At 42.0% G+C, this 72,089-nt stretch overlaps 1 protein-coding gene across 1 annotated transcript; it reads left to right on the top strand.

The window, feature by feature from the left end:
* Window positions 1-34,963: 34,963 nt before the first annotated feature.
* TNFSF8 (TNF superfamily member 8) lies at window positions 34,964-61,390 on the top strand. Its single transcript, XM_090275974.1, has 4 exons — window positions 34,964-35,420; window positions 45,782-45,824; window positions 58,407-58,478; window positions 59,894-61,390. Exons 1-4 carry the CDS (start codon window positions 35,226-35,228, stop codon window positions 60,286-60,288), a joined length of 705 nt encoding a protein of 234 aa, XP_090132100.1. The 5' UTR covers window positions 34,964-35,225; the 3' UTR covers window positions 60,289-61,390.
* Window positions 61,391-72,089: the final 10,699 nt, after the last annotated feature.

Genomic DNA, 72,089 nt, shown 5'->3' with positions numbered 1-72,089 from the left:
AAAGAGCTTATACAACTCAACATCAAGAAAACAAACAACCCAATTAAAAAATGGGCAAAGGACCTGAACAAACACTTCTCCGAAGAGGACATACAGAAGGTCCATAGGCACATGAAAAAATGCTCAACATCATTGGCCATCAGAGAGATGCAAGTAAAAACCACAATGAGATACCACTTTACACCTGTCAGAATGGCCATCATCAACAAATCAACAAACAACAAGTGCTGGCGAGGATGTGGAGAAACGGGAACCCTACTGCACTGTTGGTGGGAATGCAGACTGGTGCAGCCACTATGGAAAACAGTATGGAATTACCTCAAAAAACTAAAAATTGAAGTGCCATTTGAACCAGTGATTCCACTGCTAGGATTATACCCGAAAAATCCTAAAACCCTAATTCAAAAAAACCTATGCACCCCTATGTTCATAGCAGCCCTGTTTACAATAGCTAAGTGCTGGAAACAGCCTAAGTGCCCATCTGTAGATGAGTGGATCAAAAAACTGTGGTACATCTATGCAATGGAATACTATGTAGCAGAAAGAAAGAAGGAACTCCTGCCATTTGCGACAACATGGATGGAACTAGAGAGAATTATGCTCAGTGAAATAAGCCAGGCAAAGAAAGCAAAATACCATATGATATCACCCAAAACAGGAAACTAAAGAGCAACACAAACAAACGAACTAAATAGGCAAAGACTAGAATAGTAGTCAGTAGGGGGGAGGGAGAAAAGGGGGATAAGTAAGGGAAGGGTCTAGTCAAGGAACGTATATGAATGACTCATGGACAACGGGGAGGGATATAATTGTGGGAGAAGGGATGGGCTGGGAGGGGGGAGCAATGGGGGAAAAATGGGACAACTGTAATTGAATAACCAAAAAATAAAATTAAAAAAAAATTTATTCTTACAGAAGTTAAAATCCACAATTATGGTAGAATTTTTGCTTTCATTAATCAACTATTTTTACAGAAATTTAATAAACTGGCAAATAAAAATGATTTGTTTTCAATATTACTTATATTTACTATTATATTATGGTTTATATTTATTATTTCTGGAGACTTCAATTTCCTTATGTAGGTCCTAATTTTCATCAATTGTTATTTTCCTTTTAGCTGAAGAAGTTCTTTTTTAACATTTCTTGTAATTCATGTCTGCTAGGCAAAAATTCTCTCAATTTTTTCTGAAACATCTTTATTTTGCCTTAGTTTTGAAGAACATTTTTGTCAGCTATAAAAATTTAGGTTTATAGTTTCCTTTTTTTTTCTTTCAATGTTTTTCCATTCTTCTGGTATGCATGGTTTCTGAAGAGAGATTAGATTTATATAAAATATTTGTTCCTCTATCCTAATCTTTCTGGCTGTTTTTAAAATTTTCCTCTTCACCTCCTGTTTTCAGAAAGTTCATTAATGTGTCCCTTTGTGTGTTTTATTTTTTGCTTTTTCCTACCTTGAGTTTTGTTTGTTTGTTTGTTTTTGAGAATCTTGGATCTGAGAATTTAAATTCCTAAGTATAGAATTTAAATTACAAAAGTATGTCCTGTGAAATAAATTATTTGAATTAATTGGTTAACTCTTTATTTTTGCCTCTACCTCACTCCATTCTCAAAAAGAGTTTCTATATTAACAACCTCATATAAAGAATAGAAACAAAAACGTCTCAGAGAAAATAAAAGGATTTGTTTAGGAACTTAGTGCAAAATATTCAATTTATTGCCCTAGCAAACCTTGAAGTATGGACAATATTTATACAAAACTCACTGGGCTTGCTAAAACTTACTGTTGGTCAACTAGGTAGGCCATCCCCAAATCAGATCGGCCACATATGATTGTGAAATTTATTACAACCATATTCAAAGTATGTTTTTTAACCAGCTCTTCTTTAAAAAAAAGTGAAGGTCATGTACTTCTTCTGAAAATGTTCCCTTATAGTCAATTCAACTAAAACAAACAGTAAACCAAAAACAATAATGTTTTGGACAAAAATGGAAATCTGTTTCTCTCTCAAGTTTATGTTAACATAGTCATTCATGGTTCATAAAGAGGCTTGAGTCATCAGATACCCAGACTCCATCCCTCTTGCTGTTCTACTACTATTCTCAACATAGGATCCAAGCTCCAAAATTCTTACCCATTTACCTATTTATCTTAGCCAGTTAGATGGAGAAATAGGACAAAATCATGTCCTCCCCCTTTAAGAATATTTCCTGAAAACATGTACATTCTAATCTCATTTACATCCCATTAGTCAAAGTTAAATTATATGTCCCCATCAATTACAAGGAAGTATGGGGAATGAGGTTTTGTGCTGGACTACTGTTTCAGGTAACTTAGGTGGAACATTATCGAGAGAGAAACAAGGACAGATATTAGAGGACAAGTAGCCTTTCTGCATTGCTCATTCTTTCCTTCAACAAAACTGTTTGGCCACCTCTACATAAGGTACTAGTGACAGACCCTAAGATATAGGATGAATAAATATACAATCCCTTCTACATGAATCTCACAGTCTAGTAAATATTCAAAAGTTTAGTAACTAAGGACATATATCTCCTATATACTTCCTATGGCCTATTTTCTCTCTCTTTTTTTTTATTTTTTTAGCATTTACTTTTAAATTTTTTATTGAATTTATTGGGCTGACAATGGTTAATAAATTTATATAGGTTTCAGATGTACAATAATACATCATCCGTATATTGTATCATGCATTCACTGCCCAATGTAAAGTCTTTCATCACCACTTACTGACCCTTTACCCTCTTCTTCCTCACCCAGCCCATCTCCCTCTCTGGTAATCACCATGTACGTTGTCTGCATCTGTGAGGTTTTTATTTTGCTTAATCCCTTCATCTCTTGCACACAGCCCCCAATCCTGCTCCCCTCTGAGAGCTGTCAGTCTGATCTCTGTACCTATGAGTCTGTTTCTGTTTCGTTTGTTTGTTTGTTTTTTGCTCATTAGATTCCTCATGTAAGTGTAATCATATGGTACTCATTTTTCCCTGACTGACATTTCACTTAGCATCATACGCTTCAGGTCCGTCCACACTGTTGAAAACAGTAAAATTTTCTTCTTTTTTATGGATGAGTATTACTTTCCATTGTTTAAGTTTACCACAGCTTTTTTATCCACTCACCTACTGATGGACACTTGGGCTGCTTCCAAATCTTGGCTAAATTATAAATAACACTGCAATGAACGCAGGGGGGCACATAATCTTTCAAACTAGTTTTTCAGGTTTCTTTGGATATGTTCCCAGAAGTGGAGTTGCTGGATCATAGGACAGTTCCTTTTTTTTTTTTTTTTTTTGAGGATATTCCACAGTGGCTGCACAAATCAATTCACAAGGGTTCCTTTTCTCTACATTCTCACCAACACTTGTTGCTTGTTGATATATTGGCATTCTGACAGGTGTGAGGTAATACCACACTGCAGTTTTAATTTGCATTTCTCTGATGAATAGTGGCATTGAGCATCTTGTAATATGTCTATTGGCCATCTATCTGTATGTCCTCAGGTCCTCTGCCAACCTACAGTCTATTTTCAGCCATGTCTATATGTAATGATATTCTGTTGGTTCAATTCCTATTAATACTAATACCACCTAGAACTCAGCACCACATTAGGCAAGCTAAGGGATCCTTGAGTGTTACAATGAAAGAAAACTTCAGAGATCACTTAATTATTTGTGACTAGGAAAACTGAGGTCCAGAGAAAAAGGGACTTACCCAAGGTCCCTCCTTCAATCTCTTTGTTGGCAAGGATGTAGATCTCTATCTGCAATCACTACAGAGACTGTCTCGACTCTGAAATTCAAGAAATAAAAGCTGAGCTTCCCTCAGGATTCCCCTACTGTGTATGACTCATGGGGGAAAAACCCCTGGGGACAGCCAGCAACTAATGCTGCTGCTGTAAGATGTAGTTTGCTAGGCATTTGAACTTCTCACCATTAAATAGAGACTGACCTCACCTCACTGCTGAAATGTCTTTTGAACTAGCCTCTGTGCCTTAAAAGAAACCAGTTAGTTGAAAGTGCTAGATTTAACTCCCTACTCCAACATTTACTAGCTGTGTGTCCTTGGCTGCATCACTTCACCCAATGAGTTTTAAATTTCTTACCTCTAGCTTTGGGGTGATCGTCCCTATGTTATAGTACTAAGAAGATCCAGTAAAATACCATAGATAATGTCTTCAGTACAATAAATGTTATTTTCATTCACTTATATTCACATATCATTGCTTCCAGTGAGAACTTCCTCTACCAAACGTATTTTGGATGATTCAACCACTTCAAGTCTTTCAGTGGCTCCCAAACACAGAAGAAGTAAGTCAACTGACTCCTGTTCTAACAATTCTTAAACAAATAACTATATTAAACAGTTATTTACAAGTAGTTATTGAACAAAAAACTAACATAAAATGTATAAGGTTCTACAGGAGAGATTAATATAGAGCTTAGGGGTAAAAGGGGGGGCCCATTTGTTATAATAATGCCTACATCTTCTCAGCCATTCACATTCATTTTAAGAGATTAACTATAGTCATCTCGAGATGGCAGAGTTGCAGGTGGTTTTTAATAACTTTGTTATCAGTTTGAATATTTTCCAATATTTGAACATCAAAATGTTGTTCATTTGTGTGATAAAAGTGAAATGATAATGATAGTAATATGTTGTGCCTATAACTGAAGATTAGGCAGGTGTGAATGAAGTGATGGAGGGGAAAGACTTAATGACAACATAATCCCAGGGACCCTTGGGGTCATGTATGTGACACACATGGTCACCACCATTTATTCTGTCTCAAGTTGCAAGGTCATTTTTCTGTTTGAGACTCTATGGCTACATCTTGAGGCAGGGCTTGAAATTGAAGGACACTCCTCATTGCTAAGATAAGCACACAAAAAGAGATTAATCACTAAAACATAATATCTTGCAAATCAACAACAAAAAAACAGCTGCCCCCTTGGAAGTATGGTACCAGAGTAAAAGTAGTCAATTTACAGAAGAGGAAGCCAAAAGCTAACAGGCTTACGAAGAGACGGTCAAAATCATCAGCAATTAGAGAAATGCAAATGACATTTTGAGCTCAGAAAAAATTACAGACATTTCACACTAGCAAAACTATAAAACTATATTAAAAAAATGGTTGGCAAGAATGTTAAGAAATCAGAACCTTTGCACACTGGTGGGGATGTAAAATGGTGCAACCACTGTGGAAAACAGTATGGAAATTCCTCAAAAAATTGAAAATAGAACTACCAAATGAGCCAACAATTCTACTCCTGGGTATTTATCTAAAAGAACTGAAATCAGAATCTTGAAGAACTATTTGTACTCCCATGCTCAATGCAATTTATTCACCACAGCAACATGAGGAAACTAGTTAAATGTTCATCAGTAGATGAATGGTTAAAGAAAATGCGGTACATACAACCAACAAAATATTTAGCCTTAAAAAGGCAGGAACTCCTGTCATATGTGATAACATGGATAAGCCTGAAGGACATTATGCCAAGTGAAATAAGCCAGTCATATGAAATATCTAAGTAGTCAACTTACAGAAACAGAGGACAGGATGATGGTTGCCAGGGGAAACGGGGAATTGTCCAATGGGGATAAAGTTTCAGTTATACAAGATGAATAAGTTCTAGAATCTTCTGTGCAATGCAGTGTCTATAGTTAATAATACTGTACTGTGCACTTAAAATTGTGTTGAGAGAGTAGATCTCATGGTAAGTGTTCTTACAAAATAATAATAGTAACCAAAGAGGCATAAGGGAACTTTTGGAGGTTGAAGAATTCCAAAACTGGGATCATGGATGTGTAATATAGTGGTCAACACGTCCCACTGGTGGGTCATCCTAAGGGGCAAACGATCAATACTTAGTCCCATTACATATACACAGACAGCAATTTCTCTCCAGGGTATAAAGCACAAGGTTTTCTCACCCAAGTTCACCAGAGGACATGCCTGGGGATGTCTATTGCTGTATTTCTTCTTTGGAGCAAGTGGAAGGAGGGGATGGAAAATAATTTTAGTGTCCATCCCTGAGAAAATGGGCAGGTAAAAATAGGTGGATACATACTATACAATACCATGAAATACCAGGCAGTTCAAAGGAATGGCTTAGATCCTTGTCATAGCCACTTAGATGGATCTTTAAAACATTGCCTTTGGTGGAAAAAAAAAAAAGGAAAAACAGAATGGACATGTTTCTCTAGATTCAGAACACATATGAAATAACAATGCCTTTTGAAAGAACTCGTACAAGTAAACACAGCTGCATCTCTTTGGCCTCCCCTCCTCCCACGCTCCCTGTGCGTCTACACTTTCCGTGCCAAAAGTGATGAACTCCGTGTAGTTCCACAAACTCAGCATGCTGTTTCACTCCTGTCTGCCTTTTACAGGCTGTTCCTCCCCCCAGCCTTCTCGTCTAGTTCGCTGCGGGATGAGCACACTGAATCTTACTCACCGTGGAATCATCAGAGATCAAAGAGTGCTCTTTGGTGCTGAAGAGCTGCCCTGTATACTGTTCACTGAAACTCAGCAGGCCTCCTCTGCCCCATAAACTCCCTCTCCCCTCTCCCAGTTGTTTTGTATCATAGCTACAGGTGGCGGAGGATCTTCTGAATCCCAACACTATGCTACTGCCTGGGAGGCACACACTTGAACGGCAAGATCCTGGGAGCTTAGTATGGGAGGAGAACCGGGGGTGTAAAACCTCCATGTGTTGACTTTCATTTAATCCTCCCGCCCATTTTGTGTAAGGTACCCCTTCTTCCAGCTGCACCTGGTGTCCACTAGTCCAGAGCCCCTCGGAATCACTCCCTCAGGTGTAAGCTTTCAGCTACATGCCAGGGAGTAGGAGAAGATGTCACCTGATGTGGTTGGTCGGGGTGATCTAGAGGTCACTTTGGTTTTACACGTTTTCAACCAGTCCTCCTCTTTTTGGTCCAACTTCACCCTGTTCAGAAGTTCCAGGATCCAGAACCTTTCTGGGGCTCTAGGTTGTAAATCTCTTTGCTCTCCTGCATCTTCCAACTGAGTCATCCTCCTGGGTCTGCTAAAACCAACTGTCCCTCTGCTTTCTAGCTTTCAGTATTCTAATGATTACTTCTCTTTTTTTTTTTTTTTTTTTTGCCCTTGTGCATTTATGCCATACATGCTGTTAAAGTTCAGTCACTGTCACTTCATTGGTATTGCAGGAGAGAACATGGATATGGGTAGCTTGGTAAGATCCACCTCCCATTCTTATTTTGACACAACATATGTTCAGATATTAGAAAATAACTTGATTCGCCCCTTACGCTATTACTCCTCCCTTTTTCAGGATAAAGACAAGCCCCACTCCGGTATTCATTACACCCAGCAGACACAAAAAATGGTTGAGGGGAGATGGGTGAGGCAGAAGGAAAAATACTGAGGTAGTTGAGCTGCTGGCTCCTAGATTGGCACTTCTCGATGCATGCTCCTGGACCCGCAGTATCAGCGTCTGAAATGCAGACTCTCGAGCTCCACCCTAGACCTACTTTATCAGAAACTCTGGGGTTGGCACCCAGCCATCTGCGTTTAACAAGGAGCTTCTGATGCACACTTGAGTTTGAGAACAATGGCCCTAAGATCAACTACAGCAAAAGGCGAAGGAAATAACAGTTCTGGCCTTCTCAGCAGCCTAGCCCCGACTGGCTGCCACCTTCTCACCCAGTCTGGCCCTCAGGGGACAGAGTAAAACCCAGACAGTTAGAGAGGAATAAAGCTGGAGTTTTGATCAATTGATGGCTTTAGAAAAAAAAAGACACTAAGCTTTGGGTTCCAGATGAAGTTTCTCAAGAAACATTGGTCAACCTTGAAGGTATTAAAATGATGGCTCCATGGCTATTTTGAATAAAGAATAATTACAGTAACAACAACTTCTACCTTAAAATGCTGCCAACAATATTGCACAGTGATGGAGATTTGACATAACTAGAGAAAATCAGCCCAAGCAATCTTGAGGGGAAAAGAAAGCTGCAGGTATCACATTCCCTTACTGTAAGTTATACTACAAAGCAATAATAATCAAAACAGCATGGTATTGGCAGAAAGACACACAGATGAATGGAACACAAGTGAGAGCTCAGAAAGAAACCCACATGTATATGGCCAAATGTTTTTTGATAAATGAGTCCAAAACATACAATGGAGGGAAAAAAGCTTCTGCAGTTTCTTTAAAAAAAAATTAGTATTTCTTTGTAGGAATGCATAAATTTTATTGTAATATGCTTTTGTATAGTAGTTATTTAAGAATGAAAGTCACATATCTGGTGCAAGGTACTATTTTACATTGTTTTTTTTTTTTCTAAAGTGCATGATAAATTATTTTTGGATATTTACTGTGAAGACGTTTGTGTAACAATAAGTAACTGATATATTATATTATTTTTAATGTCTAAAGGAAAAAAAACAAACTGAATAAAAGGAAACTTACTGAATGTTTTCAGAAGTATAAATATATATCAGCTTTTAAAATGTACTTGGTGTAAATTATTTAAAATGCACACACTATTTTTTTATTTAATTTTGCTTTGTTTTGGTGAAAAGGTATAGTATAGTGCTCTGATTGGAAACATAAACTCTGGAGTCTGGATTCAAATCCTGGCACCATCACTTACTAGCTAGGTGACCTTTAACAAGTTACTTTAACCACTCTGTGTTTCAGTTTTTCATACCCTAATTAAATCTATCACATTTGGCTATTACAATAATGAAATAAGTTAGTATATTTAATGTATTCAAAACACCTCCCAGCACACTGTAATTAGAAATATTGATGCTGGCCATAGTTATTATGTCAAGGTTAACTAAAATTTAGAAATTTGTCTTCTGTATAAATGTGTCATTTATTGCCTCTTTTTAGTAATAAAAATAAGAAAATGACTTGTCCCCCTTAATATATCTAGCTGAAAACCTTCAATGACAAAGAATAAAAAGGTGACTGCCTGCTGCTTTCTCCCTCTACATCTTTATTTTTATTCTTCTTGTATGGTTTGCTCATACTGTACTTTCTTCAGAGAAAATTAAGGTAGCACATCCTTCTCAAACAGAGTGAACAAAAACATAAAACTTGGTCAAGCATTCTACATGCAATAATTATCTAGGTTCTTTCAGCCTAATTACATGCCTTTACATCTCTGCTCATATAATTTATATATGCCAGGATTTGGGGTTTACATAGTAATTGGAGAAAAACTTTTCTCTAGTATTAATACATATGTGTCTCTTACATTTACTCACGGTATTACTTGTGTGCATATTTAAATCTCATCTCACCTATTTTTATTCATGATATTTCTTAACATAATCAAATGTGGACTTGAATTCTGCAAATGTATGTGAATTTCATTAGTTCTGTATTTTTAACAAAAATTTATATTTAAAATTTGTTAAAAAAAAAAAAAAAAGAACAAATCTTGACACTGTATTATAAGTCCACTGTGTTATTTGCCAAGGAGTGATTGTATACTGGAGACCCACTCAGCTGATATCAGTTACACGCCAACCTCCCAGAATTCCTAGTACTTTTATGGAAAAGAAAACTAACTTCAAGTCATTCTGTGTTGAAAATGACTCCCTTCTATTCATGTTTTAGCCTTGTGGTTTTACTTGCTCTCACTGCATCCTATACATGGAGTTGTCTATTCTAAAAGAGCTGACCCAGATCTACAGCATCCTCTCCATTGGGTATCCTTGGTGCTACTCATAACTAACTACAGTCTTGAAACAGCTTTGTACCAAGCAAGTGGCTGATGAACTTCTGAAGAGCTCTGTTGTCAGGAGCCAACGCTTTAAGGATTTTTGATGAAGAGGTGACCGACAACAAAGATGGTGAATCTCTCACCCTTGGTTTGATTTCATTCCCGCCTTAGAAAACACAGAGGGATCCTCCCCGAAGAAAAATTTCAGCATTGATACCTGAGCTACTGTGATTCAGAAAGGCTTCCAAGAAGTTTCAAGGGGAGAGTTGAAAAGCCATGAATCTATTTCTTCACAGGGGATCGCTTCTCACCTCCGACCCAGCTTGCTCAGAGTGTTACTAAGATCCAATATGTTAAAATGAAAATAATGTCTCCAACTTGAGGGTCTGCTGCATGCCCAGCAATGCACACATCTTTTACGTGTGTTAATTCACTTAAAGTTTACAACATCCCTGAGTTTTATCCTCCTTTTAAATGGGAAGAAGCTAGGGGTCAGAAAGGATGAACAGTTTGACCAAAGCCACATAGCGAGTAAATCAAGATTAAATCCACATCTGTCTGCCTGCAACATCCATGATTTTGATTACTTGCCACATTGGCTTCCTGAGCACTTAAGGCTATGTTTCAAATAAACCAGTTCTAAGTTTAGTCAGGACTGGATCACTCCAAAAGCTACTCAGAATTTTCTTTTGCCCAGAACACACTCCTAATCTTCCCCACACCTGACAATCTTGTCTGCCTAATAAGTCACTGTATTTCCTTTGAGGTGCAATAGAGCATGACCACCTCTATGAAGCCTTTCCTGCCACCCCTAACTGTAAACTCTAGTGTTTACACACAGTGAAGTTTGGCCTTGCCATGTCTTTTATATCTCTGCCAATTTCCTGTGTCTCTTGGCTCCCCTTTCTCCTTCCCTTCCCCCCTCTCCTCTCTTCCTCCTCCTCTTCCTCCTCCTCTTTCTTCTCTCTCTTTTTCCTTTAAATAAATGCCTATACTATAGAACTGAACTCATACACGTAACATTTTCATCTGTTGTAATATATGATTCAGATATAAATAATGTTTCCCATTTTTAATTTCAAAATCCAGTGGATGGAACATTTTTGTAACATCTAAAAATAGGATCCAAAACAGAAACACCCACAACTCTCTCCCTTGAATTGACAACATACAGTAAATTAATGTTCTTTGGTGAGTCAGTGACTAGCAATAGGAAAAAAATTATCTAATCCTGTTCAATGAAAGGAATTAACATGATTTCAGCACTTACCAAGTACCAGCAATACATTAATCATATAAACACAGTAATTAATTGTATATGAAATATATATTGACCATTAATTATATATTAAACATTATATATATATTCTCTGTCTTCCTGTCTGTGCTTTAGGGAGACAACCGAGGCTCAGGGAAGTTCGGCGAGGGTCCCACTGTTACCCAGTATGAAAGAGGAGGAGGTGGGATTCAAACTCATGACGCATGTTTTCTCACTAGAATAAACATTCTCTCACATAAAATCAAAGAGGCTGTATTAGTTAGGAAAAGAAAAGAGGGAGCAAGAGAGAAAAATGCCCTAGTGAAAAACACAAAGCTAGGATTAAGGAACACTTTGTCAAAGACAATAGCCAGGTTACCCGGCCACGGTTTTGCAATCACTGGCACAGAGCTCTTGCAAGCTGACACTTCCTATGATTCAGCTCTGCCGTCTTACTCGGCTCTTTACGAAATTAAACCACATTTTAGAAGAGGAAACTATATCACACTGATTATTTCTATTTAAAATCTGATAATTTAAAACAAAGATGAAAACCAATGGAATGACATAGATTTTTATCTCACCCAGTCACAGAAATGTTGAGTGTGAAAAACTCTGAATTCCGAATTCCAGAAACAAAACTTTTCTTTGCCGGTTCTGGAGGTTTCTTACATTATTTCACAACCTACACACCCCATGCCCCTGCTCTTGTCTTCCTTCCTCACCCTATGCCCTGAACCCTAAGGCATGTGACAGGGAATGGGGCCCCATGGGAACAGGAGTCCAGGAGTCCTTCTCTGCATGGGACACTTCTGAAAATCTCTACATACCCCCTCCCCATGATTCTTTCAAGGTGCTCTGGGCTGACCAAGTGAGAGAACAAAGCCAGGCAGGATGTCAGCTCTACTTGGGTTCTGAGAATCGCTACCTGGCCATAGCGTTCTCTGGCTTAAACCATAGCAGCAGGCAGGATGGAAAGTGTAAGTAAAGAAAGTACAGCTGATGCTTTGGGGTAAGTCATCAGAGTGAAAGCAGATGGAGTCTGTGGCAGACGAAGGCCAAGGTGGCCTGCTGAAGTTGCCAGGCCTGCTCACTTTTCTAGGTCCTGCCCTCCAGTCCAGATTTCTGGGAGTCTTGTGACATCAGCATTCTTCTCTCAGACCTCCTCAGCTTTCTACTGCATTCTTCACCTTCATTCTTAAGTCACATGTCCCACGAAATGTGAGTTTGCCCAAGGCCAATCCTAAGCCTCTACTCTACTGGGCTGCATCTGGACAAAGTCTTCGAGTTAGTACACTGTTGTGGTTGCACACAAGAATAGACTTAGACAGACCTGACTTCAGATTTTGAGTCTGTCTGTTGTCACCTATGTGACTTGAACAAGCATCTTTCTTTGTGTCATTTTCTCTTTTGACTTCTCTGTGGGAATAACTAAGTTTTCCTAAATTATGTTTTCATTCTCTACCTCTAATATAGTCAACTGCCTGCTAAGTGTTTCTACTTGGACGGTCCTTTATTGCCTCAAATATCACCAACAAAAACCATTATCTACTCTTTCCCACCCAAAGCAAAATCCTTTTTACTGTCCTTTCTGCTAATGGAAACACCAGTCATTGGGATTCATTTATAACTCCCCATATGGAATCAGAACATGAATGGTATTGATTCTTCCTCCACAGCTCTCTGCAGGCCAACACCTTTCTTCTGGGTTCTCGTTAGCTCATGACTTTTTATTCCCCTACATGTGTACTCCTTTCAAACTAGCCTTCATAGCACAGCCAGAAAAATACCCTTCAACCACTACCCTCCACCATGATTGAAAACCATCAACAACCTTCCAGCTGGAAAAGAGAAGCCTCCTTGGCCTGTTGCTCAAGGCTCAGCCGCTCCCACATCATCTCCCAGAACTCCCCACCTGAGACCTCTGCTCCCGTTAAACCAGTTCACCTAACATAATTCACTCTGTCACTAAACATCTGTAGAAGGTCCACTTTCAGCCAAGCTTCAGGGACCGAGTAGGCGAATACATAGACACAGCCCCTCCGTGGTGGAGCAGACAGGCTTTGGCCAAGTGAGCACATGTATAACAACAAATTGTGAACTCGTGATGAAACATGAAAAATTGACCACAGCATCTCTATTGTTTCCTCTTCCTGATGAAATGACCAAAAAAAAAAAAAAAAATGTTTAAGGCTTAGGTGGACAACAAATTAAGTAGTCAGATTTTGGAAGACAGGATATAGATAAATGAGCAATAATCGACTTAGCGGAGTGGAGAAAACTTCAACTGAAAGAGTCTGAGGAGGCGAATACTGAACATAATCATGTACCCTGCAGGGCACCTGCCAGGTGAGGCTCTCGGACACCTGAAGTTCCACAGAAGCAATGGGGAAGATGTGAGGTTGCGTATGAGGACACAGAAATTGTTAAACCCTTATATGACCCCCTTTGGTCCCACAGAGCCTGACAGCCACCTTACAAGCCAACGACAGGAGTGCTAGTATCTGGAGAAACTGTTTGAAGCAGTTCCAGACTCATGTATGTCAGGCACAGAGCAGGACAGAGATGAGGCACTGGGCTAACAATGGTCACGCCAAGCCCTGTCCCCAGGGTATTTCAGAACTCCACGGACAAAGCTCCTCGATGGGGGAGGGAAAGAGAAGAAGGTGATACACAAACAAATGGCAATCGAAATTGCAATCAAGCTTCTACCAGAAATGCTAGAAGGTGGAAAAACTGGAGAAAGCCATCTAACTTCTGAGGAAATTTTTAGTACGGAATCCATTACATAACTACACTATCAACAAAAATAAGAGGAACATACATTTTCAGACACAGGAAAACTCAGAAAATTTACCTCCCGTACACACCCTCTTTTTTAGGAAGTTACTTGAGAACATCCTCCAGCTAAGCAAAGAAGTAAAGCAAGAAAGAGGAAGATGCAACCCAAGAAACAAAGGGTCCAAACCAGGAGAGCAGTGTAGGGGGATTCCAGGGTGCCAGCAGAGGGGGACGCAGCGCAGACAGCATCAGGGCAGAGGCCTCCGGATGAGGGCTGCTAGAAAATTTAAAATGATACCAATTAGTATCCACATTTTTACCAGTTAAAACAGGGGTTGGCAAACTCCAGTTCATGTTCCAATCTTGCCTGCTACTTAGCTTTGTAAGTAAAGTTTTACTGGGACGCAGGGACACCCGCTCATTTACATATTGTCTGCTGCTCAGTCACATGTTGCCTGTGACTGTGTCCCTTCTGCAATAGCTAAGTAGTTGCGTTCAGAGACTGTTTAGACTGAACAGTGTCAGATTTTTCCTATGTCATTCTTTACAGAGTTTGTCAACTCCTGATTAAAAAGAAGAAAATTACTGATCTGATAGGTGAAAGAGGATAATAAATGTAGGAGGGGAAAAAACCACACAAACTGGGGATAAAGAGGTAACTGTTAACTCAGGAAATACAAAATGCACAAGGAAAGGAATGACCAGAGGACACTATTTGGACTCTGCAGTGAACAGTATTTGTGTGATTGTAAACATAGAAACACTGATTCACATTTACCCAAAAATTGTGATATAAATATTATATTAAGAGGAGAGGAGAAGTGAGATATATGAAAGCTCTAAATTTTCACCTACTATAGCAGAAAGTCAGCAAAGCTTGACATTGCTAAATCAATACATAACAATATAAGCATATTTGCTAGAACTATAGAGGCATGTGCCATAAGAAATCTTTAAAAGAATTAAAAAGTGATTTGTCTGGTGAGGAGGACCAAATGAGGTAGGGACTAGTAAGCAGGGCACTGTTTTCATGTAAACCTTTCAATGTTTTTCTTTAACATATGTGCATACATATTATTTGATAAAATGGCAATTAACTTTCAAAAATACACCATCTCAAAACTTACAAAAGACAGTAGGTGTTATGATGCCCCAAAACAAGATGTCATGGAAAAGAATAATGGAGGTGGATAAAATATAAATTTACTTACTCTTCATAGAAACTGGTTCTCTTGTCTGGAGAATCTTAAAGGGAGGACCTCACAAACCAAAAAGGATGCAGTCTGCATTGTGACCCTGATTCTGCCATCAGCTTGCTATCTGATGCTGGGGGAATCTTTAAACTGAGAACCTGAGAGCTAACCAGCCGGCCAGTTTGGGGGAAGACACCTCCCAGACAGGCCTAGCTGTGTAAAGACCCAGGGTGAGATCAGAATGATGATTTAAAGGACTTGAATGTGTTGGGATTGGCTGTACGAGAAAGTGCGGATATAGAAGTGTTTCAGGAACAAAACCAGCAAGAACAGCAGGGGAGAGACCATGATGTCACCTTACAACATTCTAAGGCATTGCTGAACACTGTATGATGACATCAACAGAATAACATGAATGTGTCACAGGACTGTGACCAACATGTGAAGCACTTTTCTTCCTTTCATGATTTTGCATCAAAACACATTCAAACCCACAACCTAACAAGAAAAGTTATTGTGCCGTCAAAAAGTTGAATCAAACTGTGCCTGTCTCCTTCAAGATGACATGTCAAACTCATCTCTAAGCAGTAAAGGGTCCTCCCAAAGTCCTTGCCAGCTTTAAAAGTGACCTGCCTTATTATAGTCAATAATATTGTAGTAACTATGTATGATATCAAGGGGGGTACTAGATTTATTGGGGGGAATCACTTCCTAAGTTATAAAAATGCCTAACTACTATGCTGTACACCTGAAAGTAATATAATATCGAATGTCAACTGTAATTGGGAAAAAAAAAGTGACTTGCCTTTCTCAAGTAAACTCCTGCTCCAACCCTGCCTACTCCATCTCCTTAGCCCTGCACCCTGGAATTTTGGATGCAGGGTCCCCTCCAATCTCTTCTCACCTTTCCTTAACCAAATCCAAAGTCTTGACCTTTCTCCATCACTCAACTGACTTTCTAAGTACCCTGTTCTTCAGTCCTCATTCTGCTTCCGATGTCTCAAAACAGACTTGGGTTTTTCAAAAGAGGATTCAATAGATGTCCTCTGCCTACCTCCATGAGGAGCAGACCCCAGGGAAAGGTTTTTCCCCAACTTCAGACAGCAAGTTGATGACAGAATCAGGGTCACGCTGCAGACTGCATTAATTTTGGTTTGTGAGGTCCTCCCTTTAATACTCTTCAGACAAAAAAACCCATATATACTTGTGGACAGGAGCCTGAGACTGTGAAATTCCAAGAGGCGAATTTCCTCTTTTCTTCCCCCTTTTTAATAGGGGATTTCTCCTTTTTTAAAGAAATATAAATTAATATTTAATAGAATGTGTTCTAGTTACATTTTACAATTCATGCTCTTGGGTTAAAGTAATACCCAGATGTAATCATTTTTTGTGAAATAGCACTTATGTCTGCATATTAACACTTGCTCCTTTAAAGCAGCAGGAAGCCTCCACATTATTGCTGCTGGCATTTTCTTGTAAAAATTACTCAGGATTAATTACAAATTATTTTTATTGTACTGGGATGAAGAAGCACTGAATTAATTATGTGTCCTAAACATTAATTTAATCAGTGATTCTCAGTCATTTTGATCTCAAAACTCCATAGATATTTAAAAATCAAGAATCTAATAAAATGCATTTATAGGGGTTTATCTATAAATAATATTAAAAATAAAAACTGAGCAACTTGAAAAATCTTAACTTATTAACTCATTTTTTTAAATAACAATAATAAATCCATTATATGTTAACATAAATATGTTCGTTTATTTTTTTTTAACTGTATTTTCCAAAAACACTAAGAAGAGTGACTTTGGTTTTATAATTTTGCAAATCTCTTTCAGGTCTGACTTAACAGGCGACAGGAAGATTCTCACATCTGATTCTTTATTCAGTCTTTTGCAGATGTCACATGTCATGCAGCCTTTGGAAAATTCTACTTATACTTATGAGAGCATGAAAAAGGCCCAAAACATCTTGTATTGTCATAAAAATAGCTTTGATCTGGTGGGCATTGTAAAAGGGATACAGGGATCTCAGGGGTCCTTGGACCACATTTTGAGAACCTCTGACTTAAGTGAAATAGAACAGCAAAATATACTTATTTATTCAAACATTAGTGCTTTTACATAAGGGGTTTCAATTAAACCTGGTGACCAGGCAGGGAGGAGATAAATTTATATTCCATTATACATAAGAAAGAAAGTGTTGTTAGTAAGGACATTGGTGAATTTGTCTGCAAACATTTACATGCATAAACCACAACTCAGGTCGGTGGGACTCTTTGGGTGGACATCCAATGGCGAAAGTAAAAGTGATGTCGCTCAAAGGTGATGAACTTACCTTAGTAAGTAGTTTACCTGTAGTTAATTCACTTGGATCCATGATTCAGCCAATAGGTTATCTCAATTCTGTTTCATCTGTTTAGACCATAGATTCCTAGTTCCAGAAGCAGTGGTCTTATTTTCATGCCTCCTAGATTCTTCTTTGTACCACTTGGGGCAGGGAGTGGGGGAGGCAAGACCCTAAACCTGGCATCTGCTGAGCAGAATGATAATCACAGCAATAATCAGCTGAGCAAATTCTAATCTGCACTTTTCCAAGTGCTGTGATTGAGGAGGAAGGAGAGGACCACAGCAAGAAGCGATGTGTACGTTACAAGGACTGAGGTTGTGCAGTAAGTTGGAACTGGTTTTCAATCCCTTTCTGCCACTTACTAACTGATGACTTGAGCAAGTCAAGGGATGCTGTGGAATTCGGCATCTTCATCGGCAAAATGGGATGGCAACGCCCGGCTCCCAGAGTTATTGGGAAGTCCTGAAAGACTAATGCATGGAAAGTGCCTACCACTGTGCCTAATGCATGGTGAGAACCCTGACAGTGGCAGCTGTGCTGACGCGGATTGTAGTAATGAGGATGCAGCACCATCACCCTGGACGTGCACACAGCCTGTTGATTCAAGGAACCACAGAAGGGCTTCTGTGCAGGGGTTAATGGCCTCCCTTCCCATCTCTGTATTCTGACCACAAGAGCCATCTTTCAAGTCCTTGGTTATTCCAGGTTCCTCCAGCCTCAGGGCTTTCCTGGGGCTATTCCTTCTGCCTGGAAGCTCTCAGAACCCCTCCATACTCACAGTCACCCAGTCTGTCCTGTACGGTCCATAACTAAACCCCGTAGGCTTTTCAGAGAACATAGAAACAATCGGAGTGGTTCCCTGTGACGTGCCTAGCCAGTCTCCTCCAGGGTGCTGTCCACACGCAACCATTTGCTCAATGCCAGCTAATCAGATTACCCAGAAAACATGCACAGGATATCCACTCTCATTCCATGGCCGACAGTTGTTTTGGTTTTGTCTCCCTCCCCTACTCCCCTTTCTCTTCTATGAATCTTATTTGGGACCTTTGTTAATTTACATGATTGATCTGTTTTATCTACAAATAAACAGCATGCTAATAATTAACCAAATTTCTCTGTATAATTATTTGACGTTAGTCTAAAAGTTATGGGCCTGCCCTACTAATGTTCTATTGATACAATTTACCCAAGTATACACAGGTTAAGAATAGATATGCATATCCTTCTCCTCCCACCACCAAAAATTCTGAAATTTGCCCAAGTTCACACAGGTTATGGAATAGATGTACCCTCTCTCCCCTACCCTAAATCAACAAGCTAAAAATCAGCAAACTACGGTTCATTTTTGCTCTTAAGACGTCTGTTTTATTTCATTGATGGCTTTGTTCCAGCATATCAAAAATTAGCATGGAAAGGGAGCAGATAAGTAACAGCGTATTTTAGACCACAGTCATCATTTCAAATTTGAACCGCAGTTTCAAAGACATCTGCAAAAAGGACATGACACAATGCTCCATCAATCTCAACACATGGGAAGTTCAAGCAGACGACCGCCTAGCCTGGAGGCTCGCGGTCAGGCAAGGTATGTCACGCGCGGAGGCTGCGCGCAACGAGGAGGCGGTCCAGAAAAGATCGAGGCGGAAGCAGCGTCAGCAGCAGCAACAACGGCCATCTGCCTTCACCTGTGACAAGTGTGGCAGGGATTGTCACTCCCGAGTCGGACTGTACAGCCATTCTCGGCGGTGCAGATAGACTCTCAGGAAGCTACGCCATCGTCTCTCGAGACGGACGGCTGCCGAAGACGACGACGACGACATCATTTCAAAGATACGGCAGCTCCTGTTGAATTAATGAAACCACAAGAAAGTGAACTGAGTCTCCACAATGGCTTTCACAGTGGTTTTCTGATCACTGCCTCACACTCTCCCACTCGGATCTAGCTCTGTCCTGACAGGTTATATTTTTACATACAACTTTAAACTTGCCATTCTTCTTTAAAATGTCCAATACCTCACCAATGCCCGCAGCCTAAAATCCCAACTTCTTACCCAGCTATTGCATCCTTCTGTGATCTGACTGCATTCCACTCTACCAAACTTGTCTTTCTCTCTCTACTCCTCCACAACATACCTACAGTTATCAGGTGGCCCATTGCAAGACTCTCTTGACGAAGAAAGCTACACCATTACATTCAGACACAGGTTCTTATTTCACAGGTACTCAGACGAGCTACTTTGAATAGCACTGCCTAATACAATTCTCTTTCCTGAATGTCTTTCCATCATCAATTTCTAAGATCTATCTAATCTTTAAAGCCCCCCCCCCCAATACAACCACCTCCAGGAAATCTCCCCTATTCACCTCCACTAAAAACAATCTGTAGTTGGAGCTCCCTCTCATACCACTTATATCATGCCTTGTCTTAGCATTCTATACAGCAGTCCCTCTCTATATCGTGGTTCACTTATCATAGCTTCACTGTATTGCGAGATTTTTAAACATATTATATTTAATTATTTATCACGAGTTTTTCGCTATATCACGGGATTTTGCAGTACTGTACAGTGAACACTAAAATAAATGTAAGGTTCCTACTTCGTGGATTTTCACCTATCGCGGGGGGGTCTAGAACATTATACCTGTGATAAGTGAGGGATCACTGTATACCCATATCCTAACTCTTCCAGTCGGCTACTTGATAAAAGGGCCCTGTCTTATATGCCTCTATGTGTGCTTCCCTCTCCTGCATACTCTGTGTAGGTCCTGGCATACAGGAAGTGTCAATTAATGACATTAAGCCAATTAATAATAAATAAATAAACAAAATGTGATCATGACACTCTCCTACCTAAGCTCTCTCAATGGCTTCCATTACCCTCAGGTTAAACCCATTCTTTACATTTTGTAGCAACTACGAAGCCAGGTGTGATTGCTCCTGTTCACTTCTCTAGTGTCATCTGGTACCACCTCACCTTCATCCTATATTTATGCATCTTCCCTATATGACCCTTGAACATATGAAATTCTTCCTGGCCTTGGGACTTCACATATGCTCTTCTCTTTCTAAAGCCCACTTCCTCCCATAATTTCCTGGTCCACAATTTCTGACATTTCAGGTTTCACCTTAAAAGCCACATCCTCAAAAAAAAAAAAAAAAACCTCTTGGATGTATCTCAGTAAGGGCCCTGGCAGGAAACAGGTGTCACATACCAAGTAAGGTAAATGTTAATAAAGGGACTATTTACAAAGGTATGGGTAGAGTTTAGAGACACCAACAAGAAATAATGCACTGCCCATGGCTAACAACAGCAAGCAGACATTGCCTTGCTCAGGCCTGAAGCAAGAGGGGAGCAAACATGTACAAGAACCTGGAGAGAGCAGCTGCATGAAGAAGGCTACCCTAAAGAACTGGTGGCCTTCAGTAGAGGGTCACAATTAAGAAGGGAGGCCTGGTACAGAAGGAACTAGAGAAGTAGATACCCCAGGCTCGTTCTCTCACTATCCCAATGACTAATCCCCAACTGGGAGCAGAGGAGCCCTTTACGGCAGCCCCTGCAGGCCGGCGTCCTGGGAAGGGTGGAGAAGGCGGGAAGAAGGTTGGCGGGATAATAGAAGCTACCTAGCACATTACCCATTCTCAGGTAAACCCTCTTGTTATCCTGCCTCATAGCAACTTGTGCTTTTTCATCTGAGTATTCAATAAAATTTTCACTTCTGTATCTTCCTTGCTGAATGTCTATAAGCACCTTCAGATTGTAAATCCCATGGCCAGGAAGACATGAGCCTTGTTTGATATGTTTGCTCACTACAGCATTCTCAGTACAGTAGGTATTGAATAAATACTGCTGGCGAAGGTGTGGACACTGGCATCAGAGACATAGTCACACATGTAATTATACACACGCGTATCTCAGTTTCAAAGGGAGAAACCTCCTCTACAGAATTAAGAAGAGCTAGGAAGTTTCACATCAAAGTCAATTCAATGAAAACAAAATGCTGCCTAGCATAGAAAATCAAAGTCTAACTTCAAAAAAGAGCTGATTATTTTCTAAGAAGAAAAGAAAAAAAAGTCCTTCCTATTACCTGCTATGAAAACACTCTGAAGTAGACTAGAGAAGCTATCACTGTACTATACAAAACTTTTATCTTTCCCAATCCATGCCGCAGATTTAAATAAGGTCAAGTGGAAGTATTCTCCTTGAACTCTGTTCTCCATAAACCTCAGAAGCTCCCATACTCAACTTCATAGCTTTGAAAGAAGAAAAGTGCTAGCAAACCCTAAAGCCCCTTCTCCTGGTCTTGAGATTTTATGCATCTTCGGAAAGACTAAATTTTTCTGAGTTCTTACAGTAACATTATGAGGAATCCAGACACAAACTTTGAAATCAAATTCTCCATAAGTTCCTAAATCAGTCTATTTTATAGACAGCTAAATTTGATACCCAACCACAAACCTCTACATTTGCATCTGTCTCTCAAAACATTCATACTTTGATAAGAAAGGGGAAGTCTTTTTCCCTAGCATTTTTACAAAAAATAATGCCAAATACTTCATCATTCTTTTAGTTCCTCAAATGCAACAAGTGCCATGTTCTTTCCAAAAACAGGACTTGTAGCGTGTATTTGCTGCTCTCTTACTAAGATGAACCTCTTTTTCTACCAATTAGTTCTGTAAAACTGGGCTAATATTAATATCTAGATCACAGAGTGACTGTGAGGAATAATGGATATAATAAGCTAATTGAGATAGTACATGTAAGGCCCACAAAAGAGTACCAGGCACATGGTAAGATCTCAATAAGTGCTGTCATCCTCAACATCATTAATGATTATTTCCAAATTATCCTTCAGACCTCTAATTATATACTACTTGCTTCAGGAAGATTTAGTGTCCCCCAAATTAGACTGGCTGCCTTAATCTTGACCATTCATGTGACTGAGTACCTTTCCTTCATAGCACTAATTACAATCCATAATTGTGTATAATTCAAATAATCACAAAGGTAATGTGTATGTCCCTGACTAGGCAAAAAAAAAAAAGAGAGAGAGAGAGAGAGAGAATTTGTGCAGCTAGCAAGTGTGTTATTGGTTACCATTGTATCTCTGATTTCTAGGAAAATGCTTCACATTTAGTGCTCAAAATACATGTAAATGAAAAGACAAACACACAACCTCTCCCCATCTGAGTGTGGCACAATAATCACCACCATGTTCCATAAATTTTCTTCATGTTCACTATTTCAAGAGATCTAAAGGTAGATATTTTAAGAAGCTGGTGCATAAAGAAGTCCCATGACTAGAGACTACAGTTCCCAGAGTCACAGGTGGGTCAGAATCCAAGTATCCATATTTCTAATCATATAGTATCCTGGGTATAGGCAGAAAATGGCAGAAGTTCTGTGTTACGGACTAAATGTGTCCTTCCAAAAGTCATATGTTGTAGCCCTAACCCCTGATGTGATGATATTTAGAGATGGGACCTTTGGAGGTTATTAGATTTAGAGGAGGTCACAAGAGTTCAGTCTTCATGATGGGATCAGTGCCCTTATAAGAGACCAGAGAGTTTGCTCTCTTTCTCTCCACCATGTGAGGTGTAACAAGAAGGCAACCATCTGCAACCCAGAAAGAGAGTCCTCACCAGATTTCAGCCATGGTGGCCTCAGCCTCCAGAGCTATCTATAAGCATCTTCATATTGTAAATCCTGCAGCCACGAAGACATGAGGTTTGCTTCTTTAACTGGAGACTCCAGTTCGCAGAGTCATAGGTGGGCCAGAACCCAGGTATTCATATTTCTAATCATATAGTATCCTGGGTCGAGGCAGAAAATGTCTGTTGTTTAAGCCACCTAGTCTGTGGTATTTTGTTATAGCAGCCTGAGCTGACTAATACAGAGTCTTATTTATATAGTTCCCTATACAATTGTGAAAGCCAATTGTTAAGCTTAGTTCTGACAGAGTGTATGGAGAAAATGCTTTATGTTTGCCACACTATTTTTTCTTCCTGGACACACACAAAGACTACATATTCCAGCCTCACCTATACTTAGATTGGGGTCATATGACTCAATTATGGCCAATAGAAGAGAGGCAGCAGTATAGGAGCCACTTCCAGGACTGGCCCATAAAATATTCCATGTGTAATTTTCCACTCTATCTTCCCTCTCTACAGCCACCTTGGAGGTCACAAGGGCTACCTATCACCTACTAGACTTCACATAAGTGAATAATAGATTTTTATTTTATTAAGTGCTTGATATTTCGTAGCTTACTTGTTACTACTGCATGTCCCAGTATTATCCTGACTAATGCAAAGAAGCAGAGTGGAACACTGGAAAAAGAAATGAAGAGACCAAGAGTTTGGGTCCCAACTCTGTCATCACCTTATGAAGTAACACTGGAAAGCCATCTCTGATCCACCTTACTCATCACCAGGAATGGTCCCTGATTTTGCCCCATATTTACCTGGAAACTGTACTCAATGCTTCCCTGTGTCCTTCTCTCCCATACATACATAGAGCTCTAAAGGCAATGGTAAATCATGTTGTTTTACTGAAGAATTTGTTGGATGGTAACACAATAGATTATACCTTAAGGTACCAATGGTATAGAGATTGGTTAGGAATTGCCCATTTAGACCTATTGTCCCTAGTATAATTCACTGTAATTATTAATATTAGAGCCCTCTTTGCCTGTTAGGCATCCTGGTTTAAACAATAAATTATAGGATAAGCTGTTCACACACAACTTATAGCAACTCCTACCAGATAGCTCTCTGTCCACACTACTGTTCTCCCTCCACCTTGAGATTCCACCCCGCCCCCAGAGTTCTTCACTGGATCTTCTGTATCCACTCACTTGCTGAGAATGAGATCAGAGGAACATACCAACTCATAACTTTTCATCGTATTTCTCTGCTTCAAACTAGATACATGGCTCCACCCTAACTATAAGGGAGACAGATTACTGTAGATTTCATGGTGATCTTGTGTGCTCAGAAACAAAAAACAAATTGGTATGAGTAAAAATTTAACAATATGCCCTCACCTTCTCTATGGGAAAATGACTGTGGGTCTATCTGATAAAGGAGGACCAACATTGCTCATGGGGAAAATAACCCCTGATTGATCAACTGCCTCTAGTTGGAGCAGACTGGTAATGAACTATGACTACCTGGTGGAAAGGCATACATTTAGGCTTCTCACAGTGTGAGACCCGGAAACTGAGAGACAGATATTGGCTCCTGTGTAGTCTCATTACAAGGTCAACACCTGTGTTTTGGGGGGGGGGGGGGGAATGACAATAGCCCTTGGACTGCCATGAAGACCCGTACTGAAGAGTCACACCTGATGCTGTCCTCTTGACCTGTGGTGCTTCCTCTGCATCATTCTTCTAAACAAAGTGGACCACTGTGGTCATGTTGGCTTGACTATTGATCCTTGCTATTCAAGCACTGCCCTTGGAGGGACAGCATTAATAGAACTTGCTAGAGATGTGGTCATCCCCATCCCAGACCTACTGAATTACAATCAATATTTTAACAAGATCCCCAGGCAACTTCTATGCATAATTAAAGTTTCTAAGGCAGCGGAATAGATGAACTCAGGAACAGAACTGGTGGTCACATAGAATGGGCATCAGAGTGGATACTAGTCAATTTCTGCCACTCTTTGGATGATCTTACTCATTCCCAGGTCAAATCCATATTCACGCATATTTTTGTCTTGTTGTTTCTAGTTTTTACTTGTAATTCTTTAATCACACCATTACTGATGTTCTCCAGAGGACTCTGTAAGAGAGATTAAGTCATGCTATTAAAACCTACAATTAGTCCATCAGCCCTCAATCCCATGCAGTGAAGGCAACAACTTCTGCAATGTTTTAAATGCGTTAAATTTCAGGCTTCATTTCTTCTCCCCAAAAATGTGTATCAAGCACTATCACATCAAAGGAAGAGATAAGACAGGCAAAGTCATGTGACCTCAAAGCTGGAGTCCCCCATCCCATGAAGTCCAGGAGAGCTGGGTCAGCTTTGTCCAGCTTAGATCCTGCAACAGGAATGCACCGGGAAACAAAAGACAAGACCTTACAGAAGCAGCTCACTGCCAGGAGACCTTGCCAAGATGTACCCAGGTCCCAGTCCTCTAAGGAGAGGGTAATCATCTTCTAAAGTTCTGCCAGACTGGCAGATGAGCCCCCTGGACTGATGCCTTGTTCTCTCTCAGTTCCCATAAAGGGCTTTCAGCCTGTCCAGCAATTCATCAGCTATATTAACATTTTCTGACATGAAGGACAGAAAAGGCTGCCCCAGACAGCACCATTCCATAGCAAGAAGAAAAGGACACACAGGGCTGAGTCAACCACTCTGTTGGCTGGTTTCAGAGGGAGAAGTCTAATTTTATTTCTTATACATTTCACATTCCCTGGAAAGAGGTAGTGAAAGGTAGTACTGGGTTTTCAGAAAAGGAAATAATAGATTTTCCTATGGCCTGCAGGAAATTTCATATATTATTTTTAAAGAAAGAAAAAGAAAATAAGAGTACATGCTCTATCCATAAAATGTCCAGCCATGTACTACAAAAAAGAGAGACATATATTAAAGATAAGAGATACAAGAAACATTGTACATAGGACAATGATGCCTCAGTTCCCTTCAAAGTAGGCACCTTGGGTCCTCACACAGTTCTCTCAGCATCTCTTCCAGTGTTCAAAACACTGCAAAATCCTTTGTTGGAATTGCTATCAGCTGCCAGTTGTATTTTCCTGAATCTCATCGATGGTCTGAAATCTCTTCTCTTTCAACTGCAGCACAATGTTCCTTCTGCTCTCGTAGCAGAAGCCACAGAATGAATTTTGCTACAACACATTTCATGCCAAGATCCTATGTCAAAATCTCAGACACAGTAGTTTTTGGAATCCCCAGAACAGCTTCTACTTCCCACACCGTCAGTTGCTGGTCTTTGTTGATTGCAGCCCGTACACATTCAACATCCTCAGGCGCTCTGCTTGTTGCAGGCCTTCCAGAATGTGGACCACTTTCAACAGATTCTCAGCCATCTTTGAAGTGTTTGTGCCACACCTTTATTTGCTCTGCACTCATGGCATCATCCCCAGAAGCCTTCTGAATTATCCAAATAGTTTCTGAGGAGGAATGTTCAAGCTTAGTGCAAAATTTGATGCAGATTCGTTGCTCTACTTGCTCAGTCATTTTGAGTGCGATGGCCACATAGAACACATACTCACTCAATGGTGTCTACCACCCCCACTGACTAGTACAGTGAAGTCATCATTGTTAATACATGCTTACTCCAGTCCACTCACCTTGGCTGCCAGGTTACATTGATGTTGCACAAACCATTCTCATTATATTAACAATGGCTGGACTTTTTCTGGACACACCTTGTATAACATATATTCAATACAATCACAAGATATTAGTTGTCATAAGGATTATGGGTATCATCTTTACTAAAAGCAATACATGTTCATTATAAACAATTTGTGAGAAAAATATATAACAAAAATAAGAGAAGTATACTTGGTAAAATTGCAGCTGGGTGGGTAGAAGGGAATAGAAGAACTGATAAGGGAACAAGGACGAATGAGAAAAGAAAAAGGAAAAGACCTTGAAAGGGGAGAAAGCTTGAAAGGAAAGGAGGAATGGACATCCTTGCTGATTTGACCAGTGATGCTAGAGAAATTTCATGGCCTGGACATGTACGCAATGGTCCATCCAGCTAGATTAATACTTCAAGTCAACAAGGCTCAGATCCTTTCAACAAATGTAAACCAAGAGCCCACTGTGCACCAGGAGCTGTTCTAGGGTGTTTTACAACACAATATCAATCTTTTAACCACCTTAAAAGTGAAAATGATTTTTGTCATATTACCAATGAAAATAATTGACACATAGGGTGACTAAGTAAACCTTCTCCCAAATGTTAAGAGATTCCTGTCTCCTGTGAGCGCTCAATAAATGTTCCTTCTGAGTAGAAGGAAGGGGGAGAGAATTTGAAATCAGGTCTGTATCAGGTCACTTCTCTGAATGCTTCTCCAAACACCCACAGTTTTCTATACAATGGTTTCCCTGATCTACAATTTTGCTTTCCATACTTCAATTACCTGTGGTTGACCATGGTTCAAAAATTAAATCAAATTTCTCCGACCATCAACATCATCTATTCCTGACACCCAACTACCAACATTGTCATGGCTTGATGACTCAGGATCACCCAAAACAGATGCCCCTCCTTCTGATCTGACAGATGGTCAGAAGGTCAGCAGTAGCCTGAGGCCGATATTATTCACCTCACTGCATCTCATCACAAAGGCATTTTATCCCATCATCACAAGAAGGGTGAGTACAAGATAATAGATATTTTGAGAGAAAGACCACATAACTTCTATTACAGTATATTATTATAATTACTCTATTTTGCTATTGGTTATGGTTGTTCATCTCTTACTGTACCTAACTGATAAACTTTGTCACAGGTATGAACATATAGAAAAAAAAAGAATTTGTAGGGCTCAGCACTGTCCACAGTTGCAGGCAACCACTGAGTATCCTGGAATGTAGCCCTGTGAATAAGGGGGAACCACTGCAGCCCCACTGAGGACAGATTTCCCAGAGAGATGCTCTACTACACTTCCTTTCCGTTTCTTAACACCTGTGTTTTCCCCCTCCTTGGTTATCTCCTCTGCAGACAGATGCTCACATTTCAGCCTTTTCAGTCTGATAATGACCCTTTTCTTTGCACAGCTGAAAGCTTGATGTTAAGAAAGCGAAGTTAGGTCGGGAACTTTTTTTGTTCTCCTTCCCCATAAAAATAACAACTACGCAAGATGAAGAGGTGCATTCCTGTGGGTCACATGTTTTCTCTTTTGCTTTGTCCCCTCACAGCTGAAAACAGATTGCATTGCACAGCAAAAGCGCCTGTTTGATTTGAAATCATTTATTCTAGGGATAAATCAAGTTTTACTTCAAAGCCAAGACCTTTGAGCTTCAATTTTCACAGAAATTGAAAAAAAAAAAAAGTGAGCGCACTTTAAAGAGAAAAGAAAAGGTCACTTCCTGATTTTGCTAACATCAGGAAACACTTTAGGACATCTTTCAGTGTCAACTTCTCCACACCCTCAGGACAGTCCATAAATTCAAACTTCTCTCTCTCTCTCTCTCACTCTCTCTCTCTCTCTCTCTCTCTCTCTCTCTCTCTCTCTCTCATATAACATTTGCTCTTCTAATTCTTTTCCCACCAATTATGTTTCAGGCACCATTCTAAGATGACAACACTTTTCTTAGACATCTATGTGTCGTCGTTTTTGTCTGTTTCTGTTTTTAGACATGTGTGCCCATATCCTTAAAGGCAAGGGTTGGAGTAGGGAGAAAGACAGGAATTTGGAGGTTGGAAGGCAGCAAAAGAGAAGGGGTTGGGGAGAGGATCAGGCCTGGGATTTCTTTTTGGGGCAGATTCATGTTTAGACCTCATTTATGAAAAAAAAAAAAATTTAATGTCTTTAAACAAATGGTGTTTTCCCCAATATATGTATTTAAATAGATTTATTAAGTAGATGTATAGTCAAAATATTTATTGGGAGCCTACTGGGGATGAATACCTGCAAGTCATTTACTCAAGGGCCATACTGTGTCCTCAAGGTGCTTACAGTGTAGTTGGGGGACAGAGCCTAGATAGTCACCTAGAATACAGGTAATATTATTGCCTAGCAGTTACAGCAACTTGCTCTGCAGTCAGGCAGACCTGTGTCATAATGCCAGCTCCAGCAATGCATAATAGTAAGGCCTTGGAAAAAGCCATTTGGCAGCTCCAAGCCTCAGTTGCCTTATCTGCCAAATGGGAATAATAACACTAATGGAATAATAGTAAAAAGTAAGTGAAATTATGAATGTAATGTGCTTGACACACCATATGAACTCCCTAAATGTAGGTGATGGTTGTAATCATAAAATAATTGGTGTGATTCTCATCATTATTGTTGGGAAATAGAAGTATGCTATGGAACCCTATAGAGAAAAGGATATATCTCTTACTGGAAGTTCAGGGTGGAGACTCAGAGAAGAGACAATATTGGAACAGCAACTTATTTTTTAAGTGTTGAATTATCAAAGCAAAAGACGTAAGAAAGGCCATTCGATGTGGTGAGGTTGCTGCCTGCACGCACACACACACACACACACACACACATACACACACACACAAAATAGAGAGTTGGAAGGGGATTAGCAGGGAAGGGGATCTGAATAAACAGTACAACTGGAGTAGAGGTGCGGTTTTAGTGGGATCAGAGGCTGAAAAAGAAGCTACGGAGAAGACCAGGGAGGACTTGCAAGGAAACGTGACTGGGTTCCACAAGTAAGGGAAGATCCTGAAAGATTTAAAAGTAGAAGAGGAAAGAAGTGAAACTACCTAGTAGTGTTCAGGGGGATTTTTATTCATTAGCCTAATGTAGTAGAGGTCAAAGAGTTCACAACAAGGAAGTCCCCTAGGCAACGACCCAGCAGCTTGAGTTTTCCCACTGTGCACATATAAACCCCTGAATCTTCTGTTACCAATATCAATCACGTTATGTTATAATTACTTATTTAATTGCCCATCTCACCCAATTGTAAGTTTCATAAAGGCAGTAATGATATCTGTTGTGTTCATTGTTATATTGACAGTGCCCAGCATGTAGTACACTCTCAAATGCCTAATGCACAATGTACCATAAAACACCTGTCTCTTCCCTTACCTATTTTTTTATTGATAGAGAAGGACCTCGCATCGTTTTACAAAAAATACAGCCTCATCTTTCTTCTTTGAATGACAATGGAGTTCTTAGGGAGCATATTATTTATGAGTTTTTAGTTCTTCAATTCTACTGAAGGCCTGGGGAGGTCGGGACAGCGATGCTCTGTTTTCGTTCTTCAGTCTCCCACTTCCCTAGTACTTGCTTAGCGCTAGCTTTGGGTCACTGAAAATCATAAAGCATTTCTTTTTAAAAGCTTCAGTATTTTCAATCCTTGAGATCAGCTCTTACTCGAATTCATTTCAGGGGCATACTTTAAGTTCATAGATTACAGTCATCTACCATTTCAGAATATGTATATTTCAAAGCAGTGATACAACAAGCAAAGGGTCAATTTCTCCTTTTGAACTCATCTGCTTTTTACGGTCAAAGAGAATTGTGCAATCCAATGTGTTTTCTTCTTGGTTACCAGGGAGCTCAGGGGTGTACGTGCTGTGCCCGAATGCTGAGACCGTCATTGGCAGGGTTTCTTAGTCCATTCACTTTTTCTCTACCTACATCCTGGCTCCTACTTTTTGCTTTGTCTTATGGCTTCAGTTCTTATAAATCTGTGTATTAATTTTAAGTTGCCTCAAAACACTTTTAAGTCAGCAGTAGTAACGTTTGTAACATGTGTGTGATGTGTGTAATCCATGTGTGTATATGTATAATTCAGGTGTGTGCATAGTCATATATGTGTATGTGCATGTTACATATTTATGAACATACATGCACTCAATATTGAAAACATATCTATCTGTATATTTCCCCCGTGACTTCTGCCACACCTCTCTCTCAGCTCCTGTGTCCTCTCTAATAGTCTATTTTTCTCATGCACCAATCATAACATCTAGCTCCTCTACAACAGGTGAATCCCCAAAAAAGAATTTTCTCACAAGAAGACATGAGTTAGCAATGTAAATGTAAGTAAAGATGTCATAGGAGACTTTGAGGAAACACATTTCTGTTCTATTTTCTAAATCCCATCTCTGGTTATCCTGCCTTGCATTTACGTTAATACTCTAACCCAGGGGTCAGCAGACTTTTTCTGTAAAGGGCTAAATAGTAATCTTTTAGACCCTGTGGCCTGTGAGGTCTCTTGCAAGTACTCAACATTGCTGCTGTAGTGCAAATTCAGCCGTAGATGCATAAGGGAAGGGACATGACTATGTTACTTTTTTATTTATGAAATAGTTGCAGGCCAGATCTCGCCTGTGACAGGAGTTTGCTGACCCTACTCTAAACCTTTTCTGCGCTGTGTCCGTCTTTGCTGCATCTTCTTGGTGAGTGTCACTCTTGCCAACTGCAATGTACAACCTACTCTAGGTAGCCCCAGCAAAACAGAGGGCTAACGGGACAGGACTTTCCATCCTCAGTAAGCATTGTCATTGTGTATCTTATTGCTTGATAATATACTGGGGGAGCTTGTCCCTCTCTCACACATATTTATAGTTTTTAAATATGTCTTTCTACCACAGACAATGATCACCACAAGAGAACTTTAGATACATATTACAAATATATCTCCATCTGCATAAGCAATAGTATTTTTACAGACTACAGCCAAACTTGAGTTCAGAAAGAGGACTCAATCAAGGGACAGAAAAAAGAACCTCATGTCAACATTCCCCAGCTTCATGACCCTGGACAATACTTCTCTATGCCTCAGTTTTCTCATCTATACAATGGGGGCAAGGGTTCACCTGCCCAAAGGCCGCAGTCTAGACCAGATAATCCCTTGGAGGTTCATTCTGCAATAGACAGGTCATTTCCTTACATTAGTGATTTCCAAAGGGTTTCAGAAACCACAGCTCCCTGGGGGTGCTTGTTAAAACGCTGATTGCTGGGCCCCAGCCTGCGTTTTGATTCAGTAAGTCTGGGGTGGAGCCCGAGAATTTGTAGCTCTACCAAGTCCTGCTGTTGCTGCTGCGGATCCAGGAACCACACTTTAGGAACCATCAGTCTACGAGCTAGAGATCGCACAGTTTCTTCTCTGGGGTTTTCCTGGAATATTGGCAGAGAAGGGATGAAAATGAGCACAGGGGACATCTAAGCTTGTCTCTACCCTCCCTATGTGAACTTCCACAAGTCACTGCCATTTGTTTATCTCAGTCTTCCAATTTGAGCAATAAAGAATTTGAGCTAAATCACAAGTTTCCCAATGTTGTTCCACCTTGAAGAGGCCCCAGGCCATTAAAAGGTAAGATGAGCAGGCTGGGCACAACCTTTCTCCTCGTCCCATCTGCTCCTGCCCGAGGAGCTCCGCTTTCTTACTGTGTTCACTCCCTACACAGTTTCACTACCAGAAAGGATTTGAGAATCACCCAACAAGAAATTTGGTAAGGGCTCTTTCTATTGGTACGTTGGGTGGCTGACTAGGAAGGAGAAAGAAGCCAGTTAGCACAGCAGGTGTGGCCCCCGGGTCGGTCAGCTCGCCCCCGGAACAGCTTGGTGGCAGAGAGTTGAGACCAATGGGGGCAGGAATCAGGGGACCCACTGGAGGTCTGTGAGTGGAGAAGGGCCACAAGCTGCTGGGGAAGCAAGCTGATCTGAACATCTCAGCTGCTCAGAAGGCTCTGCGTAAACACAAAGGCTGATTTTTCCCCCTTGTCAGCCTTCCCTCCCAGGCCATTGTACTGTATGCAAAATGGGTAACTGTAAGACAAACATTTTTTTCCACTGCCTTCTCCGCCCCCCAGGCCTTCAGGAAGACCTGCACTTCAAGCAAAGTTTTTTTATTGTTTAACACCCACAGCTTCCATTCAACAATCAGAAGTTTTCCACTTTCATCAAAGAGAGTGAAGAGAGAGGCCGAGGGAGCAGCCTGTTCTCAGCAGCTCTGGGCAGATTACTGAGCCCCCAGCTACCCACTCACTGCCCATGCCCACCACAGGACATAGCCTTCTCCCCAGATCAGCCAGGTACACGTGCAAAAAAAAAAAAGAGAAAAGAAAAGAAAAGCCCACTGGTTTGCTTGCTTCATTCCCACCTCAATTGCCAGACCAAATGGATGTGTGTACTAACTTCATCCTAAACCAAGCCCCGATGTTAGCTGAACCTATTGTGGGAATTATTTATATATATTATAATAGTATTTATATATCAATATAATACATAATATATAAACATTGAGCTGTACGTCTTAAACTTATACAGTGATGTGTATCAATTATTTCTCAATAAAACTGGGGAATAAAATCCCAACTTGGGATCGAGGGCCCTCAGCCTCTTTGAGTATAAAACAGGTACACAGCCTCGCACTTTATTTAGCCCAAGGAAACAATTTACTTCTGGATGGCTCTTCCATATCCAGAATCTATGGTTTTATAGATTCACCTGGAAGGAATATCCAGACCAGTTCCCAGAGTCTGACCTAACTCCGGTGATGCTCAGCAGCTTGGGATCCCTGTAGAAACAGCAGTGGTAATAATCCAAGCTTGGCTTGGGACACAGGACATTTTTCTAGGTGGATCTGGGGTTTCCAATGGCTCTCAGAGATATACTACAGCCAAAAAGTGAGCAGAAAAGGGAGGGGTGCTACTAAGAACTGGGTACTTCCACATGAAGTTTTCAAAGAGCTATATCCGGAGGCACCAGCTCTGCTGTGATTTACATTTTAAATGGTGTTTTGACAGGGAGAGCATTAATAAGCACAGAAGTGACCAGCTCTGTCCCCCAGAGAATCCATTTATTGACTCTATCTGAATTCCAGACTGGGCTCAGGGGACCACTTCAGATGCTTAACTGGAATGGTCCAACACCACGGCCAAGTGTATTCCCGTTCATGAAGGACTCTTACATCACTATCCCATTTCATCCTCACTGAGGCTGTCAACACATATGGGGAAAAGGGAGGACCGTAAGGATTTGTACAAGGACCCAAGGCCAGTGAGGGGCAGGGCTGAGACACAGTCCCCGGTTTTCAGCCTTCAAGTGCAGCAACAGCTGAATGACTTAGCCTGGGTCTGGGGGCGAGCTATGCACCCAAGTTATCTCATGGGTCAACATTTGCAACTTCGCTTGCGACAATTTTCATTCTCTCTGATTCTGAATTTTCACATCTGGAAAAAAGAGATATTACCTGCCTCAGAGGGCAGAGAAGAGGGTGGAGTGAGGCCATGTGCAAAGCTCCTAGCACAGTGCCTGAAACAGGAGAGGTTCAACTGTAATAGTCCCACACACATACACACAGCACACAATACACAATACATATGCACACAGCATGCACCATGCATCGCAAATGCATACCACACATGCAACTGCCCGTGCTTACCCCATGCACACACACCCCTCACTTTCAGCACCTACCACTTCCCCACCCCCACCCCCACGACACATTCCTTCCCCTTTTTGTGGGCTTTCTGACAAGCCCGGGTTTATCTGCAACGTGAACAATCTTGATACACTTTGCAGAAATTACTGTTCAAAAGATCAGTGTTTCCAGATGTCCTGCTCACAAACAGTCTCTTTGCACCTGTCGCCAAACTTTATGCTGACACGAGCTTGTCCTTCTTTGGATAAATCTTCACATTCGTGGGCTCTGCCTTCCCAGATATCTGGTAGCCGTTCCAGTTTTCACCAGGAGCGATATTGTCAAGCTGAACCCGAGGACGCCAACCTCCCTGAGGCCCAGCAGCGATCATTTTCTGACAAGGTCTTCTGGTCTGCAAGCCTCCCTAACGCATGCAGCGTCTCAAGCCAGAAGGCATTTTATGGCTGCGTCTAAATGAAACAGAAGTGAGTGTGTGTGTGTGTGTGTGTGTGTGTGTGTGTGTGTGCGCGCGCGCACGCGCACCGCCCCCCCCCCCAATAGAATAAGGAAACTGTCATTTTCCTACTCGCCCTCTGACATCAGCCACCTTGTGTGTAGCTACAGTTTCTCTGCACTCAAATTAATCCCTGGCGATGAAAAATGAGCCTCTCCCCCACCCCTGCTGCTGCCTTTCGCCTCACGCCCCCAGAGAAGAGTTGCTTCGCGAGGCAGCCCGTGAAGGTTTTTTTCCAAGTCACATGATCCAGGATTCAGGGGAGAATCCTTCTTGGAACCGAGATGGGCCCAGAACCGAATCAGATGAGGAGAGATAAGGTGTGATGTGGGGAAGACTATATAAGAATGGGCCCAGGACTTCAGCAAGCACTCAACCAAGTGGCCCCTTCTCAAGACACAGCCATGCATGAGCCAACAGGCTCCGTCACCAGCCACCTGGGAACCACTAGCCGCAGTTACTTCTACTTCACCACGGCCACACTGGCTCTCTGTCTCGTCTTTGCTGTGGCAACCATTATGGTGCTGGTAGTTCAGAAGACGGTAAGTGACTTCTCTTCCTTGCCTTTTCTTTCTGATTTATATTCAGTTTCCCCCAGACAGAGAGCCTTGGGAATTAACTAGTTGAGAGGTTTTCAAAACATACATATATCATGTAGGGAAAGGGAGAAAAGAAAACAGGAACTTAACTCTGAAATATTATAACTTTTTGGGAGAAAAATTTTTTGAGCCATCATCTAAAACTTTCCAGACTCCCATGAGCCAAAAGAGGGCAGGAGAACGACTAGCTTTGAGAAATTGAGATTTAAATCTTCCGGAGCCAGAGACTCGTATCAAGGAAGGAAGCAATAATTTTGCACAACTGATTATCATGTCTTCAAGCTCTTCAGACCAGATTCCCAGGCTCTGTATGCTCGACCCAGATGTTCCTGAGCTTTCTGGGGCTTTATCCACTGCCAGGAGCCTTTTATAATTTTTTAATAAGGATCTAAGTTTCAGAGGCCAAGGGCTGTAAGGGAAGGAGGCAAAAGAGAAGACCAGAAATCCACAAGACAAATTGCAAGCTTCCTCCCAAGTCACTGCTTTGAAGGGTTTAGGGTGTCACAAGAAAGCAGAGCACAGAGGCAGGTGATGGAAATGCTGCTAAGACTGCTCTGAATACCAAAACTACAAGCACTCACGGGTGCACACAGCACAGTCAAACCGTCTCAGGAAACTGACTTTGTTGGAAGCAAATGGTAAGCTTTGTTGCAAAAACAGAAGAGATGAAGGAGGAAGCGTCTTCATATCTTAGAAAATTGGTGTTTACAGAGAATCCACCAGTATGTACTATTTTTTTAAAAAACAGTGTACTGAAAGTATAGATTGATGATGCATTTTTAAGTAAAGTTTTTGTTCATTTTGATGATACAAGAGCTGTACCCACTCCCCACCCTGCCAGACTGAGAACATTTCTGTTTATTTCTTCATAGTCTCCATTTTCCACAGTATTACAATCCTGCAGAACTTGCTCAGATTTTCCTTCAGTTCTCTTAGGCTGAATGCTCTATAATTCATGGATTACTAAAAAGAACATGCTTTAAAAGGCTTCGGTATCTTTTCTCAAGTGTCCTCAAGCTTTGAAACTTAAATGAAGCTCTGAGTCTTGTTTCTCCATAAAAGTGAAAGGAAACAGTTCCTAATATTTGACTTAGGGAGTAGAATGTATGAAACTCATTATTTAATGGCCTTCTCTATATCAACTAAGAATAATACTCTTGAACACATTCTAGGGCACTTTTTATGAGTAGAGGCTCTATAATTTCTGTAATTCTAATTTGATGTGAACCAATGGCCAAAGAAAAGAAACTGAAGTGGCCTTTAAGGTCTAGTTAAAGGTTGCATCTAGAACTGCAGGGGGGTGGGGGGATTGGATGATCATGACATTTAAAGCTAGAGAAAGTGCCAGAATGGTTCTTATCCCAATCCCACTCTTATTTGAATTGATTCTTTTCATAAAGGCACTGGCGTGGATCTTTCTGCCTTGTTTTTGTAAACATGGAAAATGAGGAACAGAAAGGGGACAGGCTTGAACTAAGTCATCCTGAGAAAGTGGTAGTCAACTGCCTGACTGCATAATGAGAAAGCATTCCCTTTTCCAGGACAGGCAGCAACAGAGGCACTTTGTTCTCAGTCTTCTCTGGGGAGCTTTATTTGTTCGTGCATCTGTTTCTTTGACTTAGACCTCATGTTTGGAGATGAGAAAAATCATTTCACAATCTGATTGTTTGGGTATGCTGTGATTTATTTGCCTGAAAAATATCAGTTACTCGCTTGAAAGCATTGTGTTATTAAGTGTTTTACACCTGTCATTTCCAATAAATTATTAATATATTAACTGTTATAAGAGATAAAAAGGGTTATCCGCTTGAGCTCAAGTAATCAGGAAAGGCTTCCTGCAGGAAGAGGAAATTCAGGCTGACTTTTAGGAAAGGTATAGCTTAGACAAATGAACACAATTTAACAAAACTTCTGGTAAAAAAAAGCAATGGGAGATAACCAAGGAGCTTAAACTCACATCCCAATGATTAAAAATGAAATGGGTTGATGGCCACATAGCACTGTATGTGTGAGGGTGGGTGGGGGCAGGTGTGAAGAACCATGAGAACGGTTTTACTAGCAGAAAAAGTCACAGTTGTAGGTAAAAAGGCACATGTACAGACACAATTAAAACAAGTTAAGTCGCAATATGCAATAAGTGACAGAGAGTAGGCACCTAGGGCTACCAAGAGATCCTGAGTTAAGGAGACAGAACATTTTTCTAGGTGGGTTTAAGGAAAGGCTCGCTGGAGATTGAAGTTGCAGGTTGGCTTGAGAGATGTGTATAATTTCCAATAGGTGGAGAAGGGAGATCAAAGGAGAGGGCCCTCCTACTCGATAGAACAACACAAGGAAAGGGATGGAGAAGAGAAGATGTAAGGCATGCAGGAAAATCAAGGGATTGCCTTGAGATTTGTCCTTAAGATCAAATAACTCCAAGGTCAAGCTTTTAGGGCAAGACAAAAAAGGCACTTAGGTTTCAATTACAAAGTTTTATTGAGCATATACTGTGTGCAGGACACTGTTCTAAGCAACGGGACTATGTATAGATGTAAACAAAGCCAACAGATGTCCTGCTTTCATGTTGCTGTGTAACAGTAGTCTAGTAATATCTCTAAGTCTGTGTCGTGGTTGTACTTTGCTTTATTTACATTTAAAACCAGTATATTTATTATAAATTATATTCAAATTATTTAAGAAAAGTAAACAGTAAACAAGGGAAAAGAAAAAAAATTAAAAATCTCTTACACCCTCCCCACCCAACTACCAATCCCTCTTTCTTGAGACAACCACTATGGACAGATTCTTCCTTGTTCTTCCAAAAATCAGTGTACCTACAAATATATAGTATACACATATGATTATAGTAAACTTATAATTCTGCACCTTACTTTATTGACTTGACAGTGTATCTTGGAGATCCTTCTGTGCCACTACATGAAAATTCACCTATTCTTTTGAGGACTCGCATAGTATTCTATTGTAGGACTACTTCATAATTTATTTTATCTGTGCCTAATTAAGGACACTTAGTGTTTTTGTCTAGAATCTTTCTCTCTATGCATGTCTAACAGTATATCTGTGGGATAAATTCCTAGTGGAATTTTGTCAGTCAGCTCCCAAAGAGTTTGTACCAATATACTCTTGAGGACATAAAAGTATGACCAACAAAGAGACACCTCTTCAACATGGAAAGAAAGAAAAGTGATTTATTACTGAGTTAGCACAGCATAGTACACAGGTGTATATGTCAGGATGAAATTTCACACAATTTATAGAGCAAAGCAAAAACAAAAACAAAAACAAATTGTCTCTTATCTCCTACAGAGACAAGAGTTAGGGAGGTGGGCTGTGAAATTGACCCCAGAAGTGTTTACATTTCAAGGGACTCTGAGATCTTCAGTCTCAGGACAACTCTCTTATAAGCCCTGAGGCTGGGCTTATCCAGTCCCTGGGGAGATTTATTTACATCCAAAAAGGCTGGAGCAAAGCAAAAGGCTCAGGGTCACTAAGTTTCCAAGGAGGCCCTTTATAGAAAGAAAAGAACGCAACTGCCTCCTTTCTCATTATAATCAAAGAAAATTCCTTCGTTAGACAATGCATCCTCGCCTAGAGTTGAACTGAAGGCCTGTTTAAGGGTAATGATGGCCTGGTAGTTCGGGGTGTTTTGTTTGTTTGTTCACTTTTAAGTTCAAATAAAAGTAAGAACTTTTAAGTTCAAATAAAAGTAAGAGGTGAGTTGAAATGCTCTGTGATAGGTCCCTCTGCCCAAGTTACTCTCTTCCATGCATTCAATTTATCAGTGAGAAAAAAATCCTCTGAAAGTCTGAGGGTCAAGACTCTGTGCTGGGCTGTGATGGGAGGACCAAATGAACAGGACTTCTGTTTTCTTGGAATTCCCTAGATTGGGGAGTGAGGCCCAAATATTCAAGAGCGTCAGTTCATGGCAGAATGGCACAGAATGCCATAGGCCACTGGAGAGGAAGACAGTTTCTGCTTAGAAGGCAAGAGCAGTTTAAAGAAGAGCTAGAATGCAGGCTGAGCCTCCTCCAAGGGTTAGAAGGGTCAGGTCTTATGCCTAAAGTTTACTTTTGAAAATGCTCCAACCTACAGTAAACTAGAATGGTAAATACCCACATAACCTAAATTCATTGTGTTCATATTTTGCCATATTTGTGCACACTCTCTTTCTCCCTATATATATATACATATATATATATATACACACAAAATATATATATGGAAGTAAGCTGCAGATAGTGTGACCTTTTGCTTACATGTATTCAGTCCCAGTCTCCTACTTATTGCAAAGATATTATCATAGCCAAGACAGTTAATGTTAATTGAGTAAGATCATCTAAACATAATATGCGGTCCACATTTTAATTTTCCCATTTGTCCAAAGATAGTTTCTACAGGGGTTATGCCTTGTTTTGCTTGGGAATCCGGAATCCACTCTCAGGTCACACACCACATCTGGTTATGCCTGTTAATCTAGAACAGTGGTTCGCTCCCTTCCTAATGCCGCGACCCTTTAATACAGTTCCTCGTGTTGTGGTGACCCCCAACGACTCCCAACCATAACTAAAACATAGTGATTAATCACAAAAACAACATGTAATTATATATGTGTTTTCCAATGGTCTTAGGCGACCCCTGTGAAAGGGTCATTCAACCCCCAAAGGGGTCACGACCCACAGGTTGAGAACCGCTGCTCTAGAACATTGCTATTTAAAGGGAGTCCGGGAAGCGTAGTAGAAATGCAGAATCTCAGGCCCCATTCTAGTCTTACTGAACCAAAATCTGATTTTAACAAGGTCCCCGGGTGATCTATATGCACATTCAAGTGTGAGAACCAATGACCTAACAATTTCCTCTGCCTTTTGTTGTTTGTTTTTATGACATTGACTCTTTTGAAGGATCCAGGCTAGTACTGTTGTAGAAGAGTCCACCTTTTGGATTTGTGTTAGTGTTTACTTGTGATTATAGGCAGGTGAAACATTTTTTGGCAATTATAGTGCACAGGTAATGTTATATGCTTTTTACTGTAGCTTGGCTGGAGATGTATGTCAGGCTGCCCCATTACTGGCAGTGATGTTTAGTCACTTGATTAAAGCGGTAATCACCGGCTATCTCTTTTGTAAAACACTTTTTTTCTTTCTTATGAATAAGTAATCTATGGGGTAATACTCTGAAGACATGTAAATATCCTTCACTCAGTGGTTTTGGCACTCCTTGATGACCCTGGTAAGACACTGAAGGTAGAAGGATAATAATTGCCTAATTCTATCAATCCTTCCACATGTATTAGCTGGCATTCTTTAATGGAGAAGAGCTCTCTGTTGAAAGGATGGTGGCAGGTAGAACTGGGAAAGGGGATTCCAGGTGAGGCAAAGGGACATTTCAGAGAAAGGCAAGCCTAGGCATGAAGAGGTTAATGGCAGAGCCACAACAGTGGTCAGTCCAGGTTACAGACGGTAGCAGCAGGAAGCAGACCTAGGTGGCAAGAAGCACTGAGAGAGGAAGGTGAGAAGACAAGATGCCACTCCTATCAGTAGTCGAGCAAGTTTTCCTAACCCTCTATCTGAGCCCAGCTCCACACCCAGCCTCCTATAGCCATTCCCCATCCCTTAGGTGTGCTGACTGCTTGTTGAGTGATGTCTTTAAGCCCTTGCTGTTCAGCAAGCACGGGCATCACCCAGAAGCTCATTAGAAATGAAAAACCTAAGGATCCATCTGAGACCTGCTAAATCAGAATCAACATTTTAACAAGGCCTCTACTGGAAGAGTTGCCGCTGTAAGCCACTCTGTTTCAACTCCTATGTTCATTAACCATACCCAGACAAAGGCTACACACGTCCTTCGGTGAACTTTGTCTTTCTCCTGAGAATTTTCTATGACCTCCAGCCACTTTCTCGTAGAGTCACAGAATATTCTGCCACCGCCGAATCCTGCCCTTCCTTGGAAAAGGCAGCCTGGCATGCCATCCAAGTCAACACACCTGAGTATGAGTCCTTTCCCTGCCATTTACTATCTGTGGGACCTTCTGTAATCATTGTCACTTCTCTAAGTCTTAGTTTGTCACTAACTACTGGGGTAAGTACCAAATAAAATAATGCACATAAAGTATCTAGCCCCAGAGGACTAAGAGCTTAATCATGTTGACTTGAAAATAAGAGAGACACCCTGGCTGGTGTGGCTCAGTGGGTTGGGTGTTGTCCCACAAACTGAAATGTCACTGATTCGATTCTGGATCAGGGCACATGTCTGGGTTGCTGGCCAGGTCCCCAGTTGGAGCCATGCAAGAGGCAACCACACATTGATGTTTCTCTCGCACATTAATGTTTCTCTCCCTCTCCCACTCCGTCCCTTCCCCTCTCTCTAAAAGTAAATAAATAAAATTTTTTAAAAAACAAAAAGGAAGAGAAGGAGAGAGGCATTCCTGGCAAAGATCTCTGTGGCCCACCTTACAAGACACCATGAGACAAGCAAGGAAGGGGATATGGAATTTCCTTGGCATAGTCTCAACTTTAATCGCCTTTGGACATTTTCAGTCAGAGACGGCATATTCTGTCAGAAGCAAATTTGGGAGCTGTTTACCTCTGCACAGCATTGCTCTGTGAAAGGAAATAACCTTTCAAGGTGCTGAGGCAAATTAAGCACATTATTAGAATCAAGAGAGTAGACAAAATAGGTATCATTGTCAAGCATTCACTAACACTTTATATCTAACATCTTATTATATCTGCAACAACCCAGTGGATGGTAGGATTATTAGCCCTGTGATTACAATGATTAAAGGAAATAGGAAAACAGAGTCCTAGGCAGGAAGGATGACTGGGATTGGGCCATTTCATCTGGACAAGCAGGCTAAATGTGACAGTTCCTCCCTCCAAGTACAGAAACATAGTTGGGGACATCCATCAGACACCCAGAATCTGAACCAAAAGTTCACTGACGGAAGTGGATCTCGTTGGTAACCATGGAGATGAAGTTTCCCGAGCTACGCGGTGGAGCTGAGAATGACAGCCGGGGAGAGTCCACTGGCTGTGTGTGTGTCTAGCCTCTGCACCTTTCGCTTCAAAGCCAAGTCGCTGAGCAAGATGGTTCATTTCCCCAGCCAGAACCCAGCTCCTCAGGCAAGATGTGGGATAGTATTCTAAAACTGGGAGGCACCTGCCACAGAGGAATTGATGGACTGCACTTAGCATGGTGCCTAGGGCACATACAGTCCTCAGCAAATTTTAGAAGTCATCGTTCCCTTATACCCTGATTTTCTATCTCTGAATGGGAGAGGCGAGGAGGGAATACTGAGCTTCCCTATCATTGGCTTCTCAAGAGAGTTACTGCTCCTGGGGAAGTGGAAAGGGCACCAGAGAACTTCAGTTCACAGCTGCCACTGGCTCATGAGTGTCTCAGTTTCCTTTTCTGTATAACTAACTTGACGGACTGAAAGGTGTCTAGGTTCTCCTCTGGCTCTGACTCTCTGATCTTGTCTACCATGGGCAGCTGGGAGAACTAGGAGACTTTGTCCCTAGAGCTCTTCAAAACAGGAAGAGTTACACTCCTGTCTTGGTTGCCCTGGCCCCTGGGTGAAGGTTTAAGCCACCGGACAAATGTGCCTTGTGTTTGACATCTCCTGTATGATGTCAGGAACCAGAAAGCCCTCAAATGATAGACAGAGGCTTCCGCTGACCCCCATATAAATGAGGTCCTCCTCCCAGATATTATCTCTTACAGTCTTGCTATCCAAAGGGTGTTCTGTGGGCCAGCAGCATCTTCACCATCTGGGAGCTTGTCAGAAATACAGACTCCCAGGCTCCACCCAAACCTGCAGAGTCGGAATTTGCACTCTAACCAGTGCCTGAGGAGTACAGCAGTCTCCCCCTACCCCTTATTTGTGGTTTCTGTTATCTGGGGTCAACTGTGATCCAAAAATATTAAATGGAAAATTCCAGAAATAACTCTGATTGGCACAATAAAATCTCACCTCGTCCCCCTCCATCCCTCTCTGTCCTGCCCAGCATATGAATCATCCCTTCGTCCAGTGGCCCAGGCTGTATACCCTCCCTGCCTATTAGTCATTTAGTGGCCATCTGGGTGATCCAGTCCACTGTCACAGTATCTTATCACAGTGTTTGTGTTCAGATCACTCTTATGTTACTTAATAATGGCTCCAAAGCCATTAGTAGTGATGGTGACAATTTGGGTATTGTTTAAGTGAAAAGGTCAGTATGTATAGGAAAAACATAGTTTATATAGGGCTCGGTTCTATCTGTGGTTTCAGACTTCCACTGGGGATCTTGGAACACATCCCCCTTGGATAAGAGGTAACTACTATACAATCTTGAAATATTCGGGCTTTCTGCCTTTATAGCTTTGCCACAACTTGAAATTCTAATTATATATTTATTTGTTTATTTTAAATAACTGCTTTAATAACTAAGCCATAACATCCACAGGACGTTTTCCACGACTAACTTGGTGCCTGGCACACACCAGGGGCTCATTCTATATGTGCTGAATGTATAAGTCCCCGGCATCTCTCAACTGCTAGTGGCCCCTGGGATGGCTCGGCTGGTTTTGCTGCTCTGGCATTCTCTCGCTGCGCCTGCATACTCTCCTGGGCAGCCAACAGATTCCATGGTCTTAGTACCACACCTAAACCCAGATGACTTTCTTTGTCCACTTGAACATCACACTAATCGATGTCCATGCTCTGCAGTAAATTAGGTGCCAATTACATTTTGACATGCTGTTGATTGTCTTGCAGAGGCAACACAGAGGGGAATTTTGTGATGTCAGGTTTTCCTATGAACTGCGAGCGTAATTGAGAGACCACAAGTGCACGGCATTATTAGTTAGGTTACGCACTTTCGACTAAAGCAATAAAATCATAGAATGTGAGAGCAAAGAGGAAAGGGCCTTACAAGCCAAGTTCATTTTAGTTTCCCTGAAAAGCTGAAGCCCAAAAGCTTATACTGACTTCTGCCATCTCCAGATCAGTGCCGTGCTAAGGCTTTGCCTTCAGCAGACTTCTCAGGCTCATGCCACCATGTGGGCTTGGAGAAGCGATCTGTTCACCAGGAAAAGAGTTCTCAGTGGGAGGCAAGAGACAGCCCATAGGAGGACGGAAGAATAAAAGGGGAACTCCAAATGGACCTGGGTGTTTGTACTGAACACTAAGAAAACAAGATAGGGGCAGCTGCTAACTTCTTGCTTTAATAGACGTGGGGAAGGTGTTATCTATGTCAGTGCTCACACCTCTCTACGTCTTTTTCAATATTTCAATCCAATGAATCACAAGAGGTCTCAACCTGGCCAGGTCAAAAGATGAGGAAGACACTTTATTCCTTCTTGGCAGGACACCTAAGGGGGTGTCTCCATGGCTGAGGTGGGGAGAAGAGGGAGAGGAACTAGGTGGGGGTAACTTAGTCTCTGAAAAATGTATTAGGGGTAAAGAAATGCACTCATCTGCTTCTGTTGCCTGCTTGCTCAGTCCCCCTCAACAAGACCTCCCTTTCATACCCTGCAAAGCCTCAGCCCCCAGGCCATCTCCACCCCGAGAACACAACCTGTTTCTGTCAACCTCATATTGTGTCAATATTGATGTATGTTTATGTTTATTATAGAATAATATAAAATATATACTGAACATATACATATTAGTATGTATTTGCATTTATTTATGTTATATGTTTAGAGCTATCTGGATATTATATTCAATTTTTAACTTGTAATAAGTCCAGAGGGCAGGGACTCAGTTTAATTATTTATGTTATCCTCACAATGTTTGGCATATAAACATTCAATTAATTTAGAATTTCCAACCACAAAGAGCTATAAATGTACCTTCCCAGGTTTGTTTATAACCTACTTCTACTGTTTGATGAATCAAAGATGGAAAAAGAAACCACATATATTTATATACAATATTTGATTGTTCTTATGTTGACCAAGGGGGAAAAATTAACACAGGTGGAGGTGAAAAAAAAAAAAGAAAAGCACTGGACTGGGAGTTGGTTGCAGATCCCAGTCCCTGAGCTGCCATAAACTTTCCATTTTACCTCTCTCAGCCCCATCCCCAATTCCTTGCCTGTGAAATGTGGATAGTAATTGAATTGCTTTTCTGATGGGCACGTTGTCAAGCAAATGCATGAGCAAGTACATTATAACTAAGTCAGTGAATTTATTTTTTAAAATATGAGTCAAATGGAATGTGAATTCTAAATAGCACAGTACACTGAGGACAATCAAAATGGTGGGGGGGGGTGAATTGTTTCAATTGAATATTATCCTCACACTCTTTCTTTCTTCTCTTCTAGGACTCCATTCCCAACCCACCAGGAAAATTCCCACTTAAAGGAGGTAAGACCTTGGGATTAGGAGTAAATGTGTAGTGAGTCATCCACACCACATCATAGGTGATCAACAACCAGAAACATCACAACTGTGCCCAACAAAGAAGTGAGGGAGGCGGAGGTGGAAACGGAGGCTGCTGGGGCAGAGCGGATGAAATTGATTCATCAGAGCAGGCTCTGATCTGCACTCTCATCCCCACAGATCTTCCACGGTCCCTCACCTCTCCCACTAATGAAAATTCTACCTCTGGCAGAGGCTGTCATGTGGACACGGGCAAGAACACAAGGCAGTGTCGTGTTAAAAGCTTGCAATCTGTAGTCAGGGAGATGTGAGGGTGAAATCTTTGCTCTACCTCCTCCCTGGGAGCCTCAGTTGCTTATCTATGAAATGGGAATAATAATACTACCTTATGAAGGTATTCAAGAAGCCAATCAGATCTCATCCATAAGTTGTTCAGCATGGCTGCCAATACATCATAATCAATAAATAGCTGGTAGCAGCCAAAGTTCACACTGCAATTGAGGATTTTTGAGAACAGACCTTCTCCACTCCCCCTACATATCCTATCATTGACATCACTAATTAATGCATTGTTTCTACTAGCCCCAGAGGGCTGACGTGCAGTTAGGTTAACACTGAAGGTGATAGTTTAAAATCATTTGATTAATTTTTCCATTGCATAGAGGAGGAGGAGACCCAGTGAAGCATTGTGTCCAGGGTTATATGGAGCTAAACCTAGAACCCAGATGTCCTCACCTCTTATCCAGTGTTCTTTTCACCCAAGAGCATTAACCCATCTCAGTTCTGTAATATTTAGAACCTAGGTAGCAAACACAGCTGGATAACCAGACAGCTCAGAGGAAAAAAGTAAGAGAGAAAGGGTGGGTCATCATAGGCACCCAGGTAGAGACGTCAGAGCATCCTTGAGACCAGAGAAGGAAACAACCTCCCATACCAACATCATCGCACTTGGAGTTCCCTTAGCCATGGCTCTCCTGCTGTGTCACCCAGAGACTTAAGAGAGTTAGGGCAAAAGGCCCCAAAACAGACAGACATTCTGGATCTTTTTAGGGAAGACTAACAATTATAGCTGTCACCAATATCTTAACCTTGGCTCTAATTACTTAGAATGTGACCTCAATTCCCAGAATACCTCTGTAGACAGTCACAGTAAAGTAAAAAGAATCATGGTATAATGAAAAGGTAAGGAAATGTTTTTTTCCTTAAAGGGTCGGATAGTAAATATTTTAAGTTTTGCAGGTCATAAGGTCTTCTTGCATCTAGTCAGCTCTGCTGTTGTAGTGCACAAGCAGCCATTGACCTTGCAAATGAGCAGTCAGGGCTGCAGGTCCATCACACTTTATTTAAAGAATGAGAGGGTAGGCTGGCTTTGACTCACAGACCAGAGTTTGCCAACCACTATTATGGGAACAGTATAGGCTTTAACATCACAATATGTAACACACGTGGAGTCTTGCAGAAAGCCAAGGGCACAGAGCAAAAGTAATTTCCCCTTCCCCACTCCCATCATTCCATCACTACATCTACCAAGAGTTTTCAAGTAAGATCAGAACTTTTCATTCTTTGAGGTTTTTCTTTAACAGGATGTGATCTCAATGACAAGGACAGTTTTGATTAGGCAGTGCGACCTCAGCCCCTTAGGGTCTCATCTCAGTTCAGCACCTGGAGAGAATTTCCATCATAGGTTGCCAAGCACAGGGGCTCTGACTAGGGGTCTTCCTCTATTATAATTTTCAACGGTCCAGAGTAGAATCTGAAAAAGAAAGACAAGTTCACCCCTCTTCCCATAGCCAACTATTTTGCTCTGAGAGTGTCTTTTCTTAAACTGTTAAGATGTCCTTCCTTTTACAACATGAAGCTGATACGGATGGAAGTGCTTTTTGTCCAGTTTATTTTGTTTTGTTTTAATGGTTGCAATAGGAAAAATCAAAAGCTGCCCATTCTGTATGGGTCACTGAATTTTCATTTTGGGGTAAATTTCATAATTCATGAAATCCAAAATTGTGGGCACCATGGACTAGATCACTTGTTAGCTCTCTTCTTATCTCGGCCATCACTGTGAATTATCAGAACACAAACTAATCCAAAGCCAACCTGAGTTTACAATTTAATGTTTCTGCAACCAGATAAAACAATGCTAATGATAATCTGCACGAGGACTAAGAAACTTTTGGTAAAGACTCCCAGAATTCCTTTGGGTAGATCTTAGCCTCCCTCCCATGAGTGAGCAACATGAGAATTAGTGATCCCATTTTGCAGATGAATAGCTGAGGCCCATGCAATCAATGAGCCTTGCCCAAGGTCATCCAAGGGGTTGCACGCAGAACAGGGACCAGAATCCAAGGCTCCTCTCTATTTCACTGCAAGATGTGCTTCAGCCACAAATGCCCATGACCTGTTGTATGTGGTCCCTGGCCTTCTCCTGCTTTTAATGCAATCCTAGTCTACCCTTCTTTTGGCCCACTGCACACATGGTAGGATAGGGAGGTGGAAAGCACCTCAAGAAAAGCCATTGGGAGATATTCCAGGCAGAGAGGAACCATCTCCCAGAAACTCCTAGAAGGAAGTTCCAGAGGCAGCATGTGGTTGTCGCTGGAGCAGACAGGAGCAGAAGTTAGACACTTTCAGGGAGCCCTGTGCCACTGGCTGATGAAAATTGCCCCCATCAGCAGGAAGTTGGCAGCAGTCAGCCTGGGAAGCAAGGCCATATATGAACATTAAAATAACTCAGCACAGCCTGACCATTAGCTGCAGGGAAACCACAGGAAACCAAGCCCTTTTTGTAGTGGAGGGATTTCTCAGTCCCAAGACAAGCTTCCTATTCCTGGCCAGGGCGCTGGTCATCAGTAGCCATTCACACTTGCTCCAATGTGCATAGGACTCAGTGGATCACTCCGGCGTTCACTGGGACTGTCAGACAGGAGACCCTGCCACCGCACCCTCCTCTTCTCGTCTGGAAAACGGAGTTAATAATAACTCCCGCGCAGAGTTGCTATGAGGGAGTAATGCAACAGCAAATACAGCCTTCCTCTGCCACCAAATAAAATGGCTTCATCCCACCTCCTACACAGTGGGGAACACAGGAGGGCTGCAGGGAGAGTGAGGCTTCTGCTGCTTTTCCTCACTTCTTGTTCCAGTTTTCTGTTTCCATCACATTTAGGATCTTGCATGTGCTCATGCTACGTGGCTCATTTGTCCAAACCACAGAATACTGACACCTCTGCCTTATTTTCCCTAGAGTTCCTACGGCAACGTTTGTGTATAGCAATGCTTGTAGCATGATTTAGGGTGTGAGAGAAGCTGGTGGGCAGTAGACTCCTTTGCAGAGGATGATGCAAACTGAGAATTGCACCCCTCTGTTCTCCTAAGGCTTCTGCCACTCCAGCCATGGGCGTTGCCTGAGGGACAGCTTTCCACCCAGCGCTCAGCCCTCTGCCGTGCGTGCTGACCTACTCTCCTTACTATCTATTTTTACGTCTTTCTTCTCCTGGTTTCCATCCCTCGCGCACTTACACACAACTTCCCCTCTTAAATCTTCAGAAGTTCAAATTCTACTGACTCTGTTTTGCAGAAAGATTTTTGTCACCTTGGCCTTACTCTCAGGACTGCCCAACATCCCGACAACCAAACGGCAGTTATTCCCTATACTCGAGGAACTCTGTAGACAAGTCTTAAATCAATTTTTCTTTTATTCCCTCACTTCATATGAGTGAGGATCTGAGGAGCTGGCAGAGTGAAAATACTAAACACTGATGTGCCAAGCACTGGGCTGAGGGCTTCATGATTCACTCACACACTCCTGACAACAACTGCCAGGGATAATTATTATTCTATCTTATAGGAACAGAAATTGGTGCACAGAGAGGTTTGCTGACTTGCCTAAAATTGCACAGCTAGCAAGAAGTAGAGCAAGACCTCAAAATCCAGGCTGATCTGCCTTGGAGCCCTTTTGCTTAATGTTTGCTTAGTAGAACATGACCATGCTTCTTTCCAGGGCCCCCGTCAGCTCTCCGAGGCTGGGATCCTCCCAACATCTCCCTAGCTTCCTTGGCACCTGCTCAGGCAGCTGTCTGTTTTCTTGTTGCTGCAGCATTTTTGCTGTTACTGAGCTCTGAGCAGACAGGGCCGTTAGGGCAGCCGCACACATGGATTTGCATGAGAGGTGGAGTGGTGGGAAGCATAAACAGCCCAGGACAGGGGATCTGGAGACCCAATTTAAGCCCTAGCTTTGTAACTGAGGAGCCATGCAATCTAGGATAATTCCTTCCCTCCTGCCAGTTAGAAGAGGTTTGTCTTTTCTGTGAATGTCATGTGCCTGTCATATACAGAGGTTCCTGGAGGCCCTTAGGTAAGTGGATAGACCACATGGGGGTCCTGACAACCCCTTCCTTGCATTCCCTACTCTCACCTGAATTCAGTCTCCAGCTGAGGACGAGGTAAAAAAAGGCAGAGAACTGGATTCAACTTTGGAATACCTACATTGCAGTCCTGGCACTTATAGCAACTCACTTTCCCTTGGAGGGACTGGAATTTCCTGTTTTCTGAAACATCAGGAGTAATGGTGGCAAGCCAGATGGCCAGACCTGGGCATGGACTTTGCTTGGGTATAACGTTCCAGGAATCAAGCACATATCTTAATATTGTTTGGCCTTTTTTATCATTCTAACAATTTACAAATTCTGCATGGCTTGGCAGGCTACCCTCCTCCTCACTCCTCTTGCTAAAAAGAAAATGTGGGCATTAGAGAGATCAAGTAAGGCTGGCTCTCTAATTGAAACTATTGAACTCATTCCCAAAGAAACAGGAAAAGCTGCCCATTGAAGGCAAGGAAGCTAAACCACTCAGGCTAGCTACACATCAATCCCCAGCTACCCCTGATGTCACGTGGCTGCAATCCACATGGTTGCAGCCCCACCAGGATCCTGCCCTGGCAGAAGAATAGGCATGTAGGGGAACAGCAGCCCCCTTCCCTATAAAGATTAAAAATAGTAAATCTTACTTTTATCAGATGGATTGATCTGGAACTAGATAGCCCAACCAACCAGATGTCGTTGCCTTTTTTTTTTTTTTTTTTCCATAGCAAGAGGAGGTACCTCTGCTCAAGAGGCAAATTGCTTTCCAGATAGTCACAGGGATCAGGGAGCCTATTTACTTCTCCATTTATTTTAAACACACTCCCTCCAAACCCTCTCTCAAACTCACTGTCCTTTTCTTAAGGCAGATCTAACAGGAACCAGGAATCCCTCCACAAGAAAGGAGGAAATGGGCTGCTAAGAATAAAGTGGAGTAGGGTCCTGGGAAATCCATCCAAAGAGCTAAAGGATCTTTGCCTAATCCTCAGCCCCTGCCCTCAAGAGGAGAGGGGGATGCTAGGGAGGAGAGGAGAAGGAGAAGGAGACGGAAGACAAGAGGACAGGGGAGGAAAAGGGAAAAAAAATTCTGATCACTGAGCAATATTAAAATTTAGACTTGAATTTAGCACATACAAATTGCAAGTCTCTAAATCCAGAGGAAATCCTCATCTTTCAAATCCTTTGAAGAAGGAAAAAGGAAAGAAAGAAAGAGAGGTGGGGAGGGGAGGAGACACAGAGGGAGAGAGAGGAGGAGGGAGGGAAGGAAAACAGGCCTATTCCTCAAACTGGTTTCACTATTTATTTTATCCAAGCCCCCAGGACACCACGTGTGTTGTCTGAAATTTCTACAAGTCCAGCAGAGCAAGCAAGCCCTGGCCCACAGAATGGGAGCCAACCGTTATTTAGTAGACATTGGGTGGTGGATGAAAGCTCACTGTTATGCATTATCTCATTTAATCCAGCAACTCTTCAAGGGAGGTTATTTTTATCCTCACTTTCAGGAGAATTCAAAGAGGCTGAGTGACTAGCAAGTGGCAGGGGGAGAATTTAAGCCCCCACCAATTTGGTCCCAAGCCTAACATTCTAAGTGTGCTGCCATACTTTCGTGTCTAGAATAAGCTAGGAAGTGTTTTCAGAAAGTTATCTAAAGTGCTAGCAGATTGCACCTTAAGACTCCAGATTTAATGCCCTTTAGATTACAGACTTTAAAGGTGCTTCTTAAATGCCCCCAATAGTTATCAATTCAACCTGCATTTAGTGTAAGTGAATTCCAAGGAAATACCCGCAGGGTCAGATAGGTTTATCTTACATACTGCAGCAAGTCAGGATTGAAAAGACCCCAAAATCCTAAGGAACCTTCAAGGGATTCAAGTGAGTTCCAACTTGATCTCAGTTTGTACTACTGATCACTTCCTGTGAACTTAACACTGGGCATGCCAGGGTAGGCACCCCCCAAACTGCTGTTTGTAAATCCAAGGTCACTTATCCTGGAGGTTCGCCATCACTAGTTGGCCTGGTGGCATCAAGAAAATGGTTAAGTTAAAGCCAGTTGAAGTGACCCTTAACTTAGGTTAAGGATTCACTTTGATTCCAAATTCCACTGACAGTGGAGAGATGGTCTGCTAGAGGTCACTGTTGGGACTCTCCTGGATATTCTGCCAGCCAGATGGAGTAAGAAGCCAGGACCAGGTAGATGCAGTCATTAGAGAAATTCCTCTCTTTTCTGGGAGGATTAAAATATTTCAATAGATGGAAGGAGGATTCTGCACACCTTTCTGGGAGTGTCCTATGGCCTCAAACACTTATGTACATAATTGAGAGACTCTAACCCATCAGATAATGCCATGAGCTTTGTTTTAGTGACTATTTCATCAGCCAGATCACTGCTAGGCAGTAGTGTTAGGCTGGGCCACTGGAACAACTAGGAAAAGAGGAGTAGAAAAGGAAGGGACTATCTACTATGTGCTGGCTGTCTCCTCTAGGTCACATGCTGCACTGGCCACTTGACATCCATCATCTTATTGCATCATCCCAACATCCATGCATTTGGGGTGACTGTTATCCCCACTTTATAGATACAGCAACTGAAGGTCAGTAAGAGGAAGTGACAGGTCTGGTCAGTAAGAGGAAGTGACAGGTCTGAAGCGAAAGGCCTTGACCAGAATCCAGGTGCTTGGTTTGAGAGGCACCGTGTCTGTCTAGTCCTGATATGAACCTGGAAGGTGCCTGGCACTCAGACCACATACCATCTGCTACAAAGGTTGCTGTGGTTTGTTTTGCCACCTTGGGCATTGCTTCATTTTAGTGTAAGCCTGATGGCCCTTGACCGGAGACTTGGCAGGGTTCAACACATACACCTGAAGTCACCTTCTGGCATTCTCCCACAAGAGGGAGCCCAGAGGCTTGTTTTCCGAGCACATCCAGCTGTCTTGTTTTCAGTCCAGTGTGTATGGTACCTGCCAACCCACTTCTTCCTACATTCTCCCTCTCTGCTCCACGAAAGACCAAAACACAGGAACAGTGCTTTGGACTTGGGAGTGCTTTGAATCCAGCTCTGCTACTAACTAGTGGGGTCTGAGGCCATACCTTCAGCCTTCAGTCTCCCCACACACAGAACTTGGATTGTGGTTAACTTGGCATCTAATGGCCCTTTCAGGCCTGACTTTAGGAGAATTCAAGGTGGCATCCAGCCTTCAGGTTGACATTATTCTGATGTCTTAAACACAATCTTTTCAGCCGTCTTAAGCAGTATCTCTCTTCTGTGCAACTGGCCAGGAGGGTTTCATTGGCATGTATTTCTCTTTGGGCTCCCCTTACCCAAAATAAAGCCTAAGAAAGTTCATGATCCTTCCAGAGGAGTCCAAAGCTTGGGAAAACAGTTTACAGATCTTTCCCATCTGAAAGCCTTGGTCCTCAGAAGAATTCACAGAATACTTGGGTTGTTTGAAAGCTGGAATGCCCCACAGAAGGAATAAGGAGCCCTGGACTCTGGTCCCGCCTCTCACTAACTCATGGGGTGACCTAGAACACGTATGCTATGGGAATAACATTGGGGAGCACACGAGTGACTTCTCAGGAACTTCCATTTCTATGAAGCACGCAAATCCTTAAGGAACCAGGTGCTACACAACTTGGATCATCCCCAGAGCTGAAATGTTCTGTTCTACCATGGCAGGTGTCTGGAGTCTGAATATGAGAAGACAGGCTCCTAGCTGGGGAAGAGCAACATGCCCACACAGACAGAGAGCTGGAGCTAGGACTAACCCCTTACCCCGCCAACCTGGCCTTTAGAAGGCCTGGCAGTGTACAGCTGAGTCTACACAGCCTGCTAGAAGGAGCAAGAAGGGCCTTTCTAGGTCATCATATCCACACAGCTCTTCATCTAGCTAGGGACAGGAGAGCTCAAAAAGGGGAAATTCCTAGTTTCTAACTCCCAGGCCATCTACTCGGGCATGACTTGCAGGAAGTTCTCATTTGCACCGTGTAAGTCTTCAGCTCTTCAAACTGCCCGCCACCCCAGACTTTACATTCGTCTGGGAAACGATCGAAAAAGGGAACGTTTTGCCCTCTGTGCTCCTGGCACTCAAAATTCCAGGGACATTGCGGGATTCCTGCTGCACGTAGCACTACCTGTTGATAAGTCACTCCTTCCTGTCTTCACAACCAAAAAGGGAAGTCGTATCGTGGACTCCCGGGGTGCCGAGGAGAGGCCGGCCACATGAAATGTTCATCTAGCTCTTGACAAGAGCCTCGTGACCCTCAGAGCAGCCCGACGCCTCTTTGAACAGCACTTGCCTGGTCAGATATTGGAGGTGCAGTACTGTGACTCCCAGCGTAATCTGCGTGTCCCTGGCGAAGGTCCCTCCATTGCCTCATCTGAGAAACGGGCCTGAGAGCAGTGTCGGCCCTTAGCGGAGGGTGCCGTCTCCGTAAACGTGCGCTTGCAGCCTTAGCGCCCGGGGTCCGCAGAGCAGGCTGCAGCGTCTTCCTGCCGACAGCCCTGTCAGACAGCACAGGCCTCCTCTGAGCTCCTCTCCACGTGCAGCCCCTCCATTCACTCCATCTGCAACCCCTGCAGCCCCGGGTCCTTAGCAACGTCATTCTTACAGGGGGTTTGCCCATGTTTTTCTTTTCCCTTGAAACCATCTAAGAGATGCGTCACGAAAAATTAAAATACGCCACACCATTTGACCTCAGGAAATGCAAATGCTTCAAAATAAGTTTGTTTTTTTTCCGTCCTTGGGTTTCTCAGAATTACAACTGAGGTCAACCCGCCAAACATGCAAAGACCAAAGGGAGAGAGAACAAGAACCTGCATGTGTGAAAGGCAAGCCCAGACTTGTACTTTCACAGCCATCTGTTTACAGGAGCTCACCTGGTGTGGCATGGTGTGAGCAGACCTCGGGCCCTTGAGCAGAGCCTGCCTTCCATGTGACATGTTGGCCTTTGTCCAGGGCACGAGTCTTGTCCTCTCATGTAATCTAACCTAACCTGCAGGACCAATGGGAGAATGAGGCCAGGTGTACCTCAACCCAGAGGGCAGAGGCAAGCCAAGCATCCCCGTTCACCTCACTCATGCCTTAAGAACTTACTTGATACCCATAGAAGAAAGAAACAGAGATGAACTAGATGATTCAATTCAACAAATATCCGCGGAGCACCTTCTGTGCTAGGCAGTGGGGAATATAGAAACAGTAGCTCCTTCTGGTCCAGTAGAGGAAAACAGGCAGAGGGCAGGGTCCGAGAAGGTTTTCTGGAGCAGATGACTGCCAGGCTGTGCTTTAAATGAGTCATCATTTGCCCAGTAAGGAGGGATTCCCAGCGGAATGGCAAATCAACATGGCATGAGTGGGGGCACCAGAAGCCCCCAAACTCCTGTACAGTCATGAGCAATCCACTCAGGCATTAAAGTCAGGCAGCCTGGGTTTGCATCTCCACTTCACTACCGACTAGCTATGTGGATGTGAACAAGTCACTTAACTCTTTGAAACCTAGATTCCTTATGTACAAGATAGAAATCATTACAATACATTTCTTGGGCAGTGGTTGTGAGGATTAAGTAAAAGAAAGCTCGTAACGTGCTTAGCAAAATACCTAGAAAATAGCCATCACTCAATATGTATTACCTATTATTATTATTACTAGCACTACTATTCCTGTTACTATCTATTAAGACAGAGGTAAGGCATGAGAATACAAGGGAACAGGAAAGCCATGTGGAGGAGCTTGGCCCTGATCCTGCTGCCACACTGAAGTCAGAAAGGGGATTCAGGCAGAGAAGAGACACAGCTAATGCACCTCTCTGTGATTCCTGCTGACTTGATGTCTTCCCCCCGCCCCCACAAAAACGAGGCAGGGCCACAGAGATCTCAGCAGCAGTTCCAGTGCATTCGAGGGCAAGCAGCCCTCTGCCTCTTGGTTCTGATTCTGAAACAGAGGGCAACCTAGTCAAGTCCGGGGCTACCTGTCACCACTCAGCCAAAAAGCAGAAATGGGGATTGGATTATAATTGCACTTTTATTAATATCAGAGGCCAGCAATCTGAGAAGGTGGCAGGTAAAAACCCTAACATCCACCTCTCCTTGAGCTTTCAGAAACAAGTTTATATAGGGGAAACATGGGAATTGGAGAGGGAGAAATTCTCTTCCCAAGCTAGCTCCTTTTGTTCCAGTGTTCTCTCTCTGTTCATGTTCGCATTCCTCTCTTCCTCTGGATACCTGTGGTGCATGGCCTTTGAACCTTTGTATTCTCTGGTTAGGGAGGAGAGGTATAAATCATTTACTCTCCAGTGTCTTTGGTCAAGGGAGATAAGGTCTTATGATTTACCAGCTAGCTGTAAGTTGCTCAAACTGTTGGACCCTGTTTAATTTTCTTGTCTCAGTTTCCTCATTCCACTTACCCAGGAATTTTCCTAGCTTCTTACTGTCCTGTCTCAATTCTACACACCCCAAAAGTGTGGGCTGTGAGCTGAAACAGGCAGGGCAAGAACACTCATTGGAGTATGAGTGAAAGATGGGATCAGAAGCCTGGCAGCTGGCCTTCCAGCCCTCATCATCATAGAGACCTCTGAATCAGAGCCTCTTCGAGGGGTGAGGGCAGGCAAGGGTGAAAACTGGACCCCTGCTTCTGCTGAAGGTGCCCCTAGCAGCGAGCTTGTTCAGACAGTAGAGGGAACTCTTCACTTAATGTTCAACTATTCCAAGTCCAGAGAAGTGAAGAGCCAAGGGGGATTTTCTCAGGCCCAGGAGGAGAAGGCAGTGGAAAGATTATGAGGCCAGCAAGTACTGCTCAGAGATCCAGGAAGCAAATTCACAGCTGTAGAGCCTTCAACTGACTCAGCCTATAGCTACCTAGTGTCTGATGGACAGAATGAATAGTCATGTATGATGACATCATCCAAAAGATGTCAGCGTCAGGTCATAGAGCTACTAGTTTTACAGCTAGGGAAACAAAGGCCCAAAGCAAAGAAGGAATTTGCCCAGAATAAGGTGAATTCATGAGGCACCGTAGGATAAGTATAACTTGGTTCTTTGCATACAAAATAGTTAGTATAATAAAAAGAAGCTAAGCCACCATCACCAGTGAATATATTTAATAAAATACTTTTATATTTCAAGCCATAAAGACATAAACATTGCCTTTTTCCTCTGCCAAGGAAGCTCCTGATAGCGGGCTCCCTGCTTAGATTTCTTTGATCCTATGTCCTCTTACAGTTTAGCACAAGGATGTTTTTGTCTCCACTGTCTGGCAAAACACCTCAAGAAGGAAACCTGGCCTCTGGAATCATACAGACTTAGATGTGAATCTCAGCAATTCCAACAACTTGGTTGACCTTGTACCACTGACCATGTCTAGGCATCAAAACTAACCTTGCAGAGTTATTCTGAGGATTAAATTAGCTGAAATACACACAGTTCTGTATCTGGTACACTCTCAAAGGAAGGACAGCAACCACTGCCATCGATATTATTGTCCTGACTACCACGCCAGGCTGAGTGACATGGGACAATGTCCTTAATCTGTGTGGTCCCCAGGCTTTTTCTGTATGTCAAAGGGACTTAATAATACCTCTCTCAAGGAGTTGCTTCAAAGATTAAGTGAGGTTAAAATGTAATAGGACAAGAATGGTGCCTGGTACATACAGGAAGCTAGGTCATTCATGTTTTCCTTTCCCAACTTCTACAGTCTGGTAAAGGCCCAAAGAGAACCAATCCATTTTTTTAAAAATACTAAGGTACTCAATGGAAAAATGAGAAATAAGCAGATTTCTGTGGTGAAGACCAGGGGAGGAGGGCGGGGGCTGGGTGTAGGTTGGAGAAGGTGGGAAATGGGGACATCTATAATAGTGTCAACAATTTTTTAAAAAGAAAATAAAAAATATAGTGATCTAATGCACGGTATAATGACTATATAAATATTGTTTCAATGGCAATTATATTACAATATATAACTAAATCAAAATAACATGCTGTGCACCTTAAATTTACAAACTGTAGCATGTCATATTTATTAAATAAAAAATGAATTAAAATAGAAAAAAATAAAAGACAGTAAACCACTAACAAAATAAATAAATGTAAATAAATGAACAGATTTCCTTTTGCCACATGGAAATAGCATGATGATGGTTTCTATCAAAGGGCTGCGGGAAAAGACCTGGTGTCTCCCATTCCCAGAGCAGAGAGAGACAGTTAATGTGTGATCTCATTTTTAGGAAATTGCTCAGAGGACATCTCATATATCCTGCAAAGTGCTCCATTCAAGAAGTCATGGGCCTACCTCCAAGGTCAGTAACCAAATCCAGGAACCCCAACCATCTGAGGGCCAGTTCCTATAGCCTTTCGGAAACTTCTAAGCCAGAGGTCACAAGTAGAGGCCCAATGGCCAAATGTGACCTGCAGATGTGTTCTGTTTAGCCTGCAAGCTATTTGTTATCATTTGAATTAAAATGCCTTAGGGGGAAAAAAGAAGAGAGTTACTCTAAAACAACTTGGCTCCTCTAGCCTCAGCCCATCCAGTCCTTCTCCTTGACTACCCCGCTCCTGAAGGCATCTGTTTCCCACCCCCGACACCCCTCTCTATTCAGCCCCTTACAAGTTGCAGGCCAAGTGCATAGTGCTTTTCCTCATACAAGGGAAGCAGGCTATTAATCTCTGCCTCTGTCAAGTTATTCACAAGGGGACCACAAAGCTGCCTTTTCCCCAGATTGACAGCCTAATGAACAAGTAGTCAGCACAGGACCAATTTGCATATTACTGCAGAGTAAGAGCCCCCTTATAAATGAAATAATTAGAGCCACTTACACTGAGAAAGATGAGATATGGAGGAGATGGCCAAGATTCTCTGAATAGCCATTCTGCTCATTTCAGAAATTCAATTTTGCAGTTAGATTAGTTTGCACTCTTCAATTGAATTGCAACAAGGTTTAAAGGGGAGGTACAGAGGCAATTAAAACTAGCGTGCCAGCTTCCCAGTCCTGAAAGGCACCCTTACCATCAGTGCTGACTTTCACTTGTTAGGGGCCAGAGATACTTGGCTTCTGACATGAATATGTTGGCTTAGAGGATCTGCTAATGCTCATTTTTCTATAAACCCCAGCTTGGAAGAGCTCCTTAATATCCGGCTGCCTTTTCAAAAAGAGGAAGACATTTAAAAATTTTTTAAATGAACAGCGAAAGGATGCATCTTCTTGTGAAAGTGAACAGACTGATGTTCTCCTGGACATCTTGATGTCTATATTGGTCACTAATGGGACAAAAATAAATGTCCTATTTCCGATGCTTTGTGCAATGCCTACCAAACAGTAGCCCTCCACTGAGCAAGTATTCATTGACTGATTGAAGGAATGAACATGATAGTCCCAAACTTGAGGGGAATACAGTCTAGAAGCTTATAGTCTGAAAAGGCAAAGACATTATAATAACAGAATAATGTAAAACTTAAGTGGAAAATAATTCTTCGGGAGGTAGAAAGAGGTACAACACCCTGTGTGTTCTGACCCTTGGCTTTGAGCATTGGAGAAAGGGAAGAGTATTAAGCAGAACCTAGAAAGAGTAACACAGAAGATATTTCTGATGGTTGGAACAGCAGACAATATCATAGAAGATGTGGGTCTTGAATGGGGAACCTTGAAAAAGACTTCACATTTTTTAGTCTGCACCTGCCATCTGCCCAATAATAATTTTTTTCTTTTCTTTCCAGTGTCAAAGCATATAAACAAAACCAAGTTGTCTTGGAACAAAGATGGCATTGTCCATGGAGTCAGACATCAGGATGGGAATCTGGTGATCCAGTTCCCAGGTTGGTACTTCATTATTTGCCAACTGCAGTTTCATGTGAAATGCCCGGAACATTCTGTCGACCTAAAGTTGGAACTTCTCATCAACAAAGATGTCAAAAAGCAGACACTGGTGACAGTGTGTGAGTCCGGAATGAAAACCAAAAACATATACCAGAATCTCTCTCAGTTCCTGCTGGAGCATCTCCAGGTCAACAGCACCATATCAGTCCAGGTGGATAAATTCCAGTATGTGGATACAAACACCTTTCCTCTTGAGAACGTGTTGTCCATCTTCTTATACAGTAGTTCAGACTGAATCCTTTCTCCTGGCCTCTGTCATATAGCACTTCATCCATCCAAACACTTGGGCAAAAAGGAAACTCTAGACTAAGACTGAAACCACACAGGGTATTGAATAGTATGCTTCTCCTTCTGTCTTTTGGGAAGATACGGCTCCAGGTTTAAAGAGAGAGTTTCAGACAGACAGCAGGGAAGCAATGTGGTGCGGCAGACAGAGCCCCGCATGGGAATCAGAAGGGATGGGTTTACACCCCAACTACTAACTCACAGCATCACCTGGAGCTATTCCTTTCCCATCCTTGAAACTCAGGATCCACTTCCGAAGAATAAAAGGGCTGGATTTGAATCTCTCCAAAGTCTCTTCCATCTCAGAAGACCAGCTTCTGTCATCACAGACCTGTGAACTAAGATTCTAGACAGTGTTCTGGAAGCCCCTAACCAAAGGGGAGGCCCTCCCACTAGTACAAAACCAATGATACCGGCAGCATCTGGCTGCATACCACCTCCACAGAGGCAGAATTTGAAGACAACATTCAGGACACCTTGCCAAATGGTGTGAATCATAGGACCTAAAATGTGTAAAAAAAAAATCGCCAAACTGACCATCCCGAGTCTAAGATGCCTTGTGGGTATTTGGAAAACCATCTGACCAGGTTTGACTCTGATCCACTTAAGGTGGGCAATCACTCAACAACAGGCAGTTTTTGGTTTTTGTCAGGAAAGTCCTGGGCATTCAGCCAACTCTCAAATCAGTGTGCAGTGGCTGAAACGAGGGTGTCATTTGGTCAGGGCCTAGCTGCTGCCTCTCCCTCTTGATCTCATTCTGCGCCCTGCTTCAGACACCTCTCAAAAAACTCATTTCTGTGCATGGTTTGTAAGGCCCCACAATGTTCTTGATAGACAATGACCACCCTGAAAATGGGGGAAAGGACTTCTGAACAAAGCCAGGTTTCTCTAGCTACATTAACCTTGACAGCTGTCCATCATCTTTGAAGGAGCATCTTACTGTTTGAAAGGGCCATTGAACTTGAGGCATAAGCCCCTGAGGTTATGCTCCAGAAAGGAAAAGGACCTTTAACTCTATGCAAAAGAGTGAAGCAAACATTTGTATTTTTCTCAGGAAGAGGGAGAGAAAAGGAAGGATTAGGAATTCAGGAACATTTGTCAGAGAAAGATTAGAAAAGATATAAAAGAAGAAAAAACAGCAGTGGTGATATGAATGAGGGGAACTTGGGAGAAAGGAAATGACTGAGGGAGAATTTTAAGTCAGTAGCTGAGCAGCATGATTTGTTGACACCTCCTAGATCAATGAGTTGTTCAGTAAAGTCTACATTTCTCTTAAACGCTTTCTGTGAGTAGATTCTTTGGGAGCTTGGGGCATTGGAAGAGGTGTTGAACTCAGCAAACCCAGTGGTATGTGGTAAAAACATAAGCAGGTTTTGAGGACTCAAAGCTAGAAAATGAGGAGGCCTCTGGCATTTCAGTTATACCCTAACTCTGCAGGACAATGAATCTCGCTTTAAACCAACTCACGCATTCTTGAAAATCTATCTGCAACCTAAGCATGTCTAAACTAAGCAAATTTTTTTACCGTTTCACATTCCAACTCAAGAAAGATTCCATTTGCACTTTGCACCAACCATTCTCTGAGCAGAGGTGCCTGACTTTGACATCGTGAGTGTTCCCAATCCCAGTCTCTATCAAACCAACCGCTGAAGACCCAGGGGCACACCATGGAAAGGAATCTTGGAGTCAGACAAAACAGTAGGAAATAATCTTCAGTCACTCACCTAATAGTTACATAGGGAGTGGACAACCTAGAAAGTTCAAAACTAAAGTTACTCCCTCAGGGTTAACCAGCCCCTGGACATACTATGAGCAAATGACACCATCTTTGCAAGTAAAATAAATGATTTTTGTAACTGGGAAGTCAGGCTACCTGAAACATATGCCTCTCTGGTAAAAACTCAACTACTCTTCCCTCCACCACTCCCCTCAACACACAACACACAACACACAACACACAACACACACACACACACACACTATATATATATATATATATATATATATATATATATATGTACTTGTAGAACTTACAGAAGAGGGTGAGTTGATGAAAAGTAACAAATCAACGCAGACTAAATGTATTGCTGCTCTTAGGAAAATTCACAGCACTGACTTATTCCCACACAAGCCCTTAGTTCAGAGGGTAGTCAGTCTGCCTCATCCCTGGAAAGGTAGCGAGAGATTAGCTAAGCCAATGTTTGAATGGAAGCCCAATGCAAGGCAGGGACTTGTGGGGTCCTTACCCATGATTAGTGGCAGAGCCAGGATCTGAGCCCAGCCTCCTGACTCCTGTCTCCACTATTTCCCACCAGGCTTTATGGGTCCTGCAGCCTATCTGTAATTCCTCGGGTCACATCGTCCACACCCTGCATTGGGGCAGTCCCCAGGACTCAGGGTTTTCTTCTGTTCTCCCCTGCCCCCACTCCAGTCACTTCAGGATCATCATTCTAACATGAGACACAGATGGTCTGTAGATTCAACACATGGTCTAATCTCAGAAAAAGGTCAGAGTCCCATGATATAAAAGTTCTCTCTCTCAGAAATTGAAGAAATATGTAAGGCTGGTATTTTTTTTCCAATAAAAAAATTACAAGCTTGCTTTAATTTGAAGTTATGTATATATGTGTATATGTGTTAATGCATATATGTGTGTATACATCTATACATGTACATACATATGTACATGTGTGTGCATTGTGCATGCATGTATTATATACATATATGTATGTGTTTGCATACTTTCTTTAGCAATTGTTTTAAAGGTCATCTGCTTAATCTGGGGTTGGGGGAGGAAATCTGATTCATGCTCTGGTCATTACAAAATTTTTATTCACTTGTATTTATTTTTAATTATAAAAAGAACAGAAAATAATATTTCTTCCATGCCTCACCAGATTATTTAATAACTATTAATATTTTTCTATATCTGTCTGCTTCTTTTTAAAAGTAAAAATACATATAGAGCTAAAGTCTCATTCCTCCATCCATGTCCCTGCACTGTCCCCAGAGAATAACTACTGCCTGGAGGTGTGTGTGTCCCCTTCACTTACATAAATTTGTACTTGTTCTCCCATAACATTAGATACTAAAGTTTAGGGTGGATTTTAAAATTGCAATAAACAATACCATATTTTATATAACATTTTGTGAATTGAATTTTTTCATGTAATGGTAAGCTTTTGAGATTTACACTGACCAATACCTGTAGTTCTAGCTCATTCATTTTACTGCTATATACTACTCTTCCATTGTTTAAATAGCCCACCGTTTGCCCACTCTTGCATGAATGAACGTTTAGTTTGCCCCCTGATATTGCGGCAATAAGCACACCCTCTGGCACAGCTCCCACCACTTGTTGCCATTTTTCTACATAACAAACAAGCTCTTTAAAAACTACTAACAAAGTACTTCCTCCTTTATCTTATTTTCAAGGAATACATTCCAAGACTCCCAGTTGATGCCTGAAACCACAGATTGCACCAAACTCTATATATACTGTTTTTTCCTATAGATATTCCCATTCATACCTTTTAACTGAAAAAATAAAAGAACTTAAGGGTTTCTCTTTGACATATCTGAATGGCCAGCATCATTACTCCTGCATTTGGGGCTATTAGGAAGGAAAAGAAGGGTGACTTGAACACAAGCACTGTGACACTGTGACAGTGGATCTGATAACTGAGAAAGCTACTAAGTGACTAAAGGGCAGGTAGCATGTAAGGCCTGGATACGATGGACAAAAGGATGAGTCACGTCTTGAGTGGGAGCTACACGGCATGAGATTTCATCACACCCCTCAGAACAGCCAATTTAACACTTAGGAATTGTTTCTTTCTGGAACTTCCCATTTAATCTTTTCAGATCACATTTGACCATGGGTAAGTGAAAGCACAGAAAGTGGAACCACGGCTAAGGGAGACTGCTGTAGTGGCCTGAAGTTACTGAGACAACCGTGGCTGGTGAGATCGGATGCCTCCGTGGTCACAGCTCATGAGCCCTGGCTTTGGAATCTTAACAGCTCTTTCTACCTTTCTTAAGCACTTCCCTGCTCTGTGCACCCATTCTGCACACATAACGTGTGCCCGTGCGGTGCCTGGCCCCATGCCAGGTGCCACTTTATGACTCAACATGGGGTGCGCTGTGGCTCTGCCAGGCTGCTGCAAAATCAGCGCTAGTTTAGCACGTTTGGAACAGGCCTTTCCAAAGTCTCCTGGGCCTTCCCCGGATCCAGCTCTCTTTCTGGAGAGTATAAGAAAAATGCCAAAATGCAAGAAGGACAAGCACAACCCCAGAAGAACATTTCTACCTTAAGATGAAATGCCTGTGTTCCCTGGGGTCTGTTCCAGACCTTTTTCTCTTGACACTCCAGACTGTTTCCGTGGGTGGCTTAACTTCCATGGCTTCAAATGACAACTTCTTGTCAACAATTACATAATGTAGATATCCAACTCTGATTTTCTCCAAAAACGCAGCCCCATATATTCAGTAGACCATGGGCCCTAGCCACTGGTTCTCTCGGAGACATTGCAATGGAAGACAGGCACCCAACTTCCAGGGTAGTGACTTCAGAGGTTGTTTGTTTGTTTGTTTACTGTGAGCCACGGAGAGAAATGTTCTACTTTGTGAACAAGGAAGCATACACACACACACACACACACACACACACCCCTAAGACAAAACTTTTATTACATTAAGAGTTGCCCTTATTATTTGTGACCTTGTGACCACCTGAATTGATTTTATGATGCTTTCATGAGTCACAACTCACAATTTGCAAAATTCTATTCTTGTGTGACCTTCCCTACTCCAGAAGTTGGAAAACTAAAAATATACTTTCCTTATTCTCTTGCATTTTGGCCTCTAAACAGTTTTGTCTAAGATGGATAAGATTTAGGGATGCTTGTCCCTTCCACTGCAAGCCCAGCTGTGGAGGCACTTGGTTTTCCTGCAGCTGTTTTTGCAGAGGTTCCCATGTTTAGCTACTAGCTTAGTATGTGTGGCGAGTCTAGGTGTAAGGAGAGGAGCATCCATGCTGCTGAGATGGTCTGTTGCAGATTTCCATTGGTTCTAGAACTGGCAGCAAGTAGTAGCAGCTTCCTGATTGTGGTGGTTTCCTGTTTGAAACAGCAATGTGGTGGCTCCTGAGGGGGCAGCTTCCTGGTTGTTAAACTATTGAAGAGATAGAAGCTACCCGAGCAGCCCAGTTCCTCGGAGAGGGGTTAGAGATTGCTCCTGAAAACTCAAGCTGAACTCTGTTTCCTCAGCCCTCTTGACAATTCGGTAAGCCATTTAATACCCTGTGATAAATGCCCTCCTGCTAAACAAGCTAGGGTGAAGTCTGTGCTGTGCAGCTGATTCCTGATGGATACAGTCTCGGTGTGTACCGAACCAACCTCACGATACCCCATCTTGTCACCATTCCTAGGTTGTAAATCCCAAAGTCTCCGTGAGTTTCGTATGACCCTTCTTTCCTACTTCCCATCCAATCCACATCTGTCCAATTCATCCAGTTCTCTAGTCCCAGCCACTGTCATCTCATTTGCATTCACTCTCATCACCTCGTGACTCACATCCTTGGCTCCTGTGTTTCCCCTCGCACACCCCATCTGTAAACAGCAATAGCAACTCTCCACTGCTCTTGGGCTTCATAGTAATAATTGTTTACCCAGCTCTCACATGTTATGCACTTTTCTTGTACTCACTCATTTAATCCTCAAGACAACCCTATGACGCAGACATTATTATCCCCGCTCAGCAGGCAGTGACTACAAGACTCAGAGACACTGAGTGAGTAGCATCGCCAACATCACCCAGCCAGTGGGTGGTAGAGCTGGGATTCAAACCCTGGTTTGTGAACATCCACATTCCAACATTCCCTGCTCTGATCACTACAAATCCAGCCCCCCTAAAATGTAATGTCTCTAAACCAGCTAACTCTCTATCCACATCTTGCCTTTCTCTCTAGCTTCCTGTCCCCTCCCACCCCCAGATCACGTTGAACTTCTAATCCCTCAAACCTTCTGTGCTCAGCCTTGCCATCAGGTATTCACAGATGTTCTTCCTTCTGCCTGGAATACTTGTTCAGCTCATTTTTGCCTGGTTACCACTTATAGTGGTCTGATCTCCTCAGAGAAGTCTTCCTGACTCTTCTGGCCTTGCCTACTTCCCTTCTGCCTTCTTCCATACTTTTTCCATCTTTAAGTGCATAATGGTATACTGTTCACCCCTGATTCTCGTTATAGTCTTTCTTCAACATCCAAACTCCTTAAGGGCAGGAACCCTGTCTTATTCAGCCCTGGGTCCTCACAGCCCAGCATAGCTCCTAGAACAAAACAGTCAGTCATTCAGTGATTATTTCTTAAATGAATGATCAAAGAAAAATCTCTTCAAACACAGGCCTAATTCCAGGGAAAATATAGGAAATAAGCCACCACCACCCCACAAAAAAAGGAATAAAAATTGCAAAAATATGGAAATGTAAATCAAAAACAGTCTTTTTTCTTCAAAATATTTTTTAGCACTCAGGAGAGTAAAAATGCAGATTAAAGAAAGAGAAATTTTCAGAAAACAAAATCCACTTCTGCCACCTGAGGATCTGAAAAAAAGCAAACTTTCACTTAGTTTATTGAACCCCTTATGCGAGAGGTGTAGTATATCCTCTATATAACTCATCTTGATTCCTACTCCTATGAGATAGCTGGGTGCTATTTTATTCATTTTATAGATGGAGATATTCACCATAGAGAATTTAAATCAAATTTTAGTTAACCTTACAATCAACTGAAAGACTTTTTTAAACCCTGAGGGCACATTTCACACCAATTAAGTTAGAATCTCTGGGGAGAGAACCTAGGTGTCAAGACAATTTTTAGCTTCCAAATTTGAAGCTAAGTTTGAGAATCACTGGTTTAAACCCTTATTATTCAAACTGTGTCCTAGACCAGCAGCCCAGAATCTCACACCTGCTCAGACCTATTAAAACAGAACCTCCATTTTAATAAGATCTGCAAGAGACTCACAGGCACCTCAACCTGGATCTGTTTCCTCAGCCCTCTTGATAATTCTATAAGCCATTTAATTTTTGAGGAACCCTGGTATCAATGACTTTCCCTGTGAAGAAGAGAAGACTGCACTGAATCCATTATGCTTCCCAAGCTGACTTGGGATACAGATGCTCCCTCCTCTTCTGCTACTTACACAAATATGAGGGTCCAGACACTACCAAGAGCATCCTTAAGTCACGATGGCGTTCATTTGTAATTATCATCATTGAGTTTTTTAAACAGATTTTGGTCCAGCTCTCTCCCTTGGGAATCTTAGGCAAGCTCTGTAACAATGTACTGGCCACTATGTTGAAAGCTTGGAATACAGTCCAGAGTGGGTTATGTGCTTTCCTTACGGCCAAGGAATGCGAAAAAAAATACCCTGGGGGCAGCAGGTGGGAAAAGACAATTTGGAAATTTGAGTTTGAATCCTGGTTCAGGCAATTGCTAACCTCAGGATCTTAATGAACCACAAACATCCTCTAAACTTATATTTCTACAGCTATAAAATAGAAGCATAATCGGTCCCAAAGCTGTGGGGAAAACAAACATACGATACGCTTGAAAGTATACAAGTGATTCAGTGTCCTCCAAGGAGTCCGACTGCTGGAGCAGGAGCAGGAAAACAAATCAAGAGCTTCCACAAACTCACTGACTCCCACTCGCATCTGCATCCTGGAAAACCAGCCACTGGACCAACAAAGGTGTATACAAGGCCAAGGCCCATGGGATGCTTTCACACTTTTGGGAAAACTGGCCTGAATATGGGGAGATGGAGTATTGGGGGTCCCTTTCCTGTCTCCTCCACAGCAGCACTGGTCAAACTGGAGTGTTGGTGTTTTTTGTGTCTTTTTTTCCCCTTAGAACAGACCACTTGGGCTAGAATCTGCCTCTGAACCGCAACACTTAGGTCAGTGTCTGGCACTAAGTCAACACTCAGGAAATCTGTAGCTTTCACTCACAGCACAACAGGGAATTACCAGCTGAGGTGTCAGCACCGCTAGTTGGGAACACGCTGAACTGAAGTTCCCTCCACCTCCACCACCAGAAGGCTGCAAGTGAAACTAGCTGAGGTATTTCGTCATTGCATGGTCTGTGCTGGCCATACAGATGACATAACTGCCATGACCTCTGACTTTGCCTTCTGCTCTCACGTTAGTTTCATTTCACCAGCTGGCCTGATGCACTCAGCATCAGGTATTGAAGGAGTCAAATGGTCATGGGGTTGACACGCTAAGATAAGGACAGAGCAGGAGCGTGCCTAAGGGGGCTGAATTCCAACTGCCAAAGTAACGTTCATACACTCAAACAAACAGCCCTCAACTGTATCTGACATTTACCTGTTCCTCCTTTATTAACTATGGTATATTTATTTAAATAGATTTATATTATATAAATCTATATACTTGCTAACACTTCCTGAATGCTTGCTTACCAGGCTCCAGGCATCATACGAAAGCCTTCAAATACTGGTCTATTCTCACTACCTATTATGAGAAAATCTGTCATTCCTATGTTACAGATTAGGAAACACAGCCTTGAAGAGATGCATAAGCATACAAATTGGTAGTTACCGAACAGTCACAGAGATGTAAAGTACAGCATAGAGAATATAGTCAATAATACTGTAATAACTGTGTATGAAGTCACAAGGGTACTAGATTTATTGGGGTGATCACTTATTAAGTTATATAATGTCCAGTCACTGGGTTATAGATCTGAAACTAATATAATATTGTATGTCAACTGTAATTGAAAAATAAAAAATAATTTTTTAAAAAAGAAATGAATAAGCATGTCCAACTTTAAGCAGCTTGGAGCCAAGATGTAAATGCTCAAAGTCTGACTCCACAGCCACATACCTGAGGACCCTGCACGGCTCTGCTGTGAGACTACCTAACTTTGCACAGGCTGCTTCCTTTGTCTACAAGGTCCTTGCCCTCCTGTCTCAGCTTAGGTAACTGACTCCATACATAAGATTTTGTTATTTCTCAAGAACCATTCCCAGGCTAAGTTAGGCATCTGACCCAGGACTTGATGTCCTCATCTCTAAACAGTCATCACCCTGTACTAGAATTGTATGATTATGTCTTTACCTCCTTTGCTAGACTGTGCCCTTCATGGTAAGAACAATGTTTATATGTAGTACACTTCTCCCTCCAGTGTCTACGAGACAAAGTGATTCTTGCTTCCAAAGAATTTTGGCATGGCCCCTTGTCATTCACACCCTACTCTGGACTCCGGAAGCAACACTGCTACCTTGAGGCCATAACTCTACTAGCCTGAGCCTTCATGCTGGCTGCTCCAGAAACGCTAGCCAGTCCTCATCTTGGTCACTGTCATAGCTTAGTGGAAAATAACAAACTTAATGATACCAAACATTCCAGGCTGAATTCCAAATAGCCAGTAAGCATCTCCTTCCTGACAGCCAGAATGACCAAGGTCTTTCCATGACTTAGAATCTTGGTCCAACTCTTTCTGGTCCCAGAGACAGAAAGAAGTGTGACCACCCCAAACCCAAAGTGCCAACTCATTTCCTGCCCAGAATTAACCACTTCCCAAAAAGAGTGACTGTGTGAATATTAAGTCCCTTCAGGGGAAAACCCCGCCTCCATCCATAGGGTTGTCATCTTACCCTGTGATCCCAACTTGATAGTCACCCAACTGTCCGATATTGGTATGTTACCCAAAGTTTATGTGACTCATTCTTATCGACTACCACTTTGCTGTTCTGGGACAATTCTTAACACACATTGGACGTTTGATGTGCATTTCTGAATAAATGAAAGATTGAATGAATATCATCTTGGATATCTGCGTAATATTTTTAATTTTATTTTTCAATTACAGTTTATATTCAATATTATTTTGTATTAGTTTCAGGTGTACAGCATAGTGGTTAGATAATTATCTACTTTACAAAGTATTCTCCCAATATTTCCAATACCATAATATATATATGGCACCTACCATACATATATTATTGACTATATTTCCTATGCTGTACTTTACATCTCCATGACTATTTTGTAACTACCAATTTTACTTCTTAATCCCTTCACCTTTTTTACCCAGTTCCCCACCTCCCTCCCCTATGACAACTTCAGTCTGTTCTCTGTGAGCATAGTACTTTAGAGTTTACAAAACTATCCTTTCAAGTGACAGATGAGGGAATTAAGTTATCCATTCATTTGATAAGCCACAGAGCTGGGAGTCCCTGGTATTCTGATTTCTTGTCCAGACTACACTATATTCTGAGATCAGCAAACTACAGCCTCTGGGGCTTCTATGTGTTTTGGTAAATAAAGTTTTATTAGGACAGAGCTCCATTCACTAATTGACATATAATCTATGGCTGCTTTTGTGCTACAATGACTACAAGTTGAATAGTTGTGCCAGAATGCAAGAGAGACTCTATGGCCTGCAAAGCCTAAAATATTTACTAATTAATTATCTCTTTATAGAAAATGTTTGTCAATCCTGCTATATATTAATTGTGACTCCATATATGCTAAAATATATATGCTTGTATACCACACACACATCCTAAGTCCACCTACAAAGGGAATGATTTAGCTACTGCCTCTACCGATAAACTTCCCAATATTGTCAGCTATAGGAGAGGAGTGTCAATTGTGTTAGAATAAAGTATAGAACATATCTGTTGGCATTTTGATGATTGCTAGATGGGAGGACATTATGGAAAAGGGTGAAAAAGGGAAGGGATTAAGATGTACAAATTGCCAGTTATGAAAATAGTCACATGGACACAAAGCGCAACATACGAAATATAGTCAGTAATGTTGTAACAACTATGTACAGTGTCAGATGGACACTAGACTTACGAGGGCGATCACCTCCTAAGGTATATATAAATGTCTAATCATTCTGTTGTACAGCTAAAACTAATATAATATTGCATGTCAACTGCAAGTAAAAAATAAAAATAAATTTTAAGAAGAACATGTCTGTAAGTGGCGAGTTCTATGAAAGAACGTATGGGCTTTGACCATGGTAGTATCTCTCTTACAAAAGAAGAACTGGCCTCAGAGGTAAGTCCACAAAATGCAGTGAGAAAGAATGTCTTAGCCTGGCTGCTGTGGCTCAGTGGATTGAGCGTCGGCCTGCGAGCCAAGTGTCGCTGGTTCGATTCCCAGTCAGGGCACATGACTAGGTTGCACGTCAGGTCCCCAGTTGGGGGCACGAGTGAGAGGCAACCACACAGTGAAAAAAAAAAAAAAAAAAAAAAAAGAGAAAGAATGTCTTGCACTAAGTGGGGACAGAAGAACCATAAAAAAAAAGAATAATTTAAAATCATAACGTAGCTCGGGGGTGAAAGCCCTACACATCCTTATGATGACACAATTCATTTTAGTCGTAATATCGTGGCTGACACTGAAACACATTTTTTGCATTATTATTATTATTAGTAGTAGTAGTAGTAGTAGTAGTAGTAGTATTTAATCTTGATTGCGGGGTACCTGTCCCACAGGTTCCTGACATGGATGAACTGACTGACACAGAGGTGAAATGTCTGAGGAAAAGAAGGGGAGTGCCTCTTGGTGGAGGACACTGTCGAACCTTCTTTAGGTCTGAGTTTTTATTAGGTTGGCTACATACAGAAATGCATGACCTGAGGAGGCAGCTCCCCTCCTATCAATAGCAAGGGCAAAGAGAAACGTGAATCAACGTATAGTAAGAAGCG

Source organism: Furipterus horrens, unplaced genomic scaffold, assembly GCF_987537825.1.
Source record: "Furipterus horrens unplaced genomic scaffold, mFurHor1.1.pri manual_scaffold_4, whole genome shotgun sequence".
Taxonomy (NCBI): Eukaryota; Metazoa; Chordata; class Mammalia; order Chiroptera; family Furipteridae; genus Furipterus; species Furipterus horrens.
The sequence above is the reverse complement of the archived record's forward strand: the minus strand, read 5'-3'. Positions and strand labels throughout refer to the sequence as shown.

Coding starts and splice junctions, on each gene's coding strand:
- TNFSF8 (XM_090275974.1), top strand. CDS start 35,226: ATGGGCCCAGGACTTCAGCAAGCACTCAACCAAGTGGCCCCTTCTCAA. Junction 35,421..45,781: donor TGCTGGTAGTTCAGAAGACG/GTAAGTGACTTC, acceptor CTTCTCTTCTAG/GACTCCATTCCCAACCCACC. Junction 45,825..58,406: donor AAAATTCCCACTTAAAGGAG/GTAAGACCTTGG, acceptor TCTCATTTTTAG/GAAATTGCTCAGAGGACATC.